The sequence below is a fragment of the Rutidosis leptorrhynchoides genome, chromosome 6, assembly GCF_046630445.1.
Source record: "Rutidosis leptorrhynchoides isolate AG116_Rl617_1_P2 chromosome 6, CSIRO_AGI_Rlap_v1, whole genome shotgun sequence".
Classification (NCBI taxonomy): Eukaryota; Viridiplantae; Streptophyta; class Magnoliopsida; order Asterales; family Asteraceae; genus Rutidosis; species Rutidosis leptorrhynchoides.
In genome coordinates, this window is record NC_092338.1 from 73,804,457 (window position 1) to 73,876,545 (window position 72,089).

At 32.2% G+C, this 72,089-nt stretch overlaps 4 protein-coding genes across 4 annotated transcripts; 1 reads left to right on the forward strand and 3 right to left on the reverse strand.

The window, feature by feature from the left end:
* Positions 1–5,382: 5,382 nt before the first annotated feature.
* Positions 5,383–21,731, reverse strand: LOC139853762 (uncharacterized). Its single transcript, XM_071843123.1, has 8 exons — positions 21,501–21,731; positions 8,931–9,045; positions 8,136–8,461; positions 7,430–8,042; positions 7,025–7,198; positions 6,407–6,925; positions 5,942–6,352; positions 5,383–5,390 (listed from the first exon to the last, which is right to left on the reverse strand). Exons 1-8 carry the CDS (start codon positions 21,729–21,731, stop codon positions 5,383–5,385), a joined length of 2,397 nt encoding a protein of 798 aa, XP_071699224.1.
* Positions 21,732–24,235: 2,504 nt separating this feature from the next.
* On the reverse strand, positions 24,236–24,679 carry LOC139853763 (putative F-box protein At1g67623). The gene has a single exon (XM_071843124.1). The coding sequence runs from the start codon at positions 24,677–24,679 to the stop codon at positions 24,236–24,238; it is 444 nt and encodes a 147-aa protein (XP_071699225.1).
* Positions 24,680–49,943: 25,264 nt separating this feature from the next.
* On the reverse strand, positions 49,944–53,079 carry LOC139853764 (uncharacterized). Its single transcript, XM_071843125.1, has 10 exons — positions 52,918–53,079; positions 52,548–52,824; positions 52,323–52,422; positions 52,086–52,213; positions 51,846–51,930; positions 51,104–51,239; positions 50,965–51,020; positions 50,455–50,734; positions 50,217–50,288; positions 49,944–50,120 (listed from the first exon to the last, which is right to left on the reverse strand). Exons 1-10 carry the CDS (start codon positions 53,077–53,079, stop codon positions 49,944–49,946), a joined length of 1,473 nt encoding a protein of 490 aa, XP_071699226.1.
* Positions 53,080–59,237: 6,158 nt separating this feature from the next.
* On the forward strand, positions 59,238–60,326 carry LOC139853765 (uncharacterized). Its single transcript, XM_071843126.1, has 2 exons — positions 59,238–59,410; positions 59,564–60,326. The coding sequence occupies exons 1-2, from the start codon at positions 59,238–59,240 to the stop codon at positions 60,324–60,326; spliced, it is 936 nt and encodes a 311-aa protein (XP_071699227.1).
* The last annotated feature ends 11,763 nt before the right edge of the window (positions 60,327–72,089 follow it).

Sequence of the window (72,089 nt, forward strand, 5' to 3'; positions counted from 1 at the left end):
ACTGGTGCCATTCACACAGTGTACACATAATTTACTCACAACATCAGGCATACTATATTATTCTAACATGGCAATCCCTACACTATGCATGGTAAAAGAGTCAACCACAGTAGCAACTTATTCTACTTAAACTCTATTCGGAGATAGACCCACTCACTAATTACCAGCAGCTGCTCAGTTATTATTTCTGAGCTTCCTCCGTGTTCTTATCTCAACTAGCCCGGGTTTCAGTCTGTTACAAATTCACCTCCCTTAAGAAGATTTCGTCCTCGAAATCTGATCTAGGTCAAACAAACGAGGGTAGCGATTTCTCATCAACTCTTCTATCTCCTAAGTAAGATTAGAAACCAAACTGTGCTTCCACTCAATCAACACCATCGGAATCTCTTTCTTTCTCAGCTGATCGGGCCTGAGTCTACCGATAGTCCCTGCTACTCAATTCATAGTATAGTTATCCAGATGCAGGGGATGCATCGTTCACACTATACTCCACAATCAGTAGCCTATGGACCCAATCACTAACCAAGTCTAAGGTTCTGAAGTCAAGGTTCTGTTTGAAATTTAAGTATTTGGCACATGTGATTATTTATTGCTTGAGCTCCAGGAGGGAAGGTAATGAAGAGTTAATACTGTTATGCAGTCTCTCATGGTTGCGCTTATTCTGAACCTACCATACAATTTGTCTAGCATGGTATTTGCCTACATGGTGGAGAACATGAAGTATAAGTCACATCCGTATCTGCTGTATCCTCAACTCCTTCAGCTTATCATTGATTCTCAACAGAACGAGCCGGTTAGGGATCTAAAGGATCTGATTAAACTGAGCATCATGACCGATGAAGCTGTGAGACGGTTAAAGTATTGTAAGGTAAAGACACACCGCCAAACCATCCTTTGTTTAGTCATTTACTTAAGGCTGGCTATGTGGCTCCAGATAACAAAAGGTGGAGAAATGATGACAGTGATTCTGTTGATAAAGATGTTTCTCCAGTTCTCACTAATTCTGAAGAGGAAGAGGGTACTCAGGGTGCTGGATCACACTCGTCACCTACTATGGATGAGATGGATGAGTTTAGCTTGAATGATGAGTTGGAGATTGATGAGAGTGGAGATATTTTGCTTTCTTTGAAAAGGCGTGAGGTTGCTGATGATGAACCAGTTAGAGGTCATAAGAAAAGGACTAGGTATATCTTCATCTGTTGCTGCTTCGAATACTCAATCGTCCTGGCCAACACCTCAAGTTCCATCAACACAACCACCGCAAGCATTTCCAGTCCCTCTAACTCAACAAAAACATCACAGGTTCCACCACCACAAGCTCCAAAAACTCAGGCTGGTAGTTCGACAGCTTTATCTGTTCTGCAATTGAGTAATGCTGACATGATGGACAAAGTGATAAGTCTTCAGTTGATGGTTCTGAATCTTTTCAACATGTGCGATGAGATCAAGTCTCAGAATAAGGATAAGAATAAAGTGATTAAGGATTTGAAATCGAAGTTAATCTCTTGACCATTGAGCTTGAGAAGTCCAAGAAGGAGATGGGGGAACTTAAGACCCTAACCGAGAAACAAGCTAAGCGTATTAGACGCATGGATCGTCATGAGAGGAGGTTTAAAGAAAAGCTATGTGCTGGCAAAGAAGATGGTGCTGTTAGATTGATTGATGTAAGGGATGTACTGGTGTCTTCTGAAAGCGAAGCATTTTCTGACTCAAGTTCATCTTCTGATGGTCCTGAGAACGTAGGTCAAATTCAGGAGGTACATTTCCCTAAACTTATCTCTATTGATATTTATATGTTAACATATATTCTGGACGATCAAGGTACAGTGATTAACTCACTGAACTATGACGTTGAAGAGGGAGAAATTGTACATACAATGAGTAATGACGAGATAGCTAAAATGTTTGGTATAGAGGTTAAGCATTTGATTGCTTGTGAGAGAACTCCTAATAATGTGGGAACATGTGTACATAGACATACTGGAGATGACAGTGCATAGGAGGTTATCATTGAAGATGCTTTCGATGATGAAAGTTCAAAGAATGATGCTAATGAGGATGATTTACAAGAGTTTGCGGATCTATTTAAGCAAAAAAGTAATGAAGTTTTGAACATAAAGGTTAGTGAAAAGCTAACTGTTGTGGAAGGTGAGTCATCTGGTGTGAATAAAGAAGGTGAAAATCTTGATGCGGTTAATAGGAAAAAGAATCAGAAAGGAGGGATTATCAAAAGAATACAAAGTCATGGTTTAGAAAGCTGCAACTGGAGCCCAAGTACAAGTTATTTTATGATAGGTGGAAAGATTCTTAGCTGGGCATTTTTCAAAGATTTGGATTGTTATGCGGTAAGAAGAGAAAACGGTGTCGATTTTTTCAAACACGCCATTGATTTTAAGACACTTTCTTATTTCAAAATGATGGAGCTTGCACGTTTACCTCTACTGTTCTAGGAAAAAAATGGGTGGGGTGAATGGATGCAGTTTAAGATTAAGAAGGAATTTATGTGTGGTTGGTCAGTATTAGCTCTGCAGTTTCCAAGGATATCGTATAGAACAAATCAAGAAACTGGTAGGCGGATTAAGATTGTGAAATATAAGCATGCAAAGACGATGCAGTATACTCCAGTTCGCGAGATGCCACAGAACTTTGGTAAGAACTTCAAGTGGTGGTATTACGATGGTCAAATTGAGGAAGCGGTGACAATTTTGGAGTCGGGAGATAAGGATATTTGATCCGAGGTGGATGAGAAACATGTGCAAAGCTGACATCAAGGTGTTGAGAAGACAACCATTCTTTCATGAGCTGCAAAACATGGAGCAGGCGATTCAATTTAACCGTGTTATTCGTACATTTTATGCATATGAGTTGTGCACCTAATGTAAATCATGAACGCTTTTTGACAGTGGAATTAAAGTTTCTTTTTATTTTGATTTGGTTGTAATAATTAGATTTGAATGTTTGAACTGTATGAATATTGAACTGTTTCGTTGGTTTTTTAATTGTTGAATGTATAATTTGATTGTGATATAATGAACTGGGTCCTTAGGGGATTTTGTTAGTGCATGAATGTAAGTCCCGAGTTCATTATGACATATTCGTAGAGGTTGAGACCAGGTGAGTAATAGATCAAGCGTTTGTATGCGATTAAGGTTAATTTACTCACTGTTGGTGTAACCGCAGATGCAGAATGCATCCGTACGGGTACAAAATACAATCGCACGGTTGCGTGTGCAGACAGAATTTATTGTTGATTTCGGGTTCATTGTTAGGGTTACGAATTCCAAACAATCCCTAGCCATGATTTCGATCTCCAGTTGCTCTAGCACTCAGTTGGTTCGATCAACAACATCTAAGTCTTTTATCAATATTAGATCATAATTTGTTTAAGCGTTTTTGATATAAAACTCAATATCGAGTAATTCTGCACTCGATATTGAAGATTAGATCGATTAATACCGTTTAATCTTTCCTACAGATGTTTTTGTATTATTATTTAAAGTAAAAGACAATATTTTTTGAACAAACAAAAACAATAAGATGGATAGTTTTTTGGAACGAAGGGAGTAACTGTTATCGAGGTTATCATTTTCTATTCTTTGAACTCTATGGAAATATCATAATTCCATTGTCTTCCAAGACTCCTAAGTTCAGGAAAAGTTACATCATATAGCATCGTGGCTAATTATATTGTCTGGGTTTAGAATAGAGAGATGATTCTCACACACACTTTTTTGATCCTCACACACCAATTGAGTATTATTAGAAGAGTAAAAGGTTAAAATAGGTGTGTGAGGATCAAAAAAGTGTGTGTGAGAATCATCCCCCTTTAGAATAACTTTATCTTCTTTTGGTTCTTTTCCTAGCTCACTATTTTTTATAAAATTATTTTATTTAAAAAAAAAAATGGCTCTTGACCAAGCACTATTAGAAGAAATCTTTAACTAAAAGGTTGAGAATTTAAACTTCAATTGAGTTAGTGAGATGTTAATATTTTGTGGTGATTGTACATAATATGTGTGTGCTATATTGTAAGTTTGTCGCCCTTAAAAATAATATATATATATATATATATATATATATATATATATATATATATATATATATATATATATATATATATATATATATATATATATATATATATATATATATATAGTGGTAGAATCAAGAGGGAAGTAACCAATCGGGGGGAAGCGGGGGGAAGCAATTTTTTTTTCGTTTTTTGAAAAAATTTTGTTCACGAACATTATAGATTGGATGAAAATATAAACATTTAATAAAGACATTTTGTGATAAATGTTTTTATTTTGGCGGAAAAACGCTCGAAAAAGTAATATATAACAATTATCGTGTTTTTTGAGCGTATGTTGAGGTTTTAGATATTAGGGTTTAGATATTAGGATTTAGATATTAGAGTTTATAGGGTTTAGATATTAGGGTTTAAAATTTAGGGTTTATGGTTTAGATTTAGGGTTTAGATTTAGGATTTAGATTGAGTTTTTAACACGAACGGTTTAGGGTTTAGGGTTTAGGGTTTGGTGTTTTGGGTTTATTCCATAATACACACACCAAACCCTAAACCCTAAACCCTAAACTCTAAACCGGGCTAAATTTTACTTCACAAAACTTGAAGAAAAAAAAAACGTTAACATTCTTCACGAACAATATTATCTTGAATGTTATTTTTGTAGATCATTTTTCTGCCAAAATAATAACATTCATCACGAAGTGTCTCTTCTAAATGTTCATATTTTCATCCAATCTATAATGTTCGTGAACAAAGTTTTTTTAGGAAACGAAAAAAAAAATTGCTTCCCCCGCTTCCACCCAATTGGATAATTTTCCATTGATCCTGCCCCTTATATATATATATATATATATATATATTATGTATTTTATATTGTAGCTAGGTTTATACGGAGTAATACTTTAATGAATTAACACCGAAACACAAAATTAGTATACTTCACAAATTTTCAGACAAAAAATGGTAAGTTGATGTAGTTATCACAATTTCTAAAGTAGCATTCACCTAATACAATATATAATTTTGTTTCTGATGCAAGAGTGTATATATTATGTGAAGAAAGTTTGTCACTTATCCTTAATTTTTGCGGTGATTGTACATATTATGTATATGATGTTTATTTGTTATAATCAGATCTCTCTCACACACACACACACACACACACACACACACACACACATATATATATATATATATATATATATATATATATATATATATATATATATATATATATATATACACACACACACACTAGGTTTAAGAGCCAGTGCATTACACGTTGGAATTAATATTATTTCAAAGATAGCATACGTATAATATTAGTAACATCACATTAAAACATATACTATTTTTCACATATCTGATACGAATGAAACATATTTAAAAAATAGATTATATTTGGTGGAACTCATAATAATGTAACATAATTCAAATATTAAAAAAAAAAACATTATACATACATAATAGTTCATTGATATCATACAAATGGAATTTATTTAAAACATGTTTTCAATTAAGTCTATAAGTGTTGCAAGACTTCTTTGTATACCACATTTATTGTTGTGTTGTATAGTTTGTTATCCTTGTCTAAGATTAATATCTTGATTCCTTGACGATTAGTAACTCGAGATAGTGCAACGCATAGTTGTCCATGACTAAGGACCGGTTTTGGAAGAAATAAACAGACACGCGATAGTGATTGTCCTTGCCTTTTATTTATTGTCATTGTAAAGCACACCAACAATGGATATTGTCTTCTTTGGAATCTGAAAGGTATTCTCTTGTCCGTCGGTACGATAAGCATACGTGATAAAGCTGTAATCTTCCACACGTTTGACCCGGTTAAAATTTTTTCTTTGATGATTTTATCTCCTAAGTGAACAATTTGTAAACGTGTACCATTACACAAACCTCCTGCCTGATCTATTTTTTGAAGTAACATAACTGGTACACCAATTTTGAGCCTCAGATTGTGCTTTGGTAAGCCATACTCAATACTATTTAGGAAATCGATAGTGTATAGTTCATTATTGAAGTCAGCATCTCTCCGTGACACACATATACTGTCTGAGCTTAAATATGACCTTTCTTCTCCTGCCAAACTCATCATCATTCTATCATTAATGATGTTAACTACTTCATGAGTTGGAACAAGAATTGCACGTTGCTGATAATATTCTGGATTGCCAAGATTAAGAAGATAATCTGGATAAATAGTTGAGATGATAGAACCAATTGGATCATCAAGATCTGTTATCAAAAGATCTTGTGGAATTTCAATATCAAAAACTCCGTCTTCAGATTCACCGACATCACCGTTGCCTATGTCAAGTATCCATTAAGCAAAACTTCTAGTATCGGCATTAGTTTCAATACCACATAATCTCATGTTAACTGTAAGTGTTAAAACAGTAACATAATCCCACAAATAGGAAGAATTTAGAGATGCATCTACTATATCTTCTCTTTTACCTTTTTGAATAACAGGTAATATTTGTCTAAAGTTACCACCAAACACAACTGTTTTACCCCCAAAGAGAGTATCCATACTATCAGGATTGGATTGACGACATATATCACGCATAGAACGATCCAGTGTTTCAACGCACATCTTGTTACCCGTCGGGGCCTCATCCCAAATAAGCAGTTTTGTCCTCCGAATGAGCTCAACCAATTTGCTGCTTGGAGAAATAGTACAAAATGACTCATCCGTAGGATGAAGCGGTATGTGAAAATGTGAATGAGCCGTCCGACCTCCAGATAATAGCAAAGCTGCTATCCCACTTGACGCAACATTTAAAATAATTTCTCCTTTACTGCGCAATGCAGCTGAGAGTATTTTCCAAAGGAAGGTTTTTCCAGTACCACCATAACCGTACAAAAAGAACACAGCTCCTTTATCGTGATCAACAGCTTTTATTATCTGATATTATGCCTCCTTTTGTTCGGATGTTAACTTTGTAATGAAATCTGAATGTTCATTTGTAAGTATACTTTTGTCGTAGCAGATCTCATCTATAATAAGATGGTTTTCTGAAATATTCCTTGTATGATTCGATGGGCATGGCATTGAACTAAAACTTCTCAATGAACTACTATTGCGTTGAAGTAGTTTGTCAATCTCTTGTAAAGTCAAATCTTTTATTAGTTCAATCTCAATTTGTGTCCCTGCAATGAATTAAATTTAATTTAATAATATAGTAAATATGACAATTGAAGTATAATATAATTTAAATATCCTCACCTGTTCTGTGGGGATGAACGATATCCACTGACAAATATCGAAATATTTTCTCAAATACAACTTCAGGTCGACTCATAATGTTAGATAATAGTAATTGTGCAAATAATTTTCTGACGAAATGACCACCCTCCCCAAAAAAAACGCCTCCTGTATACATCCTATATACTCCTTATCATTATCCAATAAACCTAAATCATAGCAGGCGTCTCTGTAGCTATTAAATACCTGACCATTTACCGTCCGAATATCTTCATAGGAAGTTGGACCTTTAACCTTGTTGAGTAGTATTCTAAGAAAATAAAGATCACAAGACGCTGGTGCCACATGATGAATACGTCCAATTGCACCGGTGTTTCTTTTACGCCTAATCCAACTCCGATTATCTTTGTTCCAAATGAACTTTGTCGGGAATTCAGCATAAGTCAATTCGCGTGCTTCTTGCTTCGAAACGTTACAATTCATCCATTTGATGAACATTGACGTATTGACTGATGACTTTTCTAATACCACATCAATTAATTCCTTTTTATCAAAAATGATTTGATGTTGTCCCTTCAAATGGAACGGTAGTCTTATAACGCTGGGGTGATGATGATGTATATCGAACTTCAAAATCCTCCAAATGGCTTCAGAAGATGAAACGTATCGACAATCGTAGTATTCTTTAATTTCATCAGTTTCTGAATTACAGAGCTGCGCTGTAATCCTATCATTACCTTTGTTGATATATTTGAACAAATAACTAATTGAAGCAACTTGGTTACACCACTCAACATTGAGATGAGTTTGGTACCTTTTAAGGAGGTAAGGGTTATAAGCTACCACACTTCTGTTATCCAATTCATGACCTTATTTTGTTACCGTTCTTCCATCATCCCTTCTTTGGTAAATTGGATAACCATCTTCATCGGTTTTTGTTATATCTGAGAAAGGTTTAGGAAACCTTTTTGTACATTTTCGGTCTGAATCAGTGAACGGGCACGATGGATTCTTTTCACCGCAAGGGCCGTATATCATTGAATCTGACACGAGTTGATAAAGTTCTGGTTCTTTGATTTCATCCGGTATTTCGGCGCATATATACTGATCTACATCTTCTGGTTGAGGCATTTTGTTTATTTCATCAAGGAATAAGCATATACGGGCATGAGGCAAACCACATTTATGAAATTCCACGGTATAGACTTCTGAAAAATATAGAAACAAATTATTAAAAAGGGTGTTTTATATTATTGAATAATCTAAAATTTGTTGTATATTAGTGATTATTCACATACTATGTACTCATTACATATAACTAAATACTTTAACGGAAGATTATATACAAAAACTAATTAAAAGGTAATAGACAAACCTTCTTTAACAGTACCAAATAAATTTTTTTCTTTATATCTTTCATCAGTTGATCGAGCTTCATTTTAAACATCCTTGCACAAAAATATGGTTTGTCTTCTAGTTTAAAACCGGTCTCGTCCAATTCTCTTGTGATTTCTGGCCACTTTGGATTACATGTGAAAGTTAAAAATAAGTCGGGATAGCCAAATACACGACAAAGTGCCATAGCATCACGATAATTCTCAATCATATATCTAGCACTCCCCGTGAATGAGGACGGAAGTTTTATCCTATTTCCCATCATACTATTCTCCAAAGAACCTGATGCCATTGAATTCAATAAGTTGGTGAAAGTATCTGCTCTTAGAATATTCTGATTTTTCCTGATGTATGAGATTCTTTCGGCCTCAATCATAGTGTAAGCATCAACTACAAACTGTTGATATAACTTACGACCCAAGTGCACAAGTGTAGGATCAGCACGCTCTTGAAGTTTATATGCGAAGAATTCACGCATACTATGTGACAACCCGGAAATTTCCAACCAAATTTAAACTTTAATCTTTATATGTTTCCGACACGATAAGCAATATTTGTTAAGTTAAATTGCAAGAATTTTAAACTATGTTCATACATTCATTCAACCTCGACCAAGTTCCAACGATTCACGAACCATTAAACGAACATGATTATATATGTATATGTGTATATATATTATAACTTGAAACGTAAACAAAATATTAGATTAAATACTTTATATGATTGTATCTGTTTCAAAATGTTTATCAATGGAATTAGAAGATAAGATCAAATGATTGAATTATCAGATATATTGAATTATGATTACAAGTCTCTGTTGAAAGGCCCACGTTGATTTGAGAAATCTTTCCATTTTAACAATATTCGAAAAATGGTAAAGTGATTTAAAAATAAGAATAAATTGTCAATCATTGAGAACTAGACAAAGGATAGTGGAAGATTGAATCTCATAAAGACTCGATTGATCTATTTAGTTTCAAACGTACAAAAACGTTTTCAGTTTAAAAAGAACTTTATTATTAAAACGTATATAACTTTTATAAATATCTAGAACCACTTTTGACAACTCATTACTTAACTAGTATGATAAAGATAACGATATTTATATTTTATTTTATTAAATATATATAACGATTTAAATTAATATTATATATATTTATACGCATATTATACGTACATAGTTTTATACTTTTACTATACTTAAACTTTACCTTTACTTTATTTTTACTTTACTTTAACTTTAATAATTCACTTTAATAATTCATACTTTAATAATTCACTTTAATAATTCATACTTTAATAATTCACTTTAATAATTCATACTTTAATAATTCACTTTAATAATTCATACTTTAATAATTCACTTTAATAATTCAAAAATCTATTATAAATAGAATTCAATAGGTTTCATTATTTCATAGAAACTTGAAAATATTTTTCTCTAAACTCTCTCAATCGATTTACATATATATTTACTCCGTATTATTTCAAGATATTATTAGTATACATAAAATATTACGACGGAGTGTTGTCCGAGTGATTTCGAAATTGTTTTTCGAGTAGGATAGGATTAAGGAAATTATGGGTTATAGCTATGGAGGTGATTGAGTATGGTTCATGGGTATGCTCGTGAGGTCAATATAGTGTTTATCATTTTCGTTGCGTCTACGTACCTTTCCTGCAATATTGAATCTCAATATTGATACGTGAGTACTCATAATTTAACTTTTACATACTAGTAGTGTATCCCTGACTAGTGCTCGAGTATTTAGGATTATGCATGCTTGTACTTTTGATATTGCCCTTAGACAAGTTAGGTTGAATATTGAATTAGTTACACTTGCGGTTGAGATAAGGTATAAGATATGCATGTCCTTGGAAAGCTAGCGAAAAATTAAGAACTTTTCCTATAGATATCGAATGGTTTCGATGAACGGATTAGAAGTTATAATCAATTGAATTTTCGATATTTTTATTAAAAATGATTATTATTATCGTCGTTTTTTATCGTCGTTCTAGTTTTATCTTATTATTATCATTATTATTATCTTTATCAATAAAAGGGATTTATCATTAAAAATTGTTATTTTTTTTATTATTACTATCGTTATTATTGTTAAAGTTATAATTAGTATTATTATTATTATCCAATTATTATTATTATTATTAGTATTATTATTATTATTATTATCATTATTAATATATATATATCATTATTTAAAAATGGTTATTGTTATTGTTATTATTATTATTACTATATTATCATTAAGATAATTATTAGTATTATCGTTAATAATGTTATAGTAACTATCATTATTAATATAAGTGTAATTAAAACAAATATTGGTAACACCTAATTATTTTGATTACTATTATTATCATTATTATGAACACGATATAAAAGACGATTAAAAGCTATTAAACGAAACGATTAGGAAATAATGAGTAAGAGTATCATGATGAAATTAAAATATTATAAGATATTGATTTAGATAAAATTATCGTTCTTATTATTTTTATTATTACTATTATTATTAAAAGTATCGTTAGTATTAAAACTATCATTTTAACAAAAATTATTATTTTAATAGAAATATCATTGTTACTATAAAATATCATTATTATTATTATTTTAAACAGAATTATTATTTTAAAGATAATATTAAAAATTATCGTAAATATTAAGGTTATCATAATTAGAATTATTGTTTTAACATAATGTCATCTTAGTAATTATAAATATTGATATTTTTATAATAATATATTTTTATAATAATAATTATTATTACAAAATAATACAACTTTTACTTACTATCATTATAGATATTATTTTATCAAATAAATATGTGATACAAACATATTTTACTACGTGTAATAACTTACTTTAATAATACCTATCATATTATCTTTATGATATTAAATGAACCCTATAAATTTTATTACTTAATATATATAAAAGTATATTTTATTACATAAATTTAATATAAAATTTTATTTATTAATAAATAAATTATATTATTACTCTAATAAATCTTTTAAAAATATTTAAAAATATAAAACGACGATATTTAAACTATATATTAATCATGTATAGATTTTTAGAAATTATTTTGAGTCAAATTTACTTTTGTTGACTTTTGCATATTAGTCTCGAGCATTAGGATTGTGGTACACTATGACTTGATCTAATTTGTTAGATAAATATTGACCAACACATAATTATATATAATTAATTTAGGTTCGTGAATCCGAGGCCAACCTTGCACTTGTTCAATGACGTTATATGTATTTTTACTACGAAATACAGTATGGTGAGTTTCATTTGCCTTTTTACCCTTTATATTTTTGGGACTGAGAATACATGCGCTTTTATAAATGATTTACAAAATAGACACAAGTACGTGAAACTACATTCTATGGTTGAATTATCGAAATTGAATATGCCCCTTTTTATTAAGTCTGGTAATCTAAGAATTAGGGAACAGACACCCTAATTGACGCGAATCCTAAAGATAGATCTATTGGGCCTAACAAACCTCATCCAAAGTACCGGATGCTTTAGTACTTCGAAATTTATATCATGTCCGAAGGAGGATCCCGGAATGATAGGGGATATTCTTATATGTATCTAGTTAATGTCGGTTACCAGGTGTTCACCATATGAATGATTATTTTTGTCTCTATGCATGGGACGTATATTTATGAGAACTGGAAATGAAATTCTTGTGGTCTATTAAAATGATGGAAATAAATGATTATGATAAACTAATGAACTCACCAACCTTTTGATTGACACTTTAAAGCATGTTTATTCTCAGGTGTTAAAGAAATCTTCCGCTGTGCATTTGCTCATTTTAAAGATATTACTTGGAGTCTTTCATAGCATATTTCGAAGAACGTTGCATTCGAGTCATTGAGTTCATCAAAGATTATTATTAAATCAATTTATAGTTGGATAGTGGATATTATGAAATGGTATGCATGCCTGTTAATTTTCAATGTAAAGAAAGTTTGTCTTTTAAAAACGAATGCAATGTTTGTAAAATGTATCATATAGAGGTCAAATACCTCGCAATGTAATCAACTATTGTGAATCGTTTATAATGTATATGAACGGGTCCTTTCAGTTCGTATCAGAGCTGTGGTCTTAGCGAACCATGTCTGCATTAGTGTGTCTAACTGATAAGTCGTTAGGATAAATTAGTGAGTCTGGACTTCGACCGTGTCTGCATGTCAAAAGTTTTGCTTATCATTTTTAGTCATAAATCATCTGCTTATCATTCTTAGGAAATTACCTGCTTATCATTACTAGTCTAGACACGTCTTGCTACATTAATTGTATGAGTAGTGTATAGACAAAATTCATATCTTAGAGTATCTGCTAAATCATATCTTATCGTATCTGTTACTTTAAACTTTACCTAACATATCCCGTAAATTCCTCCGTAATTTACGAAATCTTTTGTTCTATATCTATGGATATTCTATGTAATTAGAATACCATCCGATAACCGAAAATCATTTCATATTGAAAAAAATCCTTATTCAATCGTACGAAATGGAATTCATCATTAATTCAAGTTCCTCGGATTCCGAAATGGAATCCCACTCCAGCTCTGAAAGCAGTGTAACCGGAATGGATCAACCAATCAGCCATCATCTATTCTGGCTAAATTGGGGATGGGTTCGTAGCCTCCTCAATCATTGGAGACAAGAAGAAGGTGATCCCTTCCATCCACCCCATTGCCCTCTTAACGAAGAACCTGAAGCACTTACCGGCGAACCAATCCGAAACACCATTTTCTCTCTCATTTCCAGAGTATCTCGTCACGATTATATACTACATCAAATTCTAGATTATATTTATCCACTCGTCCGAACCGACAATCACCCCGGTATAATAGAAGAAGTCAACGAGCTTCGCACTCGGGTAGTGGCTTTGGAGAATATGGTGCAAAGATTACAAACACCAGCAGCAGCATCAGCAGCATAACCAGTACCACAATCATCAACGCCAACAGTACCATTACCACCTCCAACCACAACCTTGTCGTAAACCTCAACTTCACAATCTGTCCCATGAGCATCAACGTCATACGCACCATAGATACCAAGGAGTACCAACAACAATAACTGACGAAGTATTAATTCATAACTTCATTGGAGAAACATTCCGCGATGATTATGTAATCTCTAAAGTCTTAGAGATTATCTAATCTAGCCCTAACCATAAATCAGTTAAACGAATCAAAATAATAGAAGGAAGAGTAGAAACCCTGACAAAAATGGTGTGTGATTAACAAGCTAAACTTGCTTTACCAATAGCATCAACAGTACCGTCAGCGTTACCAGCATCGTCAGTACAGTCAACATCCAAATCAACAACACCGATAACATCACAAACTCCGTCAATTCAAGGATCACTGTGGACATCATTACGAATCAATAACGTGTATATTGTATCAACGAGTTATGAAGAATTAACTCATTCCCTCTGAAGAAATTATATGTATATTATATATATATATATATATATATATATATATATATATATATATATATATATATATATATATATATATATATATATATATATATTGAAATAAATCTTTCCGTGCTAAGCTATTGTGTGTGAATCTTAACTACTCGGTTAATTCATATTACAAATATGCAATAATGTACGTCATTCGGCCGCAACTTAACCAGCGTTAACTACAATCTCTGTCGCAATTCAACAAATTCCATTTCATAATAAATCAAGTATATATTTGATTTTACACTTTCATCATCGATGTACTCGAAACTTTTCAGATAACATCATTCGTACTTTGCGAAATTCACAAGAATTCCATGAACCGAACATCATACATCAACAAATAACGAAGTATTGATTCATAATTTCAATGTCATTAAAGAAATACTGCGTAAAAGTTATGTACTTTTTAAAGCCTTTAGGGATTATTCAATTCTAGTTTCAACCGTAAATCAAATGAGTTTAATTTAACATTAACTCATTAAATCTATGTTACATCTGAAGAAAATATACATATATATATATATTTTCATAAAGACTGTAATAAAATTCTTTTGTACAAAATATTAATTGTGAAATTTTTTTTAACGGGTAGATAATACCCGAGAGATATATAAATTCACAATTAATATGTTACATTCTTCGAATCTGATTCAGCAAATCATCCATTATACTCCCTACTTTCACAACAATATACATTCTTTTATAGAAATCAAAACAACCATACTCATTCAAAATTTAATTACATATTCTGATTTTGAAATCTCAAAATTCAACTTGAGATAAGACCAAAATCATCACTCTTAGATCCTTACATCTTTCACAAGCTATATTTTGACTTCAAAACTGTGTTAGAACATCAAATGTATGTTAACGATTACAATCTGTGTTCAAACCCTTCGAAAATTTTTGAAGACACTTCGAATGATGAGCAATCGAGATGATGATCCAACCACATGTTACCCACAGTTATGTACCCAAAAAACTCTTGAAACCAAAGTAAAAGTTTAAACAACGTATCCGCGTCAGATTCTTTGGCATTTATTAGCAAAAATAACTTTGCGACTCCTATTCAAAGTAGCCAGTTTTGTCACAGCTCCAGCAAGTCAACTTCGACTTTTCAGTTAGACTAACCTTATTATAACCTTGAGATATACACCATCGTTACCAGGGAACCTTTTACATTCCACCACATTATCAGCAGATGTACCAACAACTTCATTACCCTTTGACTTTAACCTCTCCAAAAAGTCATTATAATTATTCATTGAAACCCCATCATTTACTCATTCGCATCTTGTAATGAGAATTGCCATACGAATCATTGGGAATTAGCAATCAGTATTTTGAAATCTCGCAGGATGTCTACGCCAACAGTTATATGTGTATATATAACGTCTATCTTCTGAACTTAATTTGAATGTGAAGTTTCTGAAAAACACTCCGAACTACGAATTGGTTCTCCGAAAATGGAAAAAAAAATGCTGATGAAGTAGCGAAAACTATAAACGACTTTAAACGGTAAAAGCTGGATTATAATGATGAAGTGTGCTGGCAAAGTGCAGAAAAAGAGAAGTTTTGGAACTGGAAAATGGATTGAGCAAAGTAGGAAGGAGGCTGTGGACAAATTACAAAGACTGGACCTGACTTGAAAGGATCTAAATGATTCAGTACCTGCTGAAGTCATTAACGAATACCTTGCTCCTGACTCTAAACCCCTGCGGACAATATTCTTCATCATCCTCTGATATTAGAAATTCTAAAATATCATCATATCTTTCATTATAAATATCCTCCATATTTCTGAAGATATTTTCTTAATTTTTCTTATTTGAAATCATTTACCTCTTTGCGCTATCTGTATTACATCATAAAAGAAACTATTTTAGTTTCTAAATTCTGAAACATTCAAGTTTAAAATAGGAATATTTTGAAGTAATGTTGGGAACTGAAGCATGAATTAGAATAATATAATGACACTTGATCAATGTGATTATATTACAGTAAGTCATGCTGAGTTTCTAAATGGAACGTGATGATACACAGATCATAACATCATCATGTGCCATGTTATACGACTCTTGTATTCTATTTAACCTCTAAAATATCAAGAAAATATTTCTTGATGATTCGGCCTTTTCCAAGGTATTCTAGTAATTTGACAAGTCAAGATCGTGCCATCACAATTTCCTTCCTAGAACATTAACAATGTTCATTCCGAAATTCATATCTGTGAATTCTGGACCATTACAAGCGGTGCTTAATCGCAAGAAGAAGAAGAAACGAAAGGACAAAACTCCGAAATGGAAATTGGGGTATAAATTGCAGCAAATAAAAGAGAGCATTAACTGTGAATGATAATGATTATAGAAGACAGAAGCAGAGACTTTGAAATATAAGGGAACATATAAATCCCAACGACAAACCAGAAATTATAAATCATATATATCGATGCATATAGCAATATAAAGACACGGGAGAACTAGAAACACTATAAACCCAAGAGTATAGTAGAAGTAAATAGATTCTTCCGGCGGTAGATGAAAAAGAAGAATGACCGATATGAAAGTTAGAAGTATATCGAGAATCAGAACTGGATGGAGCATATTGATGAATACTTTAAAATATGAGTTGAGGGGGAAAGAATAGAAGGTGATGAAACATGACTAGGAACATAGAAATTAACAGATTTAACTCACACAATGGCGGAATAAGTGAATCAAACCCTCTAGTGAATAGGTTAAGTTTTTTTTTTTTTTTTGGATTAATTTAGTCAAACCACAACTAAATCAAGTGTGATTAGATCAACACCTAGAGCTATTATTCACCACCTGGGTGATTTGGACTGAGAGAGAATCGGAGGAGCTCCTAGATCTGAGTGTATGTAACAAATGAGAGGCTTAACCTAAAATGAAGAACATAAGACTTTATATACCCCTGTTGTTGACTCACCCATACGATTCATTCATCACACGTACGAGTTGGCTTCATCAGCCGTACGGGTGATCACTCACTCGTGTCTTCTCATTTAGGTTGTAATTATGACTTAGCTCAGCATCAATCGTGCGTATGAGCCTGTCAGCCGTACTAGTGAGGCTTCACTCGTACGTCTGACTAAGTCTAACATAGTCAAACATCTAAATCTCGTTCCTGCAGTTCCTGTAACCATATACAAACACGGATAGGATAATAACGAGCAATCATGGTGGCCTGTAAACTGTTGTACCTGCAATGGACGTGGGTAGATGTCTAGGGAGTTGCATAAAATGCATCAACAGAAGGTGTGAGTTGTAAGGAAACGAAGGAGGTGAATTTATAAGAAAATCTCCTACAGAACAATTAAAATGGACGATCGCATTTAAAGCGGATCCTAATTTCCTTGATTACCGGAGAGTCAAATCTTATTAAGAAGATTTTCTTCAAATCCCTTGAAATCTAGGAATCAATCATATCTACGTCAAATGATAAGATGAATATACACTTACTCATTTCACTCTTCTATGTTAGCTTCATTCGTACTCTTCATATAAATGGATTGTTTATTCAAATTATTCGCTGATGAGAAAACTCTAATTTTCAGCCTGTATGCATCATGAAAACATACTTATTATCATTCACGACCTTTCCACTCAAATTTCGGGACGAAATTTCTTTAACGGGTAGGTACTGTGACAACCCGAAAATTTCCAACCAAATTTAAACTTTAATCTTTATATGTTTCCGACACGATAAGCAATATTTGTTAAGTTAAATTGCAAGAATTTTAAACTATGTTCATACATTCATTCAACCTCGACCAAGTTCCAACGATTCACGAACCATTAAACGAACATGATTATATATGTATATGTGTATATATATTATAACTTGAAACGTAAACAAAATATTAGATTAAATACTTTATATGATTGTATCTGTTTCAAAATGTTTATCAATGGAATTAGAAGATAAGATCAAATGATTGAATTATCAGATATATTGAATTATGATTACAAGTCTCTGTTGAAAGGCCCACGTTGATTTGAGAAATCTTTCCATTTTAACAATATTCGAAAAATGGTAAAGTGATTTATAAATAAGAATAAATTGTCAATCATTGAGAACTAGACAAAGGATAGTGGAATATTGAATCTCATAAAGACTCGATTGATCTATTTAGTTTCAAACGTACAAAAACGTTTTCAGTTTAAAAAGAACTTTATTATTAAAATGTATATAACTTTTATAAATATCTAGAACCACTTTTGATAACTCATTACTTAACTAGTATGATAAAGATAACGATATTTATATTTTATTTTATTAAATATATATAACGATTTAAATTAATATTATATATATTTATACGCGTATTATACGTACATAGTTTTATACGTTTACTATACTTAAACTTTACCTTTACTTTATTTTTACTTTACTTTAACTTTAATAATTCACTTTAATAATTCATACTTTAATAATTCACTTTAATAATTCATACTTTAATAATTCACTTTAATAATTCATACTTTAATAATTCACTTTAATAATTCATACTTTAATAATTTACTTTAATAATTCAAAGATCTATTATAAATAGAATTCAACAGGTTTCATTATTTAATAGAAACTTGAAAATATTTTTCTCTAAACTCTCTCAATCGATTTACATATATATTTACTCCGTATTATTTCAAGATATTATTAGTATACATAAAATATTACGACGGAGTGCTGTCCGAGTGATTTCGAAATTGTTTTTCGAGTAGGATAGGATTAAGGAAATTATGGGTTATAGCTATGGAGGTGATTGAGTATGGTTCATGGGTATGCTCGTGAGGTCAATATAGTGTTTATCATTTCCGTTGCGTCTACGTACCTTTCCTGCAATATTGAATCTCAATATTGATACGTGAGTACTCATAATTTAACTTTTACATACTAATAGTGTATCCCTGACTAGTGCTCGAGTATTTAGGATTATGCATGCTTGTACTTTTGATATTGCCCTTAGACAAGTTAGGTTGAATATTGAATTAGTTACACTTGCGGTTGAGATAAGGTATAAGATATGCATGTCCTTGGAAAGCTAGCGAAAAATTAAGAACTTTTCCTTTAGATATCAAATGGTTTCGATGAACGAATTAGAAGTTATAATCAATTGAATTTTCGATATTTTTATTAAAAATGATTATTATTATCGTTGTTTTTTATCGTCGTTCTAGTTTTATCTTATTATTATCATTATTATTATCTTTATCAATAAAAGGGATTTATCATTAAAAATTGTTATTTTTTTTATTATTACTATCGTTATTATCGTTAAAGTTATAATTAGTATTATTATTATTATCCAATTATTATTATTATTATTATTAGTATTATTATTATTATTATTATCATTATTAATATATATATCATTATTTAAAAATGGTTATTGTTATTGTTATTATTATTATTACTATATTATCATTAAGATAATTATTAGTATTATCGTTAATAATGTTATAGTAACTATCATTATTAATATAAGTGTAATTAAAACAAATATTGGTAACACCTAATTATTTTGATTACTATTATTATCATTATTATGAACACGATATAAAAGACGATTAAAAGCTATTAAACGAAACGATTAGGAAATAATGAGTAAGAGTATCATGATGAAATTAAAATATTATAAGATATTGATTTAGATAAAATTATCGTTCTTATTATTTTTATCATTACTATTATTATTAAAAGTATCGTTAGTATTAAAACTATCATTTTAACAAAAGTTATCATTTTAATAGAAATGTCATTGTTACTATAAAATATCATTATTATTATTATTTTAAATAGAATTATTATTTTAAAGATAATATTAAAAATTATCGTAAATATTAAACTTATCATAATTAGAATTATCGTTTTATCATAATGTCATCTTAGTAATTATAAATATTGATATTTTTATAATAATATATTTTTATAATAATAATTATTATTACAAAATAATACAACTTTTACTTACTATCATTATAGATATTATTTTATCAAATAAATATGTGATACAAACATATTTTACTACGTGTAATAACTTACTTTAATAATACCTATCATATTATCTTTATGATATTAAATGAACCCTATAAATTTTATTACTTAATATATATAAAAGTATATTTTATTACATAAATTTAATATAAAATTTTATTTATTAATAAATAAATTATATTATTACTCTAATAAATCTTTTAAAAATATTTAAAAATATAAAATGACGATATTTAAACTATATATTAATCATGTATAGATTTTTGGAAATTATTTTGAGTCAAATTTACTTTTGTTGACTTTTGCATATTAGTCTCGAGCATTAGGATTGTGGTACACTATGACTTGATCTAATTTGTTAGATAAATATTGACCAACACATAATTATATATAATTAATTTAGGTTCGTGAATCCGAGGCCAACCTTGCACTTGTTCAATGACGTTATATGTATTTTTACTACAAAATACAGTATGGTGAGTTTCATTTGCCTTTTTACCCTTTATATTTTTAGGACTGAGAATAAATGCGCTTTTATAAATGATTTACAAAATAGACACAAGTACGTGAAACTACATTCTATGGTTGAATTATCGAAATCGAATATGCCCCTTTTTATTAAGTCTGGTAATCTAAGAATTAGGGAACAGACACCCTAATTGACGCGAATCCTAAAGATAGATCTATTGGGCCTAACAAACCTCATCCAAAGTACCGGATGCTTTAGTACTTTGAAATTTATATCATGTCCGAAGGAGGATCCCGGAATGATAGGGGATATTCTTATATGTATCTAGTTAATGTCGGTTACCAGGTGTTCACCATATGAATGATTATTTTTGTCTCTATGCATGGGACGTATATTTATGAGAACTGGAAATGAAATTCTTGTGGTCTATTAAAATGATGGAAATAAATGATTATGATAAACTAATGAACTCACCAACCTTTTGGTTGACACTTTAAAGCATGTTTATTCTCAGGTGTTAAAGAAATCTTCCGCTGTGTATTTGCTCATTTTAAAGATATTACTTGGAGTCTTTCATAGCATATTTCAAAGAACGTTGCATTCGAGTCATTGAGTTCATCAAAGATTATTATTAAATCAATTTATAGTTGGATAGTGGATATTATGAAATGGTATGCATGCCTGTCAATTTTCAATGTAAAGAAAGTTTGTCTTTTAAAAACGAATGCAATGTTTGTAAAATGTATCATATAGAGGTCAAATACCTCACAATGTAATCAACTATTATGAATCGTTTATAATGTATATGAACGGGTCCTTTCATACTAACCCTCTTTTTCACTCTTGTGGAATGCTCATCGACATCACGATGAAGAATGTCTGTCATGTACCCATCTTTTGCATAAATAAACAGAAGTGGATATTGTAGAGCTAAATATTCGGTCTGAAGCTCAGAAATTCTTTTTAACCCTTCAATACGACTGTCGATTATACTATCCCTTTCGTCATACGAAGAAACATTGATATCACCTACAGTAAGTGCTGTAACTTCGTCTACCATTGGCAGATTGTAATTACATCCATCTTTGGTTCGTCAACCAATTAACTTAATTTTCATCTACATATTAGGTGTTTCTAGAAACCGGTCATGAGCCATCTAAAACGTCTTGACAAGAGGATTATGTTTATCGAGAACTTCCATTATTTGACAAATGAGATCCTCGTCGAGTGAATAGCGTGAAGACGAAGCCTTTGTTCTGTTTTTTCCACTGTTATGAATTCAACAAATCATAAATATCAATGTTAATATTCTCATATATTTATTTCCTACATTGTTTATTTGATGTTAATCTATATGAATTACACAAATCATACATGATTGCTTCTTTTCTGTTATTTGGTTCATTTACAGTATCATATATGTTTAACTGTCCAAATATTGGTTTTCGACCATCCGTTGATAATAAAACTCCATATTGGTGACAATTTTGACCACGAATACAAAATGTATAAGGGCCATGACCTTTGTTTACACGATCGTCCACCTTGTCACCCATCTAAGTAAATGCAAAAATCATGTTGTACTGTCGATCATTCTTAATGAAATGATGACCCTTCGGATGATTGTTAGTATATAGATCCCAAATGAGTTTAGGAGGAGCTTTGTTGAACTCGGGCAGCGCTATTTTACCTTTCAAACAACAAAGTGAGAATGCCTGGGCAAAACCGATTGTTTGTTTACCTATTTTTGTCTCTTAATGTCATAATTTAGCACCACATGCGGAACATATATAACTAAGAGTGCCGTAATCAACGTAGTCTGCCAAAAATAACAATTTATTTTACTTTATAAAATATATAATAGTTTAACAGATTAAAAAAAGTTATAAGAACAACCCTTTGAAGTTCCTTTGAATGATTTATTTTGAAGATCATCTGTGTTTGCTTGGTCAAGATCAAAAGGTATCGGTGTAATATTTTCCTTCCAATGCATGTTGTTTTGATTCCGCTTTGACCGTACTTGTAAAAATGCAGACTTAAAAAAGTAAGTATGTAGATTTTAAAAATAAAACATGTTTGAATATTATATATGTCACAAATAATTACCTTTGGATCCACTGTATGATGTAGTGTAACATTTGTCACTATTATTAACTGATTCATTTGATATTCTCAGAGATGGTGTTAATGGTGCCGGAGTTGCAATGTTATATGAACATTCACCCGTTGTATTTGTCGTATGTTTAAAAATGTTTTCTTTCATCATAGTTGATGTATATTGGGTTCTAGATGAAGTCACTAAGTTTGATCCAGTTGTGTTGGTTATATCTGAATAACCAATGTGTTAGATTTTAATTTAAAAATTCAGAATAAATATTATTTTCATATATACACCATAGATTACAAAAATATAGTTGTAATAGCATGAAACACATGTTAGAATTGAACACGATGGGGAAGATTCTTGTCCAATTGCTGATGTTTTACTTTGTTTTTTATGTTTCATCATAATGTTACCAACGATTGTCTTTGTAGTGGAAGAAATTTCTAAAAATAATAGAGATGTATTAGTATTTAAATTTAATGTATAGTGAATATGCCTGAATACTAAATCTCAAAATATATGCCAAGAGTAACTTTCTATAAAATTCAGATTAATAAAAAGATTAAGTAGTACCTGTATTTGATGCATTAACATCAAAGGAATCCTTCAACCTTGTAGGGTGTTTTTGTTTATTTGTAACTGGTTCCGAAACATTTGTCTCATTTTGATTTAATTTATTTAAACGTGAAGATCTTCTCAAGTTATTATTCATGACAATCAAGTTTGATCAAAATTATCTGAAAACTTAGGTTTTTGAAGATAATGAAGGATTATGTTTCTTATGATCCACAATTTCAAATTTCAAATTTGAAAATGAGATTATGGTTATTGACTAAATACCAACGGATAAAGAAATGTTTTGTGTTGTACTTGACTTTATTGGTAACTGGAATTTACATCCATAATGTGTAGGGATTAGAATATGGTAAATTTGATTTGAAAGTAATCACAATTTTGAATAAAGTGAAAACTATTTATATTAGTGTTTATTAGCTTATTTTACTATACTTAAAGGAATTGGTTAGTAACTGTAGTGTTGTTAGTAATATAGAATTTGATAAGAGAAAATATAAGAAGAAAAAATGTGCCAACACTGATATCATAATATAAAGATAAATTTATATTAATATTACAGGAGTAATTTCCATAGTTGTTACAAAAAGATTTTTTCCTATAATACTAACATAAGTGTAATTTTAGGCTAAAAAAAGAATAAATCTAATTAAACCCATATCGATTTACAAAAAAGCTTCAACTCATAAGCCCAAAAGCACAACTTGCATTCTGGTGTCGTTAGCTCAAAACCCATGAATGTGTGGGAAATAACCTTTATGGCGGAATATAGGGCACGTCGTTTTCACGTCAGTAAAAGGATGGCGGTTCCTTCTCCATGTTTGATGTATGAAGTCATAAACCTTTGTTCTCACAGCAACCGCATAATCCGGTATCGGTGGAAATGTCTAATTAAGAATCTTTAAACTGATATCCTTTTCATTTACATCGTGAGACGCAAAGATCACCAAACCATAAACATAAACAGTATCTACTAATTGGCAGTTTGATGCTTGTTTTAAATAACGGAGCCCATCTAGGGTGTATTTTCCATCAAAATAAAATAACAAACCCCTGCGAAAAATCGCATTAGGGTTTTTATTTACTAAACAGCGATGGTAAAGATAAACCATTTGAGGGATACCCCAAGACCCTACAGCTAAACGATCAAAGGAAAGCCTTTGATAAACCAATGGATGCTCGACTTGCTTAAAAAAGGCTTTGCAAACCAATCGAGCAACACCCAACTGAGTCGAAAAAGTTTGGCCGACTCTTGATAATATTTCACTAAGCAAATCATCAGGAAGAAGATCGACAATATTGTTGATCTTATGAATTTTAATTTTTTTCATTATTTTTAAAAAGATATAAAAGATGGAAAATAAAGTTGAAGTTTTTGTAAATGGTGTGTAATTGAGACCTTCTGTAGCAGCAGAAAGTAAGTTCAGAATGATGATATTAGCTGCCTGAAAAGTAAGCCTTGAAAGTTGTTTTTTGGGGTTACTGATGCTACGTGGTATGTGAACACGTGTGTAGTTAAATGATGATATAGTTAAACCTCAAACATCTTTCAAATATTTTTATAAAAAAGCTGAATATGGAAAGTATATTTGTAATTTTATTTTTTTATTTGAAAAGCAAGACAATTTTTATATTATTTTAGTTTTATTTTAAAAGTAAATAAAAAGGAATTTAGAATATTTAAACTTTTAGATAAGATTTGACTCAACATAGGTGGAGGAATGTGTTCTAGAATATTCTTTTGAATGAGATTAAATTTTTGTATTATTTACAAAAAGTAGAAAAACATGAAAAGGTGAAATAGATGTTTTTGTGAAAAGTAGACACTGGAGAGGTATTGTAGAAAATGAAAGTAGTTCAAAATGATGCAAGTTTTAGGGTGTGTGTGTTTGGTGCTGAATGGAACAATTCAGTGCTGAATGATGAATCGATCAGCATTCAGTGTGTTTGATAACAGCTTAAAAGACTCATCTGAATGAGACCATGTGTTGAACGAACCTCTGAACCATTTAGCTTCAAAATAGACTCTATAATATTCAGATCTGTATTTTTTTTTTTTTTACCTCATTACCCCTTTATTCTCCCAAACCTATCTTCTTCCAGACTCCCACATATCTCATTGTTTTCAACCTATCTTCTTCCAGACTTCATCTCATCGATTTATCCCCTCATTTGTTATTATAGATATCCCTCTCGTATACTTTCAAATTTAATTAATCTTTCTCATCTTCTATTTTACTATTTATACATCATTAATTTCCTACTCTTCTCGAACACCCTTTTATCCTTTTTTTTAATTCATGTTATATTCAGTCAACGGGATTATAAAATCCATTGATTTATTAAACTGCAATTTCTCAGTTTATACTAACCTTTGTAAACTATGTGTAACGGCCCAAAATATTTTGAGAAGGCACTAAGAGTGCTGCTCCTAGGTTCAGGAGCGCCGCTCCTAGACGGAGAAATGAAATGGGTCTTTTATTTAAATTGTAAAAAGGTGAAGGGCACTTTGGTCTTTTCATATGTGGGTATATATAAGCATGGTGACTAGATCTAGATCTCAGTTCTCACTTCATCTTTAACCTACACACTCTCTCATCCACTTTTAGTGAGAGAAACCCATTTGAGAGAGAGAAAGCTCAACTCAAGGAGGAAGAAGCTTGATTCGGTCAAAGTGCGAGTATTAAAGTTGTTCATCTAGTCACTAGCTACGTTTTGATTGTGATGGTATGTTCTAATCTTGATTTTCTTTATTTTGATTTGATTAAGGGTAAAGGTTTGGGCTAGTGATGAACATGAAACCCATTTGTTGGTAATTTGGGGGATTTTGGGTAAGTTGGGTTTTGAGAACCCAATAATGACTAACCTAGGGTTTTGAGGTGATGATTTGTGTTTATGGGTCTTAATTGGTTAGTAAATCACTAGCACACTTTGTGTTATAGTGAATGGGTGTTATTTGGGTGGTGGATGACCGAAATGGGCGTGTTGACCTTGAAATGGGTCAAAGGAGTCTTGGACTCTTAGGTGGCCTAAATTTCCTAATGAGTGTGAAAATGCACTAACCTTGTGTTAATAAGTGTATTAAGACCATAATTTATAAGTGTTAGGGTTTTGGCGTAATCTTGTCCTAGTGTTAGGTTAAAGGTGCAAATGGGTCACATTTGCACTATGGGTCAAAGTAACACTAGGATGGGAGTGAGTTGGTTGACCAACTTGATTGTGTGATTGATTATATGCATAATGTAATAGGTACATTACATTGAAGGTTGCGAGCTAGGGTATCATTCACCGAAGACATTAAGATGAGTGGAATAATTATGCGTGTACGCATGTAATGTATTTAATTGTGTAGCATGAGATGTGAAGTGTCGAGATGCTAAGACACCACGTTTCACGTGATGAGTGAAGTGTCGAGGTGCTATGACACCACTTCGGTAATTATGAAAGAGTGAAGCATCGAGGTGTTAAGATGCCACTCTAAGAAATATGATGGGTGAAGTGTCGAGGTGTTAAGACACCACCCGGGGTAAAGTATCAAGGTGTTAAGATGCCACCCGGGGGTTAGTGATATGCGGTGTTAAGTACACTAATGGATGTTGTGAACTCCGATGGTCTTCGTGAACGCCATCCCCTTGTACGATTGGTTAACCATAGTTGTGTGTTGTAGTGTAGCATATTGTATCGTTCGTGTTATATGATATTGTTGTGCTAGCTTGTGATATCGGAGATTTAGCGTTATACTTGCGATGGTATGCTAATATTATATTGTTAGTGTGTATGCGGTAATTGTGTAAGTGATTGCAAGTAAGTAGGTTATATATGTATATGTATAATTATTGCATTCACTAAGCGTTATGCTTCCCCTCTCGTTGTTTACCTTTTTAGCTCCGTCTTGGACAAGGGCAAGGGTATACGTTTGGACTAGAGATCTCCCACTTTTGTATGATAGTGGACGTTTTTGGATTTGGCCTTAGTGTGAGGTAGTTTAATCCCAACCACAATGCTCGTTAGTTGTTTGGAAGTTAAACTCCTTTGGGTCAAATAGCCACATTAATGTATTTAACGGGTCGTTGGAGTCCCGAGGGTCGTTGTGCCCGTTTTGATGTCTAAACACTTTTATTATATAAATCAAATGTATTTTGGTGGTATTGCACTTGTGGTTAGGTGTTTGGATTGGGACACTTAATAAAAACTGAAACAGCTATTCTCAGGTGCAGGAGCGCCGCTTTTGTTCTAAAAGCGCCACTCTTGGTCAGTATTTTGTGGAGTTTTTCATCAGGCGTCAAGAGCGCCGCTTCTGGAGACAAGAGCGCCGCTTCTGAGTCTTCAAAAGCGCCGCACTTGGTCATGGTACGCCGCTCTTGTACTGTTTAAAAAAAAATTGGCCGATTTTAAATTAAACGGTTAGAGTCATTTTAAGTGGTATCAGAGCATGGTCTAAGGGATTTAGGCGACTTGAGATAGGTGCCTAGACTTAAACTTAAATGTGTATGCGTGTTATAAGGGACTTGTAGGATACGGGTCAGACCGGGCTCGGTTAGTGCCTAGGTTAGGTGAACTAACTATATGATAATTGTTTCGTGTTGTGTTAGCAATCATCAAGCGAGATAGACGTTGTACTAGCGAGTTAATGCTACATGCTCGCATAACAATGACTAGCTACCATTGTTACGGGTGTAAATCGTGTCAAATAAGCAATGTACGACGAGTATTGAGCAAGATGGGGCGGTGTGGTGTACGTATGTCATTCTCGTTTGTTTTGTTGTTTAACCTATTCTGTTTTATAGAATGAAGATGAGAAATGGGCACGATACCGATAACGGAGGTACGAGCGAAGACGGTGAGTTCACGGCCAAGGTTGAGGCCATTATGCAAAGGTGTCACACGGCCTTTCTATCAGATATTAAGAAAATGTTCCTAGAGTCGGTTGATGAACAAGTAACCGATCTAATCAAGGAACAAGTTAATGCTATCCTTCAAGGCGATAATGTTGGAAGGCGCAATTTCCACTACATGAATTTCAAGGATGCTCAACCTCCCACCTTTGACGGTGAGCGAGACCCACTAAAGAGCAACCGTTGGATCTCCGATATGGAGGGGGCCTTCCGTACAAGCGAATGCCCTCTCGATAAAAAGACGAGTTACAGAAGTAGTATGTTAAGGGGTGATGCCAAGTTGTGGTGGGACGCGAAAATCTGACTTTATGGTGAAGAGCAAAGTATGAGTTTGACTTGGTACGAGTTTAAGGCGGAGTTCTTCAAAGAGTACCGAACTTCGGCCGATCTTTCAAGGCTTAAGGACGAGCTTCGTGCTTTGAGGCAAGCGTCAATGGATTTGAACACTCTCAAGTCCATTTTCTTATCGAAGACCTAATTTTGCCTGGAGTATGTCGGGAATGACCATAAGTTGAAGGAAGAATTTTACCGAACCTTGAATGACAACTATTAAGAAAGGATTAGTATGAACTTGGTAAAGATGTTTGATGAGTTGTTTGACATAACTAAGGGTTTCGAGTCGCTTGCTTCGAGAAAAAGTGACTTCTCTTTTAGCAAAAGAAAGTTTGAAGCTACTAGCCATTCTAATAAGAAGAGTATGGGTGCGATCGAGAGTGTCGGTAGAGTGAAGAAGAGTGCTTCCGGGGATTTCTCTTATACATTCTATAATTGTGGACATAAGGGTCATATGGCTCGTGATTGCCAGAACCCCTCTTCTAAGAACAAAATCACTTGTTTTAATTGTCAAAAAGAGGGATACCGAAATTCGGAGTGTCCCGAGTTCCGAAATGATCAAGTTAAGAGGCTAGAGAAGGTGGTGGTTACGGCTAGGGGACGAAACTACTTGATGACCAATGATGAAGCCAAACAATCCAATGAAGTTGTCTCAGGTACTTTCATATTTAACTCTAATCCGGTAAGGATACTATTTGATAGCGATGCTAATTTATCGTTTGTGTCTCCAAGCTTTGTGCCTAAGCTTAAGAGACCGCTAGCTAAGTTAAGTCATCCGGTAGAAGTAGAAGACGATGCTAGTGGTTGATGTGTGTAAAAATTGTAATGTTGTGTTTGGTGTCGAAACCTTTAAAATCGATCTTATCCCAATGACGTTAGGTGAATTCAATATTGTGATTGGTATGGATTGGCTCGATCGTTATAGAGCCGATATCACATGCCATGAGAAGTTCATTCGTGTAAAGACCCGAAATGGGGAAGAGTTGATCATTCATGGTGATAGGCGGAGGAGACTCGTACCATTATGCACTTATGCACGGGCACGTCGTTTCCTTAGTAGTGGTGGCATGGCTTTTCTTGCCCATGTAGTTGATACTCGCGAAGAGCCACCATCCATTCGTGAAATTCCGGTGGTTAATGAATTCGAAGACGTTTTTCCGGATGAGTTACCGAGTGTTCCGACGGAAAGACAAGTTGAATTTCGCATTGAGTTGGTTCCAGAGGTGACTCCCATTGCTAAAAGTTCTTATCGTTTAGCACCAACGGAAATGCAGGAGTTGTTGAATCAAACCCAAGAGTTGCTTGAGAAGGGTTTTATCCGACCGAGTGCTTCGCCATGGGGCGCTCCGGTATTATTTATGAAGAAGAAAGATGGTAGTATGCGGATGTGCATCGATTATAGGTGTAACACCCAAGCAAAATCCCACATCGCCCACGAACATGAGTGATCATGGGATTATAAAGTAATACTCACGCTTAAATGACACAATGCGTTTTGGGACCACGGGCAGAGTTGGTGTGCGAGTACGTTATGGTTAAGCGTGCTCGGGCGAGAGCACTACTAGGATGGGTGACCTCCTGGGAAAGTGCTTCTCGTGTGTGGTGGCCAAGAAAAAGCCTTGTGCCTGTGGGCAAAGCGGACAATATTGTGGTCATGTTAAGCTAGGGTGTTACAAAATGGTATCAGAGTCACTCATGTGTCGTTGGGGGTGGTGGGGAAAACCTCATCGAGGATGATGAGTCCCTGAGGGGTGTGAGTTGTAACACCCTAGGTAAATCCCACATCGCCCACGGACATGAGTGATCATGGGATTATAAGGTAATACTCACGCTTAAATGACACAACGCGTTTTGGGACCACAGGCAGAGCGGGTGTGCGAGTACGTTATGGTTATTAGTACTCGGGCGAGAGTACTACTAGGATGGGTGACCTCTTGGGAAAGTGCTTCTTGTGTGTGGTCGCCAAGAAAAAGCCGTGCGCCTGCGGGCAAAGCGGACAATATTGTGGTCATGTTAAGCTGGGGTGTTACAATAGGGAGTTTGATGGTTCGTGCGCAATGCATAACTTTTACCCTTTAAATTTTTATATGATTCAAACACTAATAAATAAGCACACACAACTAATGAGCACTTAGAATCCGGTTATTATAGCACTTCAATGTAAGTATTCTTATCAAGTTCATCCTAAGAAAGCAGTCTAAGTCCAGTATTTGAAACTATCAATTGTCCTAGAGGTTGTTTGATTGGGGGTTTCGATTGATATTGACTAACAACTAAAACTTGCACAATTAAACAAACCTAAACTTAACAAGTAAACTAGTAGTAAGAAACAAGTAGCAAAGTATTAAGACTTAAATCAAATTAACTAAGACGTGTTCACTTATCTAATCCTCTATATGCTTGGCTTGCCCCGTTTTGCCTACTTTGCTATCTCCTTAGTTGTCGAACTATTAAATGTTTAGCATCATTACTAAACCTTAAATCAAATGACACTCCGTGAATTCACATAAGCATTGTATCCTAAGATCAAGTTAAGCATGATTTGGTCATTGAGATTGAGCTTGGGTTGAAATCACTTAAAACCCCCAACTATTGAAATCACTTAAGATAATCGGCACTACTATGTTGACTAAAGGCCAATTAAAAACCAACCTAGATCAAGAACACAATCACTTGCAATTCCTAAGCTAGTTGTCTAGATCACCTAAGGTGTTGAAGCACACATTGATTCACTTCTCAAATCACTAAGAGAGCTACTTAACACATGTAATCAAAGTCAAGCCTAAAACAAACTCATAGCACTGGATCTTTAGCCAACTCAATAACACATGATCATTTGATTCATTCAAACAACAATATTCAATTGATTTGAGGCAAACACTAGCATTAGAGATTCATAGATAAGCAAACACAAGAGATTTAGCCAATCATAGCTAAAATCAAACTAATCATAAGCATAGAAATGTAAACAATCATCATCTTCAAACTATTACAAGTAATTAATGCAAAGTGTGTAAAGCAAAGTGAAGATTACAACCCAATATGTAAAGAAGATGAAGATCTAAGCTAAACAATAATGAATCTTGAGCTAGCTTCCTTAAATCCACCCTTAAACACCAATGGATGATGAAATTAGGTTTTGTATGTGAAATTCGGACCCTAGGCAGCTGATTTCTTAAGATGCATATCAAAAATGACCTAATCTCGTTCCTTTTATAGTGCTGAAAATCTGGCTGAAACAATGACAGGAGCGCTGCTTTTGGATCAGGAGCGGCGCTTTTGGCTTTAATGAGGAGGGGCGCTTTTGGTCTAGAACGGCGTTTTTGGCTCAAATCAGGGATGATGCTTTTGATGTAGGAGTGACGCCTTTGGCTGAATAAGAGCGGCACTTTTGCTGTAGGAACGACGATTTTGCTCACTGATGAAGAATGGTGCTAAAATGTGCCCAAGAACGTCGCTTTTTCAGATGGTGCGGCGCTTTTGCTCCTGAGGAGCGGCGCTCTTTAATGAGGAGCGGCGTTTTTGGAGCTGATTCTGCACTTTTCATTTCCTTAGCCAATTTTGCCCAAGATTTGGTCAATTTTACACTAAATCAACCCCTTAACCCTTAGATAACCATTTAGCTCAATAGCACACAAAATAGGCTCCAAGATAGTCAAAAACCAAACAAAGTGAGGTAGATATCGCGAGATAAAACATATATAAATGGAGCGATAGCAAAAGTGACGATCAAGAATCGTTATCCATTGCCTCAAACTGACGATTTGTTTGACCAACTCCAAGGCGCGACCTATTTTTCTAAAATTGACTTACGGTCTGGCTATCACCAAATGCGGGTCCGTGAGGAAGATATTGAGAAAACGGCCTTTCGAACTCGTTACGGGCATTTTGAGTTTGTAGTTATGCCTTTCAGTCTTACGAATGTACCGGCGGCGTTCATGGATCTTATGAATCGAGTGTGCCAACCTATGTTAGAAAAGTCGGTAATTGTGTTCATTGACGACATACTTGTCTATTCTAAGAGTATGAAGGAACATGAACACTATTTGTGCAGCGTGTTGAAGATGTTGCGGAAGGAGAAGTTGTATGTGAGACGACCTATCCTAATCCATAAGAACGAATACAATAACATATGATTACATTGCGTGGTATTTGACCTCTATATGATACATTTACAAACATTGCATTCGTTTTTTTAAAAAAACAAACTTTCATTACATCGAAATTTGACGGCATGCATATCATTTCATAATATATCCAACTATAATTGACTTAATAATAATCTTGATGAACTCAACGACTCGAATGCAACATCTTTTGAAATATGTCATGAATGACTCCACGTAATATCTCTAAAATGAGCAAATGCACAGCGGAAAATTTCTTTAATACCTGAGAATAAACATGCTTAAAAGTGTCAACCAAAAGGTTGGTGAGTTCATTAGTTTATCGTAATCAATCATTTCCATAATTTTAATAGACCACAAGATTTCCTTTATTCAATAATCATACACTCGCAAGTGTTTAAAAATCATTCATATGGATTGAACACCTGGTAACCGACATTAACATCATGCATATAGAATATCCCTATAAACAGAAATCCATCTGTATAATATAAACTTGAAGTACTAAAGCATACCATTTTCCAGTATGGGGGGTGTTAGTGCCCGTAGATTTACCTTTAGGATTCGCGTCAATTAGGGTGTATGTTCTCTAATTCTTAGGCTACCAAGCTAAAAGGGGTGATATTCGATTCGATAATCCAACCATAGAATGTAGTTTCGATTACTTGTGTCTATTTCGTAAAACATTTATAAAATCAGCGCATGTATTCTCATTCCCAAAAATATATATTGCAAAAGCATTTAAAAAGGGAGCAAATGAAACTCACAATATTGTATTTCATAGTAATTACGCATATGATGGCACTGAACAATTGTAAGGTTGGTCTCGGAATCACGAACCTATATTAGTATATATATATATTTATATGTTGGTCAATATCTGTTTAACAATTTAAGTCAAGTCGTAGTGTATCACAATCCTAATGCTCGAGACTAATATGCAAAAGTCAACAAAAGTCATCTTGACCAAACTGACTTCCAAAATTTATACATGATTATTATATAGTTTAAATATAGTCGTTTTATATATTTAAGTATCTTTAACAGATTTTATTAGAGTAAATAATATAATTCATTTATTAATAAATAAAATTTTATTTTAAAATTTATATAATAAAAATATACTTTTATATATCTTAAGTAATAAAATTTATAAAGTTCATTTAATATCATAAAAATAATATGATAGGTATTATTAATGTAATTATATTACACGTAGTAGAATATCTTTGTATCACATATTTAATTGATAAAATAATATTGATAATAACAATAGTTAGTAAAAGTTTTATTATTTTGTAATAATAATTATTATTATTCTACTAATAAAAATAACAATATTTATATTTACTAAAAATGATATTATGATAAAATGATAATTTTTATTAATAATAATACTAAAATGATAATAATGATATTTTATATTAACAATGATATTCCCATAAATAATAATTTTTGTAAAAATGATAATTTTAATATTAATAATACTTTTAATAATAATAATGATAACAATAATGAAAACGATATTTTTATCTAAATCACTAACTTACAATATTTTTATTTCATCATGATACATATACGCATTGTTTCCTAATCGATTTGTTTAATAGTTTTTAATCCTCTTGTATATCGCATTCATAATAATGATAATAATCGCAATCATAATAATTATATAATACTAATATTAGTTTTAAAGATAGTGATACTAATAAGTATTATAATAATATTAATAATAATACTAGTAATTATAATAATAATGATGATAATATTAATAATAATTTTTGATGATAATAACCATAATAATAATAATAACAATAATGATTTTTAAATAATGATACATATATTATTAATGATAATATTAATAATAATAATAATTATTATTATTAGATAATAATAATAATATCGGCGACGATAGTAATAATAATCATTTTAACAATAATACAAAAATTCAGTTGACTATAACTTCTAATCTGTTCATCGAAACCATTCGAGTTCTAAATGAAAAGTTCTTAATTTTTCGCTAGCTTTCCAACGACATGCATATCATATACCCTATCTCAGTAGCATATGTATCTAATTCAGGATTCAACATAACCTATCTAACGACAATATCAAACGTACAAGCATGCATAATCCTATATACTCGAGCACTAGTCAGGGATACACTATTAATATATAAAAGTTAAGTTATGAGTGCTCACGTATCAATATTGAGATTCAATATTTCAGGAAAGTACGTGGACGCAACGGAGATGATAAACACTAGTTTGATTCATGAGCAATACCCCTGAACATTACCCATAACCTCCATAGCTATAACCCATAATTTCCTTAGCTTCATCCCGCTCGAAAACCCGTTTTGAAAATAAAAATAAAATAGATGCGGAGTAAATTATAGATAAAATGATATGGAGTAATATTTCTGTGTTTTTCCTTGTGTTTACAGATATGTATATATAGGTACATATATATAATATAATAATGAATATAATAATATAAAACATGTTAAACAGTGAAGCCGCCACAAAATATGTAGGCAACACATTACGCGTTTCGTGTAAAGATTACACTTCCCGTGTAATCTTTTAAAACATTACGCGTTTCGCGTAGATAGGTATGCGATCCGCGTATAGTGTGTTCACGAAAGTTGTAGATTTTTGAGTTACAGACGTCTGGACACCAGAATCACCCTTTTTCGAGTCAGTATGATTTAGTTATGATTTTTCTCGTGTAAGTGCGCAGGTTTAGTGATTTTCATCATTTTAACTTGAAATCTTGAGATGAAATGTTGTAGTCTTTTAGTGCTCATTAGAAACCTTTATTTTATCTTTATTTTTATTTTCATATCATTTAAAATCCATAAAAACATTTTATATTCAAATTCTATTATATCGAAAAAAAATGTTTTCGTACGTTTGAAACTAAATCAAATAATACTATAAGGTTTAGTTTTCCAAAACTACTTATATTCAAAAATCATTTTTTTAAAAGGTTTAAATAATAGAAATTGTTATATCATAAAACATTTTCATTTAACAAAGTAAAATCATATAATATATAAGTCATAATGGTTTCCAGTTTTTACTTACAGTTTATTCGTGGATCGTAGGGTTAAGTCCAATGGACAATTAAACGTATGAAATCGTTTTAAATCAACATATCCTTTTGTTTATCTTGTCGACATCCATTTACATTTCATGTTCTTACTATTAATTTTATGAAAGTTAAATAATTAACTTATCAAGAGTCACGAGAAAGTTATTGTAAAGCATGCACTGAAAATTAAGCAGGAATCTCTACTAACTTTTGCCCAGTTATCGTTAATTGACCTATTTGTTCTTACTTGTCAATCACTTTACCATTTTCTGAATATTGTTAATATGGAACGATTTCTCAAATCAATATTGACCTCTCAACAGAGACTCGTAATCATAATTCAATGTATCAGATAGTTCAATTATTTGATATAATATTCTAATCCATCGATAACATATTGTGGCAATTACGTTCATGTAAGGTATTATACATTTAATACTTTGTTAACATTTTCAAGTTATATTTTATATATATATATACATATATAATCATATCCATTTATATGACGGTTCGTGAATCGTTAGAATTTGGTCGAGGTTGTATGAACACAGTTTAAGATTTTTGAAATTCAACTTAATAAACTTTGCTTATCGTGTCGGAATAATGTAAAGATAAAGTTTAAATTTGGTCGGAAATTTCCGGGTTGGTCGGAAGCGTATGAGTGAAACTATCGTAAAAGAGTGAAATGAGAAAATAGAGATTTGTCTTATCTTTTGACGTCATCACGGTTGATTTCCGGATTAAAGAAAATCTTTGTAATCTATATAGGATTTGATTCTTCGGCGATTAAGGAAATTATGATCCTCTTCAATTTAATGCGATAATCTATCTCGATTTCTTCGTCGGACATTTCACTATAAATCCACCTCCTTCGTTTCCTTACAACTCACATCTTCTATTCTTTCTTCCTCAACTCATATTTTAAGGTATTCTTCAATATGCTCCATCCAGTGTTGATTCTTTGATATAATCCTAACTTTCATTTCTGTCATTCTTCTCTTTCATCTACCACCGGAAGAATCTATTTACTTCTACTATATTCTTGGTTTTATAGTATTTTTAGTTCTCCCGTGTCTTTATATTGCTATATGCATCGATATATATGGTTTATAATTTCTGGATTGTCGTTGGGCTTTATATCTTCCCTTATATTTCGATGTCCCTGCTTCTGTCTCCTATAATTATTGTCATCCACAGTTAATGCTCTCTCCTATTTGCTGCAATTTATACCCCTATTTACACTTCGAAGCTTTATGCTCTGTTTTCTCTTCTATCCATTAAGCACATCAAGTAATGGTCCAGAATTCGTAGATATGAATTTCGGAATGAACATAGTTAATGTTCTAAGAAAGAAATCGTAATGGTACGATCTTGATTTGTCAAATTACCAGAATACCCCGGAAAAGACCGAATCATCAAGAAAAACATTTTCTTGATATGTTTAGAGGTTAAGTAGAATACAAGAGTCGTGTAACATGGTACATGATGACGTTATGATCTGTGAATCATCACGTTCCATTTAGAAACTTAGCATGACTTACTGTAATATAATCACGTTGATCAAGTGTTATTATATTATACTAACTCATGCTTCAGTTCCCAACACTACTTCAAAAACATTCATACTTCAAACTCGAAGGTTTCAGAATTTAGAAACTAAACAGTTTCCTTTATAATGTAATACAGATAACGCGAAGAGATAAATGATTTCAGATAAGAATAGTTATGAAAATATCTTCAGAAATATCGAGGATATTTATAATGAAAGATACGATGATATCTTAGAATTTTTAATAACAGAGGATGATGAAGAATATTGTCCGCAAGGGTTTAGAGTCAGGAATAAGGTATTCGTTAATGACTTCAGCAGATACTGAATCATTTGGATTCTTTGAAGGCAGGTTTAGTCTTTGTGATTTGTCCACAACCTCCTTCTTAGTTTACTCAATCCATTTTCCAGTTCCAAACCTTCTCTTTTTCTGAGCTTTGTCAATACACTATTGTTTATCATCAAAATTTTTACTGTTACGGTTGTTTACAGTTTTTGCTGCTTCATCAGCATTTTTCAAAATTTCGAGAACTAGTTCGCAGTTTAGGGTGTTTTTCAGAAACTTCACATTCGAAGTATGTAAGTCTTGGACATAGACGTTATATGACTGTTGGCGTAGAATTGTTAAGAAATTCGAGAATAACGATTCAAGCTTTTTGATATGGTAACTACTATTACAAGATACAGATGAGTACATGATAGGGTTTCAATGAATAAGTATAGTGATTTTTCGGAGAGGCTCAAAGATCAATGAAGTTGTTGGTAAGTTTACTGTTAATGTGGCGAGATATTTCCCCGGTTGCAATGATGAAGGGGTAATCATTATAATAAGGCTTATTCGAATGAACAATTGAAGTTGATTTGCTGAAGCTGTGAAAAAACTGTCTATTTTGAAAAGGGATTGAAAAGTCATTTTTGGTAATAAATGCCAGAGGATTTGACATGGATACGTGTTAAACTATGACTTTGGTTTAGAGAGTTTTTCTGGTGCAAAACTGTGGTTAGCATGTGGTTGGATCATCATATCGATTGTTCATTATTTGAAGTATCTTCAGGAATTTCGAAGGGTTTGAACACAGATTGTAACCGTTAATATACATATGATGTTCTAGGAATTTGAATGATACAAATATTTTTCTGGGTTCTATGAATAGAAATGATGTTCTAGCACAGTTTTGAAGTCAAAGTATAGCTTTAAAAGATGTAGGAATCTAAGAGTGATGTCTTATGTTAAATCTTGGCTTGGATTTTGATTTGTCAAAATCAGAATATGTAATCAAATTTGGATGAGAATGGTTGTTCTGATTTTTATGAAAGAATGTATATCGTTGTGAAAGTAGTGGGTATAGTTGATGATTGATAAATCGGAATCGGAGAATGAAACATATTAATTGTGAATTTATATATTTTCTCGGGTATTACCTACCTGTTAAAAAAATTTCACAAGTAACATTTTTGTACAAATGAATTTTATTACAGTCTCTATGAAAATATATATGTATGTATATTTTCTTCAGATGTAATGTAGATTTAATGAGTTAATATTAAATTAAACTCATTTGATTTTTGTGACTGGAATTAGAAATGAATAATCTCTAAAACATTAGAGATTACATAATCTTTATAGAGTATTTCACTAATGTAATCAATACTTTATTATTTATTCTTATTGATATTTCCTTAGTAAATCATGTTAATGCTAATAGAACTTTTGCTAACTTCGCAAGGTACGGATGACGTTTTTCTTAGAAAGTTTCGAGTACAGTGAAAATGAAAGTGTAATATCAAACATGTATTTGAATAGTACACTTGGTTTATTATGACATGGAATTTATTGAATTGAAATAGAGATTGTAGTTAACGGTGGTTAAGTTGTTAACGAAAGATGTACATCATAGCATATTAGTAACATGAATTAACCGAGTAGTTTCTACCAGTTAAAATTCACATGTAATAGCTTAGTACGAAAAGATATATTATGGTTTCCAAAATTTATATACATATATGTATTATATAAATTCTTGAAAATAATGAGTTAATACTTCATAACTCGTTATTATATCCATAGGTGATTGTGGTGTTGATATCGTTGGTGGTTATGTAACTGATGGAGCTTGTAGTGTTACAGGTGTTGCTGGTGTTGGTAATACTGACGGTGATGCTGGTGGTACTGGCGGTGCTAGTGATGTTGACGGTATTGTTGATGCTGCTGGTAAACAAGTCTAGCTTGTAATTCGTGCACCATCCTTGTCATGGTTTCTATTCTTTCCTGTATCATCTTTATCCATCCATTCATCTTGGTTTACGGCTATGATTAGAATAAATAATCTCTAAAAATTTAGAGATTACATAATCACCATAGAATATTTCTCCGATGAAGTTATGAATTAATACTTCATCGTTTGTTGTTGTTGGTACTCTTTGGTATCTTTGGTGTGTGTGACGTTGATGTTCGAGGTACTGATTATGATGTTAAGGTGTGGGATGCGGATGTTACTGTTGGTGGTGGTGATGGTACTGTTGGCGTCGGTGATGCTGCTGATGTTCATGGTATTGAGGCTTGTTATGTGGATGTTGTTGGTGGTGCTTGTGATGCTTGCAAGATGTGCATCATATTCTCTAAAGCCACCACTCTAGCACGAAGCTCGTTAACTTCTTCTGTTACACCGAAATGATCGATGGTTCGGACGAGCGGGTGAATAAGATCTAGAATTTGAAATAGTATATAATCGTGATGAGATACTCTGGAAATGAGAGAGAAAATGGTGATTCGGACAGGTTCGCCGGTAAGTGCTTCAGGTTCTTCGCCAAGAGGGCAATGTGGTGGATGGAAGGGATCACCTTCTTCTTGTCTCCAATGATTAAGTAGACTACGAACCCATCCCCAATTCATCCAGAATAGATGATGGCTAATTGGTTGATCCATTCCGGTCACACTGCTTTCGGAGCTCGAATGAAACTCCATATCGGAATCCGAGGGACTTGAACTAGTGGCGAGTCCCATTTCGTACTATTGAATAAAGGATTTTTCGATATGAAATGATTTACGGTTATCGTATGATATTCTAATTACATAGAATATCTATATATATATAGAACAAAATATTTCGTAGATTACGGAGAAATTTACGGAATATGTCAGGCAAAGTTTACGGTAATAGATACGCTAAGATATGAATTAGCAGATACGCTAAGATATGAATTTTGTCTATACACTATTCATGCAATTAATGCAATAAGATGTGTCTAGACTAAGAATGATAAGCATGTAATTTCCGACAAAAAATGATAAGCAAAACTTTTGACAGGCAGACACGGTCGAAGTCCAGACTCACAAATGCATCCTAACAACTATCAGTTAGACACACTAATGCAAAACCTGGTTCGCTAAGAGCACCGCTCTGATACCACATGAGACGACCCGTCCTAATCCATAAAAATGAATACAATAACATATGATTACACTGCGAGGTATTTGACCTCTATATGATACATTTACAAATATTGCATTCGTTTTTAAAAAGATAAACTTTCATTACATCGAAAGTTGACAGAATGCATACCATTTCATAATATATCCAACTATAATTGACTTAATAATAATCTTGATGATCTCAACGACTCGAATGCAACATATTTTGAAATATGTCATGAATGACTCCACGTAATATCTCTAAAATGAGCTAATGCACAGCGGAAGATTTCTTTAATACCTGAGAATAAACATGCTTAAAAGTGTCAACCAAAAGGTTGGTGAGTTCATTAGTTTATCGTAATCAATCATTTTCATAATTTTAATAGACCACAAGATTTTCTTTATTCAATAATCATACACTCGCAAGTGTTTAAAATCATTCATATGGATTGAACACCTGGTAACCGACATTAACATCATGCATATAGAATATCCCCAAAAACAGAAATCCATCTGTATAATATAAACTCGAAGTACTAAAGCATACCATTTTCAAGTATGGGGGTGTTAGTGCCCGTAGATCTACCTTTAGGAATCGCGTCAATTAGGGTGTTTGTTCCCTAATACTTAGGCTACCAAGCTAAAAGGGGTGATATTCGATTCGATAATCCAACCATAGAATGTAGTTTTGATTACTTGTGTCTATTACGTAAAACATTTATAAAAGCAGCGCATGTATTCTCAGTCCCAAAAATATATATTGCAAAAGCATTTAAAAAGGGAGCAAATGAAACTCACAATATTGCATTTCGTAGTAATTACGCATATGATGGCACTGAACAATTGTAAGGTTGGCCTCGGAATCACGAACCTATATTAGTATATATATATATATATATATATATATATATATATATATATATATATATATATATATATATATATATATATATATATATATATATATATATATATGTTGGTCAATATCTGTTTAACAATTTAAGTGAAGTCATAGTGTATCACAATCCTAATGCTCGAGACTAATATGCAAAAGTCAACAAAAGTCATCTTGACCAAACTAACTTCCAAAATTTATACATGATTATTATATAGTTTAAATATAGCCATTTTATATATTTAAGTATCTTTAACAGATTTTATTAGAGTAAATAATATAATTCATTTATTAATAAATAAAATTTTATTTTAAAATTTATATAATAAAAATATACTTTTATATATCTTAAGTAATAAAATTTATAAAGTTCATTTAATATCATAAAAATAATATGATAGGTATTATTAATGTAATTATATTACACGTAGTAGAATATCTTTGTATCACATATTTAATTAATAAAATAATATCGATAATAACAATAGTAAGTAAAAGTTGTATTATTTTGTAATAATAATTATTATTATCTACTAATAAAAATAACAATATTTATATTTACTAAAAATGATATTATGATAAAATGATAATTTTTATTAATAATAATACTAAAAAGATAATAATGATATTTTATATTAACAATGATATTTTTATATATAATAATTTTTGTAAAAATGATAGTTTTAATATTAATAATACTTTTAATAATAATAATGATAACAATAATGAAAACGATATTTTTATCTAAATCACTCACTTACAATATTTTTATTTCATCATGATACATATACTCATTGTTTCCTAATCGATTTGTTTAATAGTTTTTAATCCTCTTGTATATCGCATTCATATATACACCATAGATTACAAAAATATAGTTGTAATAGCATGAAACACCTGTTAGAATTGAACACGATAGGGAAGATTCTTGTCCAATTGCTGCTGTTCTACTTTATTTTTTGTGTTGCATCATAATGTTACCAACGATTGTCTTTGCAGTGGAAGAAATTTCTAAAAATAATAGGCATGTATTAGTATTTAAATTTAATATATAATGAATATGCCTGAATACTAAATCTCAAAATATATGCCATGAGCAACTTTCTATAAAATTCAGATTAATAAAAAGATTAAGTAGTACCTGGATTTGATGCATTAACATCAAAGGAATCCTTCAACCTTGTAGGGTGTTTTCGTTTATTTGTAACTGGTTCTGAAACATTTGTCTCATTTTGATTTTATTTATTTAAACGTGAAGATCTTCTCAAGTTATTATTCACGACAATCAAGTTTGATCAAAATTATCTGGAAACTTAGGTTTTTGAAGATAATGAAGGATTATGTTTCTTATGATCCACAATTTCAAATTTCAAATTTGAAAATGAGATTATGGTTATTGGCTAAATACCAACGGATAAAGAAATGTTTTGTGTTGTACTTGACTTTATTGGTAACTGGAATTTACATCCATAATGTGTAGGGATTAGAATATGGTAAATTTGATTTGAAAGTAATCACAAGTTTATTCTACTATACTTAAAACAATTGGTTAGTAATTATAGTGCTGTTAGTAATACAAAAATTGATAAAAGAAAATATAAGAAGAAAAAATGTGTTAACACTGATATCATAATATAAAGATAAATTTATATTAATATTACAAGAGTAATTTCCATAGTTGTTACAAAAAGATTTTTTCCCATAATACTAACATAAATGTAATTTTAGGCTAAAAAAATAAATCTAATTAAACCCATATCGATTTACAAAAAGCTTCAACTCATAAGCCCAAAAGCACGAAATGCATTCTGTTGTCGTTAGTTCAAACCCATGAATGTGTGGGAAATAACCTTTGTGGTCGGATATAGGGCACCTCGTTTCCACGTCAGCAAAAGGATGGCGGTTCCTTTTCCATGTTTGATGTATGAGGTCATAAACCTTTGTTCTCACAGCAACCACATAATCCGGTATTGGTGGGAATGTCTGATTAAGAATTTTTAAACCGATATCCTTTTCATATACATCATAAGACGCAAACATCACCAAACCATAAACATAAACAACATCTATTAATTGGCAGTGTGATGCTTGTTTTAAATAACAGAGCCCATCTTGGGTGTATTTTCCCTCAAAATAAAATAACAAACCCCTGCAAAAAATCGCATTAGGGTTTTTATTTACCAAACAGCGATGGTAAAGATAAACCATTTAAGGGATACCCCAAGACCCTACAGCTAAACGATCAAAGGAAAGCCTTTGATAAACCAATGGATGCTCGACTTGCTTAAAAAAGGCTTTGCAAACCAATCGAGCAACACCCAACTGAGTCGAAGAATTTTGGCCGACTCCTGATAATATTTCACCAAGTAAATCATCAGGAAGAAGATCGACAATATTGTTGATCTTATGAATTTTAATTTTTTTTCATTATTTTTAAAAAGATATAAAAGATGGAAAATAAAGTTGAAGTTTTTGTGAATGGTGTGTAATTGAGACCTTCTGTAGCAGCAGAAAGTAAGTTCAGAATGATGATATTAGCCGCCTGAAAAGTAAGCCTTGAAAGTTATTTTTTGAGGTTACTGATGCGACGTGGTATGTGAACACGTGTGTAGTTAAATGATGATATGGTTAAACCTCAAACATCTTTCAAATATTTTTATAAAAAAGTTGAATATGAAAAGTATATTTGTAATTTTATTTTTTATTTGAAAAGCAAGACAATTTTTATATTATTTTTAGTTTTATTTTAAAAGTAAATAAAAAAGGAATTTAGAATATTTAAACTTTTAGATAAGATTTGACTCAACGTAGGTGGAGGAATGAGTTCTAATATTCTTTTGAATGAGATAATTTTTTTTTATTATTTACAAAAAGTAGAAAAACATGAAAAGGTGAAATAGATGTTTTTGTGAAAAGTAGACGCTGGAGAGGTATTGTAGAACATGAAAGTAGTTCAAAATGATGCAAGTTTTATGGTGTGTTTGTTTGGTGCTGAATGGAACAATCCAGTGCTGAATGCTGAATCGGTCAGCATTCAACGTGTTTGATAACAGCTTAAAAGACTCCTCTGAATGAGACCATGTGCTGAACGAACCTCTGAACCATTTAGCTTCAAAATAGACTCTATACCATTCAGATCTGTATTTTTTTACCTCATTACCCCTTTATTCTCCCAAACCTATCTTCTTCCAGACTTCCACAGATCTCATCGTTTTCAACATATCTTCTTCCTGACATCATCTCATCGATTTATCCCCTCATTGGTTATCATAGATATCCCTCTCGTATACTTCCGAATTTAATTAATCTTTCTCATCTTCTATTTTACGATCTATACATCATTAATTCCCTACTCTTCTCGAACACCCTTTTATCCTTTTTTTTAGTTCATGTTATATTCAGTCAACGGGATTATAAAATCCATTGATTTATTAAACTGCAATTTCTCAGTTTGTACTAACCTTTGTAATCTATGCGTTAGAGCAAAGTTAAAACTATGGTAGGTGAGTGAAGATGTGGTGATAAAAGTGATATGTTGTGGTATATCTGTATACGAATCTTGGAATATGTGTGTGTGTGTGTGTGTGTGTGCATATATATATAAGGTTAAAATGGTAATTTTTTCTCGTTCACAGTGTTGATTCAGAACACTTATTAAACAGTTATTTTCCATTCAGAATCATATTGATTCAGAGCTTCTGAACTGTTCAGAACTCTGAACCATTCAGTGCTAAATCATTCAGTTTTATCAAACGCACCCTTAGTCTGACAATTATGGGTTTAAAGTAGTTTTTGGGGATACTAAATTGACATGGTATGTGAACACTTGTCCAATAGTATGATGATAAAATTAAAATTAAAATATAGTTGTAAAATATTATATAATAATTATATATTAAGAGACATTTTAGGAACTAAGGCTCAAAATATGGTCCAATTTTATAAACATATTATATATTTTATTATTTAACAATTAATTATTTTAGATGGAACATTTATATTAATATCAATTAAAAATATTATAACAGATAAATTGATAAAAAAAACTTTAAGGAAAAAGAAAAACATTTATATTAATATCATAATCATAATTTATAATAATAATAAATGAGTAAATTTTATACAAAACAAAATTTTTTCACATAATAAAGCAAGTGATATCTATCTTCTTCAGATAGGGCAGGCCTTTCCATCTTTTTATCCTGATCCAGATAGACTCTGATCATGACTCGAGAAAGTAATTACCCTTGCACTGATACCAGTAAGGGGAGCGTCGGCCAGAAGATAATAACATAAATCTAATTATACCTAAATCGATTTATAATCAGCCCTAACTCATAAGCCCAAAAACATGACATACAGTCTGGTATGGTGAGTTCAAAGCCATGAACGTGTGGGAAATAACCTATGTGGTCGGATATAGGGCAAGTGGTTGCCAAGTCAGCAAAAGGATGGAGGTTCCTTCTCCATAATTGCTGTAACAAACCATAAACATTCATTCTGATAGAAACCACCAAATCCGGCAATGGTGGAAATCTGGCATTAAGTATTTTTAAACCCTTATCCTTTTCCTCAAAATCATGAGATGAAAACATGATCAAACCAAAAACATAAACTGCCTCTTTAAGTTCATAGTTTGAAGCTTCTTCTAAATAACGAAGCCCTAATTCAGTGTTTACTCCATCAAAATAACCTAAAAAAACCCAGCAAAAAATCGAATTAGGGTTTTTAATTATCATACACCGATGGAGAAGATAGACCATCTCCGGAATACCCCAAGCTATTATAGGCCACCTATCTAAGGAAAGCCTTCGATAAACCAAATAATGTTCGGATTGCTTACGAAAGTCTTTAAAAACCAATCTGGTAACAGACAAGTGAGCCGATGATTCTTAACCGACTCTTGACAATATTTCACCAAGTATGTCTCCAGGAAGAGCATCTACAATATTCTTTGAAACTTGATCCATTTTTGTATTATTTGAAAAAAGTAAACGAAGGATGAAAAATGAAGTTGAGGTATAAGTATTAGGTATACTTGAGAGGTGTTGTTGCAGAAGAAAGTACATGATTTAAAAAAATGCAATTTGCTTTCTGACAAGTAAGGGTTTAAAGTAGATTTTGGGTGCTACTCAATCGACTTGGTAGGTTAACACGTATGCATTACAATAAATGTTCCAAAATTTATAACCTTAATTTCCTTCTAAATTTAATTTTATAAAGTGTGATGACCTGGAAATTTCTGATCAAATTTAAACTTAATCTTTGTATGATTAACATTTCTGACGCGATAAGCAAAGTCTGTAAAACTGAATCTAAAAATTTTTGAACTACTTTCATATATTCAAATACCTTCGGTTGTTTTCGACGATTCGCGAACAATTATATGTAAATAGATACATATATACTATAACTTGAAAAGGTAACAATGTATTAATTATTTGATACCGTACATTAAACTTATTGGTTTAAATATCTATTTGAATATATATGATAAGTTGAAATATTTATTATTAAAATTTATTTATAAATAACTTCTAATGTGTATTTAAAAACTGATTTATATATATTAAAAAGATATATACATATATATAATTTCAAGTTATTTAGTAAACGATAGTAACATTTTCAAATTGCTACAGTACCTAAAATGCTACAGTGTTTTTGAAAATTACTATTTGCTACAGTGAAATTGATTTTGCTACAGTGAATTGCTACAGTGGTATAGTTTATGGATGATTTAAGACTACAGTGCTACAGTGCTACAGTGGTTTTTCGAAAATTACTATTTTTGAATTGCTACAGTGCTACAGTGGTATAGTTTATGGATGATTTAAGACTATATTTTGACAAAGGTACGATTCACGAAACGTAAAGTACAAGTTTTGCGATTCACGAAACGTAAAGTACAAGTTTTCTCAGTATACGATAGGACGTTCGAAAAACCGGAACCGGGACATAAGTCGAGTGACGACGTACGACTTATCGGAACGAAAATTACAAGTCAACTATGCATGTGAATTTAATATAATATATAATTAATTATATAAATTAAATATATTATATTAATAATTAAAAAATATGTCGACAAACTAGAAGTTAAAAGATCATGAGCTGGAAATCCATCCCATGCGATTGCATGGGAAATGGTCTTAGAGGCCATGCGATCGCATGGCAGTCCTGGACAGGCCACACCTATAAAGCTCGAGATATCTGCCTCTGTTTTAATTTAAAAATTACTCCGTATTATATTTATTAATTATATTATTATTATTATTATTATTATTAAGATTAATATTATTATTAATCTTATTATTATTAGTAGTATTTGTATTATTATTAGTATTATACATAAAATACTACGACGAGGTCATGAGCGTGTCACTTTCAAAATAGTTTTATGAGCGGGATAAAGCAAAGGAAATTATGGGTTATTGCCAAGGAGGTTATGGGTAATGTTCGGGGGTATATTTATGAATCAAACATAGTGTTTATCATCTCCGTTGTGTCTACGTACTTTCCTACAATATTGAATCTCAATATTGATACGTAAGCACTCATATTTTATCTTTTATATATTAATTGTGTATCCATGTCTAGTGCTCGAGTATATATATTTATACATGCTTGTATGCTAAATTTCGTCATTAAACAGTTTATGATGATTCACGAATTAAATACATATATTACTGGTAAAAGGTATATGATATGCATGTTTTTGGAAAGCTGGCGAAAAATCAATGACTTTTCATTTAGATATCGAATAGTTTCCATGAACGGATTAAGAGATATGATCAACTGAATTATGATTGACGTTTTTAATTGAAATTGCTTTTGAATCTGCAATTAAGATTTAAACAACCTGTTTACAAGATTGATAAAATGGATTTTTAAATATTACCAGCCGAGTAAATGAAATCTTTTATAAGGCACGTCTCGTTTTATTAAACTATTGTCAAAATTGACTTTTTGAAACAACATTGGATAACTTTTGTATGTCGATATCGAGCATTAGGATTGTGATACACTATAACCTGACCTAGATTGATAGACATTTATTGACCAACATATGTTCTCTAGGTTGAGATCTACGGTTATTTGGTAATCCGTGTTTCGATCACATTTTGGTGAACGACTTTATATGCTGCTAAGGTGAGTTTCATTTGCTCCCTTTTTAATTGCTTTTTCAATATATTATTTTGGGCTGAGAATACATGCACTTTATTTTAAACGCAATGAATACAAGTACATACTAAATTCTACACCGAGTTTGAACCAAAAATCCCTTCGCTTTGGTAACTAGTAACTGCCGGTTATAAGAACTGGTGGGCGCGAGTAGTTATATATGGATCCATAGGGCTTGACACCCCCGTCTGTTCCAGGTATAGAAACCCTAGCCTGAACTATAAAACAGACGTATGCTATTTGAGTTTAATACACGTTGGTTTGCGTGTATTGTACATGTTGGTTGCATGTATGTTAAAACATGGGTACTTATTATAACATTAAGTTTAGTTACCAGGGTGCTCAATTTCGTAGAATATTTTGATAAACGTTTCTGGAGGAAACAACTGAAATCTTGTGATCCACCTTTATATACAGATTATACGAAACATTAAAACTATGAACTCACCAACCTTTGTGTTGACACTTGTTAGCATGTTTATTCTCAGGTTTCCTAGAAGTCTTCCGCTGTTTGCTTAGATGTTAGACAAGCTATGTGCATGGAGTCTTACATGACATATTTTTCAAGGAAACGTTGTATTCACCAAATCATCACCATGTATCTTATTTTGACTGCATTGTTAACGGAAGTAATGTTGTAAACTATTATTTATGGTGATTGTCTATATGTAGAAATCGTCAGATGTCGAAAACCTTTGATTTAAATATTCATTTATGGTGTGCCTTTTCAAAAGAATGCAATGTTTACAAAACGTATCATATAGAGGTCCAATACCTCGCAATAAAATCAATGAATGACGTGTTCGTCCATATGGATTTGGAGCGATCGTCACATAAAGGAAATTGGAAAGTCAAATTTTAATTAAAATGGGAATGTGTTATGATAATAAAAAGAGGTCAATACCAATAAAAACCTCAACACAAAAAACATCAAGACAAAACACAATAAAATTCAAACAAAATAAATTAGATTGTTATCCATATCAAGGTGGATATGAAGAGAAATAGTGCAGGGAAAACATAATTGTATAGTTTACATGCCATTAGAATTCCATAGAAGGAAACCAAAATTAACTATTAACAAATGTATCTTGTTTGAATCATGAATCGGATGAGCTTAATCGTTTAGAATGATCAGAGATTTTAACCTTTGTTGTTGAAGACTTAATAGATGCTGGAGATTTGATTCCTTTTTGTTTGATTTTTTTGAGAGGTGGGCTGAAACAGGTATCATGACTGAGATTAAAGGTCTGACTTCCAGAAGCATTAGAGGCACACTACAAAGTTAATTATAATGAGTTTAATAATGATTATTAAAAATGACTGTGATATGAAAATAATTTAGAACTGTGTATTATATTAAGTATTCATACATTCCTAACTAAAGTCTGTTTGGAAGACGATTCTTCAATCTCAACATCTTCAAAAATCACTTGTTGATCGACCTTAGTGATATTAAAGATAGGTTAAGAAACTATTGATATTTTAAACATCATACAAACAGCAAGTTAAAATGAATAATAATACAAATAAACAAAAGACAATTACTACGTATAAAACAACTTATATATTGAATCTAGGAAAAAAACGTCTAACAGTATTAAATGATACCTTGAAACTCTCATAGAATTCAAAACATGTTGGGTCATCGGTCGCATCTTTAACAGTGTAGTTTTGAATTCCCCGTTCTTTGTTATAACCACTAACATCTATCTTAAACAAAAGGGTCTTCTGTAAAAGAAGCTCCAGTTGTTCAGGATAATCATCATCTTGAGACAACGCCTTCATTAACTCATAAGCTGATGGGGTAACGTAATTCTTCACCACAGATTCGAAAATAGTGAAAGACGTTGTGCCGGTTTGATTTTCTACGCGAATCGGCACTTTAAACCTAGTATGTAAAAATTTAAAGACAGACAAAGTATGAGTAAAGACAAAAACTAATATTTTACAAATCTATTCAAAGTATTTTGTAATTCACCTCACTACCACCTCCAGCTTATCGATACAACTGTAACACTTCCGTTCCAAGTTTAAAAGTTGATCAACGTCCAATGTAAGATCACAGTTGGGGATAACAGGTTTAGCACTCTTGTTACACTTCTTGCAGCAATGTAGTACCAAGTGTGGTCGGGAAGAATGGTATTGATTGTGGCCTGAATAATATAGATACCTTCCTAAAAATATTTTAACAACAAAGTTGAATATTGGAGATATGTTTAATTAGATATGGGGTGAAAAAATTCATTCAAATGATTACCATGGTAGGGTTCAACCGATCTAAACCAACATAATGAGCCTTTTTAAAAAAGGACTTTGGATCACGTGCAGAAGAAATTGACAACGAAGGAGATAACGAACAAATGGAATCTTCAGAAGAATGGATTTGGGTGAGGCTACGATAACAATAAGCAAGTTAGTTATTTTAATTGAAGTAAAAAAAATATTCAATTGATGAATGCAAATATAAATTTGCTAATAAGTTGTAGTATATTTGTTTTAAATGCACAATTAATGTACTCATTTATGGAGTGAAAAAATGATTGAGCATTAAATGGAAATTGGTTTAGTTATTTTAGAAACTACTATGTTTCATTAAATGTTATTATTATGTTATTAGTAAAATGGATGAATTTAATATTTATTGAATTAAAACTTTAATGTACAACAATGTGAATTATTTATCTTTAGATCATTTATCAATAATAACATTTAATGAGTACTAATAGAATGATATATTATGTTAGCATGGTTTTTAAATTTATTACTATATTTTGTAAGATAAGTAAATGAAGACTTTCAACATGTATATTTTAATTTATTACTTGAATGATTGAGTATCTCCTAAATTTGTCATATTTTTTCAGAAAATGGTTCAACTAAAAATAAATACAGAAAATAAGATTAGTCTTTTATATTGAAATATATTGAAATATGTTAAATTTAACATATATACAATATTGATTAATAGTATGAAGTTAATGTTTTTGGTAATAATATACCGTTGTCTGAACTCAACGATTTGCGGATGATCGGTGTCTATCAAAACGTTCGTGTTTTTCCAGTCGGTAGAAACTGTCAGTTTGTCTGTAGCATTTAAACACAAAAGAACTTAGTATACACAATCAATAAGATTACATAAATATTTATAATTAAAAAAATGATTTTCATATATGAAAAGATATATTTATTGGTTAATTAGAAATAAATATATAAGTTGTATAACATTTAATAGGAAAAACCTTGGTGCAGTTTGGTGACTCCAAACTGAATCAATAAGATTACGGAAGCATCATCAGCCAAAACTTTTATATGGTGTTCGAAATCCATGCAAAATTGACCCCGCAGAGTTGCATCCAATTGCAAGCCACTATTTAAAAATGACTCAAAAACGCTGTATAAGTGTGTTATGATTTTAAGAACATGTGTTAACAATTTATTCTGAAAATGATTTAAACTAAAAAGGTGCTAGATATTACTCTAAATCAATGAGCTGAAGATTGATGTACTTGGACTTGAGTTCATCAGTGTTTCGAAAATCCTGTACTTCTGAATAATTTGCTACACGTCCAATAACATCTAAAGGACCATAAAAAAAAGCAAAATAAATTTGTGTGACATTATAAAGTGTTGTAAGTCAAAGCAAAATCAATATTTTTTAAAAAAAAAAAACAAAAAAATTGATATAATAAACATTTATTAACCTGCAGGAACTCCAACTTTAAGGCCTCGAGATCTCAAAATATTGAAAGGGATGAAACTAAAACCATTAGTTCCCCTCCATTCGGTTGGTGGGAATGGCACAACAGTTGTTTTCTTAGTAAACATGAGTTTGTACTCATGTTGGATATGTTTGGTCCGGAATTGAAGCGGGGTATCAACTACAACAGCATTAGAAATACAAAAGAAGCCTCGTTCCCTAATGAGGTTATCAAATTTGGCCTTAAGGGAGTTATGGATGTTGATTACAATCTTAACGCCCTAATATGGAGAAAATAAACATACAAAGGGAGATATAAAAAGGTTCTAAAATGAAAAGAGAATTAAGAAATCTACTAATAAAAGATAATGAACATAAACATCCTCATCCGAAACGATTAGTTCCAAAGTGGGCTTGCCTTCATCGTAACAATATCCCATCTTTTGAAGGAGACATATGACTTTAATTTTTATGGTAAAATTAACTTTTCGTCCGTCAATCTCTGAAACCTGAATTATGTTCTTGGATGTGGCCATTATTTATAACTAAAATGAAAAGAAACATACGTTAGAAAATAATCATTCAAAAAACATCAAGATTATTGAAGTTGAGTGAAAAAATTAAACCTGTAAATTTTTGGATTTGGCAACCGAGAGAGAATTTGAATTCAAATTAACAAAGATGATTTTGAAAATAATGGTATAATGGGCTGGTTAATTGTGTATCAGATGTGTGAAATAGATTTACGTTGGTAAGTGTGTGCACTTGAGTGTATTTTTGAAAAAAAGCAACCTTCTTACCACTTTCTATACAAAAAAGTAATTTTGAATTTAAACTGATAAGATTTTCGGATGTCATGTGAGATGGTGAGGTGGTGTATGTATTGTATGTATAGGTTTGGTGTGAGGTAAAAAAAAATAGCAACAAATAGTGTATATGTATAGGTTTTTTGTGAGACAAATCTCTCTCCTATGTGGACCGAAAATGAAGGGCTGAAGGACATGTGTACAAAAACTTAACGATATATATATATATATATATATATATATATATATATATATATATATATATATATATATATATATATATATATAAACTTAAAAGGTACAAACGAGATTAACAAAATTTCAAATGTTTTTTCCAAAAAAAAAATTATTTTTTTAGGGTCTCTTAATATGTAAATTGAAGAAAACACATACTGTATATTACAAAAAATAGATATATAACTAAATCGTTCAAAACTTGGTTATGAATGATAGTAATCGTGATGAATGATAATATGATCATTCATCACGCTTATTATCATTTATTACCGATTTTTGAACGATTTTCAATATGTTGGCTTATTAAAATATAGATTAGAATAACATTCTGATGCAGATTTAGTCTTCGCTGATTTAATGTATTTTCGGGTCTATACATGTCGTGTATAGTCTTCGCTTACAGTTGTTCAATAGAATATAATTTTATTTACAGGTCTAGATATATGTTAATAATAAAATATTGATCTATATTTACAAAGGTTTTTGTTTAAACTCTCTATGAACGAGTACACCGACTCCTCATTTTCGTAATAAAATAGTATAATACAAAGTTATACATGATAATCTTTTATTATACAAAGTAGAACAAACTGACTTTTCATTTTATAAATTTATATACAATATATGACATTAATGTCCGCTTTGGTTGAATCAATAGTATTAACTTTTGACTATATTAATTTGCCAAAAAATTATCTTTTTTTAAGACAAACACACACACACACACACACACCCCATTAACCAGTATATTTACGACCACGAATATGGGACTTGAACGCTCAACCTCTTGGTTGGAGGACCACCAAGATATCACTGGGCCAAATGCCCTTTGGTGCCAAAAAATTATCTAATTATTAATTAGATAATATTTATTGGATATTAATTAATCGAATTTATTTATTGGATATAAATATGAATAGATGCATTAAAAATAAATAAATATTGATATAAATATGGATGGATTTTTTTTTAAATTATGTAGACTAGATAGATGTGAATATGACCTAATCATGATTGAATTAGTTTGTAGTGTATAATTTCGTTCTAATAGAAATATTTGACATATGCCTATGAAAAAAAGGAAAGAAAGAAATATTTGACTTATTTTGGGCTTAATATCATATTTGACAGGCCGTAAGGCCCTAAAACAATAATTTAATACGGAGTATTTGATTGAAAAGCTCAATAAACCCAATTGGTTTTTCTCAATCTAATATTTGTGTTTGGTTTAGCAAGCCCAATTTGTATGCGTCAAAAATATTGTTAAACTTACCATCTATCTTCAGCAATTCAACTTGTCTTTATTTAGTTTTTCAGTACAACTTGTCAATTTAATAAAAGATATAATAGCTAGCAATCAGGGATGACAATAGATCAGATATGGATCGAATGATGCATATTCATATGCAGGGGCGGATGTAGTGTTTGTGGAGTGGTTGCACGGGACACCATTGAAATACGCGATTTAGTGGAATTTCATTGAGATTTTAACTAGTGATATCAATGGATAGTGAAAATATTTCGGCGTGACATCATTGAAATAAGTCATCTAGTAGAGCATTTTTGGCGGTTTTAACCGGTGACACCAGTGACCACCAATCCTAAATCCATCACTGTCCATATCCATAAACATTTAGTTTTTATTCATCCATATCCATATCCATATCCATACCCATTTAATTCCAGTTCATATATTCATATTTACATCCACCGGGTTAATAGATATCCATTGAATGTTAAAAAAATGTTATAATATTTTCTAATATGTGATGAAAACGAAAACGTACTGTAGTATAGTAAAAATAAATATAACATGACATATTTAAATTTTATCCACAAGAATGTATAATATTTATCGAAGATGGAACACAATTTGTTGAATTTACTATTAAACGTAGATTATGAAAAGTTAAATATGTAATTTGTATATATATATATATATATATATATATATATATATATATATATATATATATATATATATATATATATATATATATATATACGTGTTTTATTATAATATATCATAATTATTTCATTATAAAGTTGAAAGCAAAATGTAAATCTAACGTTAAATGCATTTTTAATGATAAATATGTAAGCAAATATCAATATTAATGTATTTGTATATGTATTTTGAGTTTTAATAGATATACCCATGGATGAAACTTTTCATCCATGTCCATATCTATATTCATATCCATTTAGCTCCATCTATATCCGTATTTATATCCATTTAGGTTCATCCATATCTATCACGAAGCAGGTGGATCGGATGAATATTCATTGGATCGGGTGATCATTCTCATCCCTACTACCAACTCTTCTTAGAATATTACCATCATAGAGGTTTCATGAATATTTAACCAACATGGTCATCATTATGCAATATTTGTAAACAAATAAGCAGCTCTTGATCAAAGTGTGTAATATAAACAAGATTTGCGTGTTGAATTAACATCATCATAATTAGGATTAATCTTATGTAATCACATAATCACCATAACAAAAACATAAAAGAAAACTTACTTGATTGTAGAACATACACGATCTTGAGAATGAATGATGAAGACTCGTTGGGGATTGCCGATTCCATAATAATGTCAATGATCCCACAACAAGTTATTGGTGTTTATTTGAGAGTATAGTTGATTGACAAAGATTATAAGAAATGACCACATCCCATGTATTTATAGTTATGTTGTTTATGGCGGTTACTTCTATCAAATAATCGTCAAAAGTTAGTTATGGTTGACTATGTCATTCAGTCAAACATAAGGATACAAATGGTAAAAGACCACATAATATGAAATATTCTAACATTGTGTACTTGTGTTACATCACATAATGAGCAGTTTGATTCTAAAGCAACACTAAAAGGAATCAATTATTATAATCTGGATCAATATACAGTCTTCGGTGTAATTAGTTTAAAAAGAGAATTAAAACTAATTTCATGTACTAACATCTCAAGCAGTAAGCACACCCACGCGCAGATATTTATAAGGTAAGTCTTCTCATGAAACTTTCATATATATGAAAGTGGAAGGCCTCTCAAATTTTTATCCATAAAAAAGATAAAAAAAAAAAAAAAAAAAAAAAAATGTTTTTTTCTTTTCTTTTTGAAAAGCAGTAATTACTCCTTATATATGAGACTGTCAAGTGGACAGTGCTTTGGCTTCGTAAGATTCGAGGACATTAGTGATGTCGATTGCTTCACAAAAGTCTTAAACACCATTGAGATAAAAGGAAGGTCGATTCGTGCTTTTAAGGCAATTGAGAGAAAACAATTCACTTCTACATTTTCTCACAGTGATGTTGGTTCAGGTTTTGAGAATATTGATGAAAGAAAAGATTTCCCTGCACTTAATTTGAACCATGTTCAACCTAAGGCATCAAAATGGGAAGGTAGATCTTTTGCGGATACAATTAAAGGCAACAGTCACAACCATATTGAAATAATGGTTGATGGTAAATACCTCGAGTTTAGTCTCCCTAAATCGGTGCAGAATCACAACCTCGTGTTTAGTTTTGACAACGAGCGGTTAGCTTGGGCATTGATTGAAGTGAATAACAAGCGTGTAGAAGTCGATAAAAGTAAGGTGAAGGTTGTTGGTGCGGAGTGCTGTAAGGTCTTTGATGGTGATAATAATTGTTCTGCTTCAGGTGTGGATTCAACTATATTTTCGGAGACTAACGATTCATTGGAGGAAGGTGAGTTCATCGGCATGAAGCTGGTGCTGTTGAGACCCCATTTATTCCTCCTTCTGGCTGCTCTGCTTGTTCGGAGCGTAACTCTAGAAACATGACTAGTCCAGTCGCTAGTCCAGTCGCCGGGAATACCACCGGAATTCCTGTTGGGACCGGAAAAGATGATACATCGGGTGAAGCAAAAAGACGTGTATCGACAGGCGAATTTTCTCCATCTCTCAAAGTCACGCGTGAAGTTAACCCTAGTTCCAAGAAATCTGTATCGAGAGTTGAGAAGTGCACGCCTGGATCTGTTGATTTAAACGAGGGGCATGTGGATAACTCAAATTCGCATGGGCCACTGGGCCATGACCCAAAATGTGGCATTGGACCTAATAAAGAAGTACCCCGTGATCTTTTTAGAGTTAATGATAGGTCACTTAGCCCAACAAGTGACGAATCTGAAACTAAGATTGGGGCTGAGCTGAATATGGGGGAGATGGAGGCTAATAATGGATCTCACAAGGAGGATATATGTGTAGATGAGGATGGGCCATTACCTGAAGATGGGCTTGAATCTAACATAATCTCAACTTGTAGCTCGGATACTAATAATATTAGCCCAATTGCATCTAACGATGGGCCTGGTGGTGAGACTGATTTGGACGATAGGAGCGGTGTTGACACATCTTCTGATCTCGGGGATAACTCGGATAATATTTCAACACCTATCGCGGTCTCTCGTTTTCGTGGTAAGATGAGGAAATTCAAACCGTTAATTAAAAGTCATTTCCTCAAATATGTTTGGGGAAGATCAAAGTTGAAGCGTAGTAGATGTCGGGATAGATATCGTTGGCAAGATAGGTTTCTTATTAATGATGTGATGGAACACTCGGAGGACGTCGATGGTGAAGTTGATTGCTGCTCGTGCTGCTGCTCGTGTTCCTCATCGTGCTCTGCCTCGGATTCGGAAATATAGTCTTCTTCGATTATTGTGGTGTATGTGGTTTCGGGATTATTTTTGTTTGTAGAATTTCGTGTATGAGTTTCGTTTTGGGTCCTTCGTAGCATTGGTTAAGGGCTTGAGGGCGTAGCCCTTCTCGTGTTATTTAGGTTTTTTCGGGTTTTGGTTGTTTGTGTGTTTGGGCGTGGCCCCGTGTGTATGCTAGCTTCTTGCTAGTTTTGTTTCTTCATTCTTTAATAATACTTGCTTTTCAAAAAAAAAAAAAAATTTACTCCTTATATACTAGTAAGTAGCCTGAAAATTGATCGTTTTGTGAAACACTTGGACATCGTTTACACATTATTACTCCTTATATACTAATAGTAGCCTGGAAATTGATCGCTTTGTGAAACACTTGGACATTGTCTACATATTAAATGTCAACGCTTCAGTTATCTAATTTTTTAATAGCAAATACTATATATATAATTAAATGTGTGTGAATATGTGAAAGACAAGTTAGCCCAGTTAATGTTGTTGGTATGATGTAGCACGCCAAGGTTCAAAACTTTACTTTACAATTTTATTTCTTACTTTCCATTATAATGTTAATATTTTAATTATATATCATGTTTTTGTATTAATTATTAATATTAATATTAATTATTTAATAATGTAAAATATTGTAATACTTTGTTAAAATCTTAGACCAGTTGTATCGCGGCCTCTTCAACGTCGTTGGCATCTAGGTGGCAAGCCCAAAACGCCGGCAGCTGGTCGTATCGCGGCGTTGGGCCACCGCGTTTTGGACGCGTTCCGGTGGATCCAACGGATACTTCAACAGACGTTTTGGACGCATGGCGAAATCTTATTGGCCCTATAATTGAGCCGTTGAAAATAAAAAAAAATTAATTTATTTTTATATTTATCTATATATATACATACTCGATTATTCATTTTACACACACAAAAAATCTTTCTTTCTATATTTCTATTATCATTTAAAAAATCACAAACAATGGAAAATGCATACAAAATGTTCGATTTTATCACTGATGATTCCGATGATGAAAAGGTGGTTAATTTTGTTAAGAGTTTAACGGAAGAAGAGGTGGAGGGAGAAGCGAGTAGTTCACGAGTCCCTCGAACACAGGTTTATATTGCAAGGGATCGTGAAGATGCAGCTGTGAGGTTATACAATGATTATTTTTCAGAAACACCCGTGTATCCGGAAAAAAAATTCAAATGACATTTTCGAATGAGTCGTGAATTATTTCTTCGAATCATCGAAGGTATATCTAACTTTAATAGTACAAATATTCCCGATTATTTGTTGTATTTTAGGGAACGTCCAGATGCAGTTGGTCGTCAAAGTTTGACGATCCTACAAAAGTGCACCACGGCCATACGTCAAATGGCATATGGAACTACACAAGATATGTTTGACGAATACATAAAAATTGGTGAGAAAACGGCTGCTTTATGTCTTGATAATTTTTGTAGATGCGTATTTCATTTGTTTGCTCCCGTGTATTTGAGAAAACCAACCGCCGATGATATTGCCCGACTTTATAATTTTCACGAACAAAAACATGGTCTACCGGGTATGCTCGGTAGTATTGATTGTATGCATTGGCAATGGAAGAATTGTCTAATTGCTTGGCAAAGACAATATACTCGAGGTGATCAAAAAGGCTCATCTATTATGCTTGAAGCAGTGGCTTCTCAAGATTTGTGGATATGGCATGCATTCTTTGGTATGGCTGGTGCAAACAACGACATTAACGTTTTAAATTATTCACCGTTGTTTAACACTATAAAAGAGGGCACTGCTCCACCTTCACCGTTTAATGTAAACGGTCATCACTACGAGAGAGGGTATTACCTAGGTGATGGTATATACCCAGATTGGACTATGTTGGTCAAAGCTCCCCACAATCCAATTGATGAACAGTGTAAAAAGTTTAAACGGTTTCAAGAAAGTGCAAGGAAAGATATTGAACGTGCATTTGGAGTACTACAAGGTAGATTTGCCATGTTAAAGACTCCGGCAATATCTATGGACTTCAACAAAATTAGAAGACATATGTACGCTTGTGTTGTATGACATAATATGATTCAAGAAAATAACGATTTTGTGACTTCGAAAAGAGATGAAAAAATGATTTCTCTCCCAAGTAACCGACCTATTAGGTTGGAAAGGAATTTGAGGGATCGAGATGTCATGATTAAGGAAATCAGAGATAAGCAAGTTCACAATCGGTTGGAGTCAGATTAACCGAGCACGTTTGGAACTTATCACCTTATTTTCGTAGCGCTAATATTAATATTGATAATTAATATTCTGTTATGTATCACCTTATTTTTTTGTTTAGGAATTTTAAATTGATGAATTGTTTTAGGAATTTAAACTAATGTACCTTATTTTCATTAATAAAAACTAACCGTTTATTTCATTCATTCGCAAACATACGATTACATTATTTTCCTAAAAATTGAAAAACAACTTAGTTCCTAAAAGATTACATTATTTTCCTAACGGCTATCTTCAACAAGCACCTTCATCAATCTAAGTAATCGCGGATATCATATTGCTGAAATCCGCCATCGCTACTCGAAGATGAAGCAACTTCTTTTGGCGATTCAAAAAGGGCGTAGCTTTCATCTCTAAATTCGGTATAATTTCGGGGTGGGATTGGTGGGTGCTACGACACACGGGGTTAGCGTCTCCCTACCAACTTACACGTTTTGACCCAATTCGGTATAAAGAGTAATTGCTTGCTTACGTACCAAAGCTTTTCCAATCAAAGCATAATAATTGTGGTCATCTTCAAGTAGCGTGGCGGGAACTCCGGATTTTTTGAAATACCATACTTGTCTGACTGGGTATGGTATGTCTTGATGGAGAACTTCGAGCAAACTATAAAAATAACGATACTCACGTACATTAATATAATAATCACGTGTTTCGTGAGGTGTATAATTCATCAATTCTCGATCAAATTCACCCCCGTAATGAACTTTTACGCAAACATTCAACGGACTCATTTTGAAATTTGAGAGAAATTATATAGACTTTTAGAAGAAATGAAGTGTGTGTTATAATTTGTGATGGTGGGTGTTTATATAGGGAAAAATATAGCCGTTTGAAAAAAAAATTCAAACGGATGGAAATATAGCCGTTGAATTTAAATAATATTTTTTAAAATATAATATAATCATATTAATAATAAAAATAAAATAAAACAAATAAATAAAACAGAAAAATACAAAATTAAATGCCACATCAGCATTCTACTAACACAACACCAACTCACAACACCACCACTATTCCACTCAACAACACAACACGTCCTAGTCATCAAAAAAGTGCAAAAAGTACACAATACGAACTCACAATACGAGTTACCACTACAAATGGTCTTATAAACATATACATAAACTAATATGTTACTCCGTACAAGGTTATATATATAGATAATATATTAGAACAGGTACAACTTCTGACATAAATTTAGAGTACATTTTTTTCAATCTTTTTCTAAACTCTCTTAGAACATATTTATTACGGAGTATTAATTTTTATTACCTTTCATTTGACAAAAGATTGTACCAATTATCAATATGTGTATATAATTATAATATATCGATACAATGTATACCTTATCTTATATCGCGAAATTATGTGTGTTAATTATAAAATATTCTCTGTAGTACTGCACGAGTCATCACTACTGCTAAAACAATTTGTTTAAGGTATAAATCAAAATCATTTTCGCAGCAACGTGCGGCCATCTTTTTTCTCTTTATTAACAAAAGTTCACGAGTTGTACAAGGAGAATAGTTGCTCGTTTGCAGCAAGCTATTCGTAGAACTTGAAAGAAACAAACAGTAAGCCACACTAGGCACTATACAAAAGTCACACAAGACACTATACAAACTATGCAATAGGATGCTAAGATAGCATCACAACAAGAAAAAAATGTTACTTCCTTATTCATATAAAAACAAATCTGTTATATGAAATTCATGTGTATATCTTTTTACGAAAAAGACGAGAACTATATTATATTATATATCATTAGAAACTGTCCATTTATTGTTCACCATATTATTACGGAGTATAATCCCAGGGGAATGTTGATCTTTTGGCTTATTAGATATTTATCTCCTTATCCTTTTTTGTCATTGAGTTTGCGTTTGTTTCATATCTCCTTTGTGCGATCAGGGTTTGTGGGAAGGCGATTGAAACGAATCGTTGATCCAACCTTCGGCTATGATATATTATGTCATTTATGTTTCTGTTTTACCTGAATCCGTGGGTTTGTGCGATTACGGTTGATTACTTCGACTACAGAAGAAAATGGTATGATTACTGATCTCTAATTAGGTCTTTTATGTGGAACTGTATAAATAATGGTGTTCGGTATGTACAAGTATATTAACCGATTTCTTTAGCAGTATAGAAAAAGGTAATGGATCCTTTATTCGAGAAGTGTCCAAAACAAAGTTTTATGCAGCATTTGTCTACAAGTACTGGTATACATTTTGTATACGCTCTCATTGTATACCTCCATTTACGATTTTCACTTCATAGGAATAAAGTAATGAATCAACAAACGTCGAATTTTTTATTTAAAATCTACACTTTGTATTTGTATAAACATCTTACGAACAACATGTCATACATATAAGTCCAAGAGTCAATCATTTTCTAAAATCAATTGGTGATAGAGGACTTCCCCTTTGACTTATATGCATACATTTGTTTTTGTCCATGACCGATGTGGGATAACTTCCAAACACGCCCCCTCACATCGAGGCGTGGAACGGTTGTAGAGATGGCGGCAAGAAAAAGGTCTGACTCAATCTCTTTGTAGCGACGGCGGCATACTCATGGGGGCCTGACTCGAACTCGTTGTAGAACAAACCGTCCACCTAAGCTCTGATACCATGACAGAATTAATAAATCGTATAGCCCGAACAACATGTCATACATATAAGTCCAAGAGTCCATCATTTTCTAAAACCAATTGGTGATAGAGGGACTTCCCCTTTGACTTATATGCATACATTTGTTTTTGTCCATGACCGATGTGGGATAACTTTCAAACACTATAGAAGTTTTGGATGTTCAGAATATGAAATTGTATGCATACAAAGATTTGCAGGTTGCAACTCAAGATTTCAGTAAAAAAAATTATATAGTCGAGGGAGGTATTGGTTTTGTTTACAGCGTATTAAATTTGTAGATAGTGTTTTTTTTCTCCTTGTTGTTATGAATAGTTGCTATTTATGCTTTTACAAATGTATTTATATACGAGTTTAATGGGCGATCCTTTAAAATGGGGACCGACTTGCAAACCACAAGCTGGTAAATGAGGAACTTAATCATAAATTTTCTTTTACTCAACTTCAGATAAATGAAGCAAATAAGAACACTTATAGTTGGACTTGAAGACAGAAGCCACTGTCGTGATGAAGTAGTAGAAACATGTCTTGATCTACAACTACAACTAGCAAGGTTACCTCTCTTAGCTTTAAAGTTAATATTTTTAACTAAATTTTAAAAGTTTAATCTAAATTTTTGAAAGATGTAATCTACAGTGTATTTGATAACGATGCAGTTCTCGACCATCTTCTGTTGATGGTTTGATTGATGCATATGTTTCTCCTCCAGGCGTTAACGCGAGTGATGGACTAAACGATTTGGTTCCTGCTGGTAATCTAAATTTTACATAATACTTATGTTATTGTCTTCATGCGTTATGGTTTTGTTCATTCCATACAGTTTATATAATTTCATTTTATGCTTTACTATTGCCACTCACAAGTAATCAGCCTGCACAATACATGTTTTGATGGGCATATTGTACACATTCGCCAATATCTTTTGTCTAATGACTATGGAGTTTTCAACTCTAAAAGTTTGCTCCTTACATGACTGTTATGTTATTGATGTGATTATCTTTTTAATCTCCGCGCATAATTATTCCATTAGGCTATTGAAGCGTAAGTAATTGTCAATTATGAAATAACACATAACTTGCTCATAATTACAAAATGATATATAACATAATATTTGTATAGGTACACAGATAAATGTATTGCAAATCCAACACCCAATACCAACGAGTATGGGTGTGGGTAAAAACCATATCAGCATTGATGGAGGACACTTAAATTGAAATTGGATAAACTTATGTTTCTCCAATGTCAACATGTATATTTTTCTTTCTCGACTTAGCAAATATAGATGATTGTTTGACATTTCAGTATCGCAAGTTGACATATTTATTTATTTTCACTTAATACTACATGTTATACATAATTTTGGATAAAATTGGAATATATAGTTTAACATAAAAGATCGTGAAATTTGTTATCGTTTGTCGAAACTCGTTGCTTCTTAATGTATCAGAAGAATACAATATCATCTCTAGAGTCGCTAGACCACCGGTCAACCTTCATAAAGTGAAAGTTAGTTGTATCAAGATGGTATAACCAAATTTGCTCATGTTTCGTAAGTTTTGGAAGTCATTGTAGAGGAAGAAATGTGTTGTTAAGGTCATCACTATAAGGATCAACGGAAAAATAACCAAGGAAAATTATTATGTACGATCACTATATATGCAGGCGGCCGCTGCAAACGCCCTAATTACCACCTTCTTGATAAAACAATTGGGAAGTTCATCAAAAATATGAAGTCTCAACCAAAAAAACTAACATCATCAAGAACTACTGTTCCCAACAAAAACAAATATCCTACACGAGCTCACAACAAACCGAACAAGTCTAACAAATAAGAGACGAAAAAGAACCAACACTAACCGACCAACCAATCAAAGAGGATGACCAATCTAAACAAACAAGGGAAGGTTAGAAACCATGTACGACCAAACAACAAAATAAACCAACTGATCAAGAGTAGAAAACATCAAGAGTCTTTAGTGAATTCGAAAAACGCCTCCATCTCAGCTCCTTAAACTAGTCTACTTTTTCTATGATTATTTACAATAGTCGGCTTCCTAGATACATCATCAGATTTAATCATAATGACATCGAACTTATCCATCATAACACCAAAATCTGGAAAAGAAGAAATCGATTGTGGATTTGCCTCACTCGATTCCTCCGTTATTGGCCTCTTGCTCAAAGATATGCTGAACTTGAAAACACCGGAAGTGAAAGCAACGAAGTTTTTCTCAACACCCATAAGCTCAACCTCCGGTTCAATTGAAGTCGTCCAAACATTACCTGGGGACGAAGAGGTACCTTTAAGTGAACAAATCTTTGAAATAACCTCAACAAGATCATCGTCAAGGATACAAGCCGACTCTAAATCTGGCACATGACAAGAAACATTCTCGATTAACGTATCTTTATATAGGGCTTAGGTTTCACATAAACCGAAGAAGCACCACCAGTAAATTAGAAATAGGAGGATCTAGCCCATCTTCAACCAACGAAGGCCCATGACTATCTAAACAAACTGGCCCATCACCACAAACAGGGGCAAACTCAGGAAAAATATTAACCTCATGAAAATAGTACACTTCTCAACTAGCCCATTGTTACAATCAAACAAAAAAATTGATCTTGCATAAGCATTCATACACATTAAGTGAATCAAAGTTATCAACTAAAAGAGAACGAATATTACCATTGACCAACTCGAAACCATTCGCGTCTACAACGATCCGAGGAGGTAATTCGTGAAGAAGATCATTCACAATTTCAATGACTCTTTGCAAGTTGTTGGCGTACATCCCGACAACTTTTGTACCGTTTCCTTGAGAGGACTCAACAACCTTAAGATCGGGTAAATCCCCTCTAGCGTTGTCTAGAACATCTATCTTAAACATGTCTCCCATCCACACAACACGATTATAATTTTCTATTGCCACCGAAGGGAACCCATCATTAAGGAAACAAGCATCATCACTTCCGGCCAATTCATTCACTCGAATGAAAAAGAAATCCAGACCCAAGTTGTTTTTGTAGTGACCCGAACTTTTCCATGATTATATATTATATGAGATTAATATTTACATGAATAAATGTTTCCAACATGTTAAGCAATCAAACTTGTTAAGACTTGATTAATTGAAATAGGTTTCATGTAGACAATTGACTACCCAAATTGACCGGCGATTCACGAACGTTAAAACTTGTAGAAACTATATGATGATATATGATGTGCGTAGAGGTGTATACGAAATATCTTATATTTTGCTAGGAAATACTATTAAAAACGATACATTTTTACACAAGTTATTTATTTATTTATAAAGTGGATATACCTAAACCTTGCTACAACACTTATAGGCAGTGTACCTAATCGTATAGTAGTGTAGTTTTTAGTAAGTCCGGTTCGTTCCACAGGGAGCTAGCCAAGTTTAAAACTATATTTTTAAAACTATATTTGTAAATATATAAATATATATATGAGTAATATTATTATTATAAAAGGGGGTTTTTACCGTTTAATGACCGGTTTGTCGATTTTAAAACTTTAGTCGCAGTTAAAACCTAATGTAAAATATTAAAAATAAATATAACTTAATTTAAAGCGTAAAGTAAATGACAATAATTAAAGTGCGATAATTAAAAGTGCGATAAATAAAATGACAATAAATAAAAGTGCGATAATTAAAAAGTACGATAATTAAAAGTGCAATTAAATACAATGACAGTAAATAAAAATGCGATGAAATATGAAATAAAGGAATTATGCTTATTTAAACTTCCGTAATCATAATGTTTGACGTGTTGATTTTAGTTTATTATCGTGGGTTAATTGTCCTTTGTCCTGGATTATTCAATATGTCCGTCTGGTTTTTGTCCATAACAGTCCATCAGTCATAAATATAAAGTGCGAGTGTCCTCGTCAAATTATTCTTATATCCGAAGTCAAATATTCCAACTAATTGGGGACTTAAACTATAATTATACCAATTTTCCTTGTATATAATTCACCCCTGTTTTAATAAGTCTATTAACTACTAATCCATTCCCGTGTCCGGTTAAATGAACGATTATTAGTACTTATAAATATCCCGCCCATCGTGTCCGATCGAGTGTATATGGTTATTTATAGGTACGTCCAATTGTAAATCTTTATATTAAATTAACGAACTATCATTCAATTAAACAAATATAAAGCCCATTAATAGCCCATAGTCTAATTTCCACAAGTGTCGTTCTTTTGTCCAAACCCTAATTATGGTACAAAGCCCAATTACCTCGTCTTTAATATTTTAGCCCAACATCACGATTACTTCGGCATTAAATAAGCATAATAATAACTTAGCTACGAGACATTAATTTAAAAAGGTTGAACATAACTTACAATGATTAATAATAGTGTAGCGTTACACGGACAGAATTTCGACTTACACCCTTACAACATTCGCTAACATACCCTTATTATCATTAAATTAAAATTAAAATTAAAATTAAAATTATATATATATATATATATATATATATATATATATATATATATATATATATATATATATATATATATATATATATATATATATATATATATATATATATATATTACGTTGAGAGATAGAGAAGAGAAAAAGATGTGTATGATATTCGGCCGAAAACTGCGAAATTTATAGGATGTAACCAACTTTTTTGCTCCATGCGATCGCATGGCATTTGGTCTTGCTGGCTATGCGATCGCATGGCCTGGAATTCCAGCTCACATTCGTTTGTTTGCTTCTTATCGACGGTTTTATTAAATAATATAATATATATATAATTTTAAGAATTAATTATATATTATATTATATTCATGTGCATAGTTGACTTGTAATTTTTAGTCTGTTGCGTCGAGCATTGAGAGTTGACTCTGGTCCCGATTCTGGATTTTCGAACGTCCTTTCGTACTATTTAATATCTTGTACTTTGCGTTTTGCGGCTCGTACTCTTGTAACTTTTAGACGTTTCTCATCAATAATTTGAACCACTTTGATTGTACTTTGTTCTTTTTAGCTTTTTGGTCATTTGCGTCTTCAAATCGTCGAATCTGTCTTTTGTCTTCACCTTTTATTATTTAAACGAATATCACTTGTAAATAGAATAATTGCAACTAAAAGCTTGTCTTTCTTGAGGGATAATGTTATGAAATATATGTTTGTTTTTAGCATTATCAAATATTCCCACACTTGAGCGTTGCTTGTCCTCAAGCAATATAGTCTTGAAATAAAAATACTAGAATCACTTCTTTATTCTTCACACTTTGTACATCAGTGATTTTTATACGGCGTTATGAACAATGGTAGTAACGATGTGGTTTACAGTCCCACATGACTATGAAAATTTAGATCCTTAAGGAAATTGGATCTTTATGAAAATATTTGATCTTTTGAAAATTAAATCTAGCTTTTACCCTAGATAAGTTTTCCGGAATAACCCTTCACCGGTGTTTGCAAATTGTTTTTGTGGGTTTTGTGGGTTTCAGATTTTAAAATTTTAGCTCAAAACTTGCGGTTTTGTGTCACCCACTTGCTAACTTTGTATTGGGAAAGCAACACGTCCAGTATACTTGCTCCGTATATTACCTTTCGGTAAACTACCTCCGGTTGTAAAGGAAAGCGTTGAACAAGCAACTGTTAAGGCAATGTCCCGTGACATGCTTTTAATTATGGTCTAAAACGTGTCGGATGCAATTACTATCCTTTATCAGAGCAATAGTAAAGATCACCCTATAGTTTTTCGGTCTGGCACAAGGTCCTGTCTTTGACCATGCTATGCAACCACCGTTCTTACGGTTGACACCCGATTTGGTTCAGGTGACCTAATGAATTTCAGGTGAATTCCTAGGATTTTACGTTCAATGGTAATGAACGTATTGAAAATGGGTTTTCAGAAAACAAATCGGTTTGTAATTTGATCAACAATATTTTCTCGTTCAAGCTCGAGTTTAGATATCATTGAATTCCATGAGTTTGTAATTCTCAATCTTTAAAGTCAATCTCAAGGATTGAGTAATATCAGGCTTAAAAGCTGATTTTTAATCTTTAAGGAGATTATCCTTTCTGGGGGTCTGATTCATTAGTCTTATCAAGCTAATTTGCACGACGTCCTCCCCATTTTACGAGACCGATCCTCTCATGGTTAGGATAAGTCTGACCACTTGGCGACCCTGTTTGATGCTGAGGTCCGTGGATTTCCAGCTGATTTTCGAGAAAACTTTTCAAGGTTTTTCGTAGACTCTACAACTGGTCTGGACGACAACTTCCTGACCTAAATCAAGAAGCGCGTGTCTTTTTCGGAAGACTTTACTTCCTTTTAATGATGGAATTGATTCATCGTGCAGATCCATCTTTCTTTCAAATATATTAAAGTAATTAGGTAAAACTGATTAAAATCGTCCAAAACAAAAGTACCTGCAATAATCTTGTACAAACATATGTGATATGTGTTTTAAATAACTTGGTAAATTCTTCCCACACTTGGCTTTTATTTATTTTTTTCTTTGCCTTTTTATTCTCCTCTATTCCATTTTAAATGAATTCTAACGTTTTGGGTTGTTTCTCCATTTATGTTCTCTCCGAGGTAACAATAATTTCGGCATTAACACCTAGTTTTATCGTTCATAAATATGTATAAACATGATTTTGAATTCATTTAGTTGAAATTTTTTCAAATTTTCACAAAATTTGGCAATTAAACTAAGTGTAAACCCGAGAGAATTTTTAACCCTTCCCCACACTTGAGATCATGCAACGCCCTCATTTGCATGAAATTAGACTATAATTATAAATTCATGAGGGTGATTAGTGTAGAAAAGTGATTAAAAATACCGAGTTTGCAAACATATTATTTTAAATCACATTTGATATTTTGCGTCTTGTCGTCAAAATTAGTAGCTTTTGCTGAACTTTAATGTCAGTCTTTGAAAGTGCGCTGTTTTACCCTGTTTTACATAACATAAAATTAAAACATATATATACAATATATTTTTTTATAGAACCTTTTAGTTGCTTTATTAAAACAATTTAAATGAATAATTAAAAATTGTCATTTTTTAAAGCGATTGTTTTAAAAGTAAAGATTTTTGGATTTTTTTAATTTTTTTGGTATACTTTAGATCAATAAAATTAAAAATAATGATAACAAAATTTTTCGCCCCGCCCTTGGGTAAAGCAATTTCGGTTCCATGACCTAGTCTTCAACTTACGATGAATTTTAGAAATCATTTTTTTAAACTTAATGAAATAAAGTAAATTTTGTTTTTAAATTCATACAAAAACTTAAATTTAAAAAGCATATTAATTTCATACAAAACCTACAAAAAAAAAATTCAGAATGGAGGTAGAAAACTAGTTCTTTAGTGTCTGCTAGTGGAAAAGACCAATCGAATTCCATTCTCGGAACTACACGAGAACAGAACAACTAACTCTAGACAGTATTTTTTTCTTAGAACATTTGAATCTCCCCACACTTAGGTAGCTGTGGTATCGAAATTGTGATTAACTTCATTGTCAATTTCTTTTGGACCATAATCAACTTGCATATCTGTGACTTTTGCTTTAAGCCATTGGTCGGATTCCTGTGTAATATCCACAAATTCAACTAGTTTTGCCTTTTCTTTAGGCGATAGATTGGATACTAACCGGTTACATAACTTAAAGTTTCCCTTGGTTCTAGCATCGCGAATCCGTTTAATAAGTTTCTTCATTGAACTATTAATAACGGAGTCATTTAATTTCATATCAACAACGGGGTTCTTTGTTATCAGGTCATCATTAGGTGTTACTTCATCTTCCCCACACTTAGGCGTTTTATTATTGTTAAGCACTACCGTTGGAGTTGGTAAAACAATATGGTTCTTGACAATCGTTTTTATTGGTTCAACGGTCTTGGTTGGTGGAGATTTAGACTTTCGACTCACAAATGTGATCGATTTTTCATCATTACTAAGTGTCATTCTACCCTCTCTTACATCAAATAACACCCCGGTGGACGCTAAGAATGGTCGACCTAAAATTAGAGGAATGTTTGAGTCCTCTTCTATGTCAATGACAATAAATTCGACTAGAAAGGTTAAATTACCTACTTGAACGGGTAAGTTGTCTGCAATTCCAACTGGGTGCTTAATGGTTTGATCAAAGAGTCTAACACTCATTTTCGTTGGACTTAACTCACCTACTCCTAATCTCTTATATAATGAAAGAGGCATAACACTTATACTCGCACCGATATCTGCTAGTGCATCATACATGACACAATCACTAAGTAGACAAGGAATAATAAATTCACTCGGATCACCTACCCTGGGTGAAGGTTTTGGTGGAACTGTCTTTACCGGGTTTACTTTTACGGTTTTTGTTTCTTGCACTTTCTTATTCTTCTTCTTCTTCTTTCCAGAAGTATCACAAACTGTATTACCTATTACTTGCTCATACTCAACTCCTTTTCTTGGAAACGGGATGGGTGGTCTGTATAGTGCCACCACTGGCTTTACATACTCAGGTGGTGGTGGTGTTGTAACTTCTTCATTGTTACTCACATCTAAAACCTTCCCATCTTCTGGTGTTGGTTTTTCAGAATTCGTTGACACCATGTTAACATTCTCATTCCGAGGATTTACTTCAGTATTACTGGGTAGCTTTTCTTGTTCCCTCTCACTCATCATGCTAGCAAGAGTACCTACGTGTTTTTCTAGATTCAAAATGGAAGCTTGTTGAGTTCTTAATGACTGATCAAACCTCTCATTCGTTTGGGTTTGAGATGTAATAAATTGTGTTTGAGATACCATTAGCTTTGCCATCATTTGTTCCGGATTTGGCCTTTTCTCTTCGGTTTGTTGTGGTGGTTTATACAAGCTAAGTCTTTATTGATTGAA

Coding starts and splice junctions, on each gene's coding strand:
- LOC139853762 (XM_071843123.1), bottom strand. CDS start 21,731: ATGGTAGACGAAGTTACAGCACTTACTGTAGGTGATATCAATGTTTCT. Junction 9,046..21,500: donor CCACAAGAGTGAAAAAGAGG/GTTAGTATGAAA, acceptor TTATATCAACAG/TTTGTAGTTGATGCTTACAC. Junction 6,353..6,406: donor AGTTAACATGAGATTATGTG/GTATTGAAACTA, acceptor TACTTGACATAG/GCAACGGTGATGTCGGTGAA.
- LOC139853763 (XM_071843124.1), bottom strand. CDS start 24,679: ATGAAAAAAATTAAAATTCATAAGATCAACAATATTGTCGATCTTCTT.
- LOC139853764 (XM_071843125.1), bottom strand. CDS start 53,079: ATGGCCACATCCAAGAACATAATTCAGGTTTCAGAGATTGACGGACGA. Junction 52,214..52,322: donor CTTCAGCTCATTGATTTAGA/GTAATATCTAGC, acceptor ATTTTTAAATAG/TGGCTTGCAATTGGATGCAA. Junction 51,931..52,085: donor AGTCACCAAACTGCACCAAG/GTTTTTCCTATT, acceptor TAAATGCTACAG/ACAAACTGACAGTTTCTACC.
- LOC139853765 (XM_071843126.1), top strand. CDS start 59,238: ATGGAAAATGCATACAAAATGTTCGATTTTATCACTGATGATTCCGAT. Junction 59,411..59,563: donor CGTGAAGATGCAGCTGTGAG/GTTATACAATGA, acceptor GTTGTATTTTAG/GGAACGTCCAGATGCAGTTG.